Source organism: Henckelia pumila, chromosome 3 (assembly GCF_033568475.1).
Source record: "Henckelia pumila isolate YLH828 chromosome 3, ASM3356847v2, whole genome shotgun sequence".
NCBI lineage: Eukaryota > Viridiplantae > Streptophyta > Magnoliopsida > Lamiales > Gesneriaceae > Henckelia > Henckelia pumila.
This window is the reverse complement of record NC_133122.1, coordinates 183,950,673-184,022,761: the sequence shown is the minus strand read 5'-3', so window position 1 is coordinate 184,022,761 and position 72,089 is coordinate 183,950,673. Positions and strand designations below refer to the sequence as shown.

At 37.9% G+C, this 72,089-nt stretch overlaps 3 protein-coding genes across 3 annotated transcripts; all 3 read left to right on the top strand.

Moving 5' to 3' along the window:
- The first annotated feature begins 41,518 nt into the window (after positions 1-41,518).
- LOC140887068 (uncharacterized) lies at positions 41,519-44,698 on the top strand. Its single transcript, XM_073294092.1, has 2 exons — positions 41,519-42,852; positions 44,030-44,698. Exons 1-2 carry the CDS (start codon positions 41,749-41,751, stop codon positions 44,339-44,341), a joined length of 1,416 nt encoding a protein of 471 aa, XP_073150193.1. The 5' UTR covers positions 41,519-41,748; the 3' UTR covers positions 44,342-44,698.
- A 601-nt stretch (positions 44,699-45,299) lies between these two features.
- On the top strand, positions 45,300-45,944 carry LOC140886824 (uncharacterized). Its single transcript, XM_073293694.1, has one exon. The coding sequence runs from the start codon at positions 45,340-45,342 to the stop codon at positions 45,853-45,855; it is 516 nt and encodes a 171-aa protein (XP_073149795.1). The 5' UTR covers positions 45,300-45,339; the 3' UTR covers positions 45,856-45,944.
- Positions 45,945-46,021: 77 nt separating this feature from the next.
- LOC140886823 (proline-rich receptor-like protein kinase PERK15) lies at positions 46,022-49,936 on the top strand. The gene is made up of 9 exons (XM_073293693.1): positions 46,022-46,485; positions 46,746-47,520; positions 47,779-48,309; positions 48,404-48,490; positions 48,587-48,657; positions 48,746-48,822; positions 48,954-49,101; positions 49,196-49,357; positions 49,586-49,936. Exons 2-9 carry the CDS (start codon positions 46,824-46,826, stop codon positions 49,859-49,861), a joined length of 2,049 nt encoding a protein of 682 aa, XP_073149794.1. The 5' UTR covers positions 46,022-46,485; positions 46,746-46,823; the 3' UTR covers positions 49,862-49,936.
- Positions 49,937-72,089: the final 22,153 nt, after the last annotated feature.

Here is a 72,089-nt window from a genome sequence, read left to right as displayed (position 1 = left end):
ACATTTTCAGTAGTTTTCTGAAGTTGCTTCTTCATCTTTTCGCTCCTTGTTCTATAGAAGTAGGTACTGCGCGGCATATTTGAAAAAAATTCATATCTCACAATCTAAATGTCAAATTGGGCTGAAATTTGGACAGCAGGTTTAAAACATCTTAAAATTTATTATGCTTGGTGGATATTGGATTTGGATTTATCAAACATTCCCATTAATTTTTTTTTGCTGCTCCATCTTTTCGCTTCTTCTTGTTACTTTTCCTCATATCCATCGTCAGAATGTTCCGTATCATCTACAAAACATTGCGTCCATTATATGAGCAATACGAGAGTTCATAAATACATTTACAGCTTCAAAATAGCTTCTAAGAATTTAATTGTCAATAAGGATCTAATCTGCAAAGTCTCACTTTAAACAGTTAGCAACAATTAACCAAGTTTTGTAATAATCCAAACATAATAATTTTTTTTTTTTTTTAAAGGAAAGGTGGCATAGCCACTTATTTTATAAACACAAACTAGCAGAACACCAGAGTGAGAGGGGGACTAGACCAAGACCTCTCCCAAGGCAGCAAAAGTACATCAAAACATAAAACAAAAAGACTACATGAGTCCATAATACATATCACAACATAAAACAAACGGACTACAGGAGCCCTGAAAAGCAAATCAAAACATCGGTGAGCAAGGAGAAGCCTGCAGAAAAAGCCCACCTACGAAACCTCCCAACAGTCAGCAACTCAAGGAGGCCGTCCAGAAGAAGCACTCCGTCTGCGCTGCTGAGTCAGCGAACCATAGCGCTTCTGAGAGCGCGTACGAACTGATAAGAAAGGAGAGTGAGTCACAGGGACATGAGAAGCTGTCGAAGTCATCACCTTCAATCCCTTATCAGTAGCAACATCAATCAAAGGAGATCTGACAGGGGCAGAAGGACCCTGGTCATCAACATGTATAACTGCCGGTGGAGTAACAGAAACCACCCTATCAAGCTGTCCAGACTCATCCTCTATAATCGGCTGCGACTCCGAAATAGAAGTGGAGCCAATCGCAGAAGAGCTCGGATCCAAAGCCTCATTCAAGTCCCGGAGGGCCTCAAATGAGTTCTTCAAAGACTGGGGTAAAACACGACCCTGAACCTGAGGACGTCGCTGTCTACCCTGCTTCAGAGTCCACCCATCCGCATCAATCAAAGGACCAACACCGGAAGGAGGGACCAAGTCCTGCTGACTACCCTGAGACTGCCCCCCCAGAAGGCGGAGCAGCAGACTGCGGAACCTGCGGAGACTTACCCTTACCTCTGGGCCGTCTTCTATGCCGAGAGGGGCCATTCCGAGAACAAAACTCAAGGGAATGACCCAACAACTTACAGTGCGAGCAGAAGTGTGGAACATTCTCATAAACCACATCAACTGTCTGACAGAAATCTCCCCATCCAACCCAAATCTGTGTCGGGCGATCCAGTAGGACATCCATCTCAACACAAACCCTAGCAAATGAACCCCGGGAACCCTCAGAAGTGATATCATCAATATTAATTGGTGTACCTAGGATCTTTGCTATCGGATAAAGACTGAGACTTGTTAATGCATTAAAAACATTAATCTCATAACACGATATTTGTATGCGTTTAAGGCGTAACAATCTCCCCCTTTTTTATGATCACAAAATTTGGTTAAATAGGAGAAATAAATGTAAAATATTAAATAAATAATTTAAATTTGCACAATAAAATTGCATAAAGTAAACTATGCATAAATAAAAATCCCCCTAAATTAAACAATTAGTTAAGAACAATTTTAACAATACCAATTTGATTCTCCCCTTTATATCCCCCTTAAAGCATTTAATGCATTTAACCAAATTAATTCTTCCCATTTTTGTGATAATCAAAAATACTGGAAAACTAAATGTAAAACAAGAAATTTAAAATATGACTACATCAATTAAAACTAAAATACAACAGCGATAAAAACTAAGAATCGTTATCTGCTCGACTCTTAAGTTTATTGTTATTGCAATTAAGTCTTAAAAATACATAAATTAACATAATTAACAAAATATGAGCGTATAATATTGAATAAATACAATTAATTTGTATTATCCAACATTAAATTGCTCTAAAATTTGTTATGCTCCCCATTAATATGACATTAAATTTAAAATATGTCCACAAGAGATTACAACTCAATCATGCCAAGTTCACCACGCAAACAAATAAAAGTGTTTTCATCTAGTGGTTTTGTAAAAAAGTCTGCAATTTGATTTTTCATGTCAACATATTGAAGTTCAACATCATTTCGTTCGATATGGTCACGAATAAAATGATGACAAATATCAATATGTTTAGTGCGAGAGTGTTGAATCGGATTATTTGTTAGACATATGGCGCTGGTATCGTCACAAAAAATAGGGATTTTTGAAAAAAAAAATTCATAGTCAAGAAATTGATGCTTCATCCAAATAATTTGCGCACAACAACTACCTGCAGCTATATACTCATCTTCGGTCGTTGACAACGCAACACAATTTTGTTTCTTTGAAAACCAAGAACCTAAACAGTTTCCTAAAAAGAAACAAGTTCCACTAGTGTTTTTCCTGTCCATCTTGTATCCACCAAAGTCGGCATCGCAGTAAGCTTTTAAATCAAATAAAGAAGTTTTGGAATACCACAAGCCGAGATTTGGAGTATTTGAAAGAGATTTAAAAATGTGTTTTAAGGCGAACATATGTGATTCCTTTGGACACGATTGAAATTATGTACACAAACAAACACTGAACATAATGTCTGGCCTACTGGCAATGACATACAGTAAGGAGTCAATCATACTACGAAAGGAAGATTGATCTACAGATTTACCATTTTCATCCTTGGCGAGTCTGATTGATGTGCTCATCGGTGTGGATGATGGTTTTGAGTTCTCCATCCCAAACTTCTTCAGAATCTCCTTGTTGTACTTGCTTTGGTTCACAAAGAACCCATCCTTGCACTGTTTGATTTTCAATCCGAGGAAATAGTTAAGTTTTCCCTATCATGCTCATCTCGAAGTGATCCTGCTTTAGCTTAGAGAATTCTTGACATAAAGTTTCATTAGAAGAACCAAAAATTATATCATCAACACAAATTTGCACAATCAAAAGATCATCATTAACATTTTTGGTAAATAAGGTGATGTCAATATTTCCTCTTGAAAAACCATTTGAAAGCAGGAAGGTAGACAATTTTCATACCAAGCTCTAGGATCTTGTTTCAAACCATATAAAGCTTTGTTTAATCTATGAACATGATCAGGCAATAACGGATCAATAAATCCATCAGGTTGTTCAATATAAACTTCCTCTTTTAAATCACCATTTAAAAAGACACTTTTAACATCCATTTGAAATAATTTAAAGTTCCTAAAGCAGGCAAAAGTAAGCAACATGCGAATTGATTCAAGTCGAGCAACAGGAGCATAAGTTTCATCATAATCTATGTCTTCCTCTTGACTATATCCTTTTGCTACAACTCTAGCTTTATTTCTAGTGATAGTACCATGCTCATCAAGTTTATTCCTAAAAACCCATTTAGTACCAATGATATATCTATCATGCGGCCTAGGAACAAGAAACCATACATTGTTACGTTTAAGTTCATTTAATTCATTTTGTATAGCAATAATCTATGCATCATCTATTAAAGTATCATCAATACACTTAGGTTCAATATGAGAAACAAAAGCAAGATGATTGCAAACATTGTTAAGAGAAGATCGAGTTGTTACTGCCCTTGAAGGATTTCCAATAATAAGATCCATAGGATGATCTTTGTGAAGCGTCCATTCCTTCGGTAGTGGAGTTTCCTCAACTATGTCTTCCTTGTCATCTAAACTTGAGGAATTCATCTCTTTTTCGAGTAAATCTATGTCATCATTGTTAGTGAGAAACTATAGACATAGATTCATAAAATATAACATGCATTGATTCTTCAACATGTAAGGTACGTTTATTGAATACTCTATAAGCCTTAATTGTAGTAGAATATCCGAGAAAGATGCCCTTGTCAGACTTGACATCAAACTTACCGAGATTGTCCTTACCATTATTATGAAAGTTGCATTTAGATCCGAAAGTTTGAAAGTATGAAATGTTAGGCTTTTTCCCTCTTCATAATTCATATGGAGTTTTCTTGAAAATGAGTCTTATTGATACACGATTGATGATGTAACAGGCGGTGTTCATTGCTTCAGCCCAAAAATATTTTGGTAGAGAGTGCTCACATATCATGGTCCTTGCAATCTCTAAAAGTGTCTTATTTTTCCTCTCAATGACATTGTTTTGTTGAGGAGTCCTAGGACTATAAAAATTGTGACCGATGTCTTTCTCTTCAAAAAAATTTGTAAAATTTTCATTTTGAAATTCATTTCTGTGGTCACTACGGATCTGTTTTATTGAAAGATTTTTCTCATTTTCAACGCGTTTGACAAAAGTTAAAATAATCAAAGACATCATTTTTGTGGGCTAAAAACAATGTCCACGTGAAACGTGAGAAATCCTCCATAATGACAAATGCATTAAACTTTCCTCTTAGGCTAGTGTTCCTCGAGGGACCGCATAGATCTAGGTGTAAAATTTCAAGGGACATAGAAGTTGATACAAAATTTTTGCTTTTAAATGATTCTTTTGTGTGTTTGCCAAGCTGACACGCATCACAAATAAAATCTTATTTTAAATTGAGTTTTGGCATACCGACAACTAAATCAAGTTTAAAAAGTTTTTTAATTGTACTAGGACCAACATGACCTAGTCGTCTTTGTCAAAGAATGTTGTCATAAACATTCAAGGATACAAGGCTTTTAATATTTGACAAAGATAAATTATTTAAAGAAACCTTGTATACATTTCACTTCTATATCCTTTGAAATTTATGGATTTGTCAGATGTAAGTGATATTTTGCAGTGTTGGGGAACGAATTTGACTTCATAACATTTATCGCACAATTGACTTATGCTTAGTAGATTATGCTTAAGTTCTTTCACTAGGAGTACATCATCAATCAAACATGATTTAGATATACCTATTGAGCTGATTCCTTCAATTACTCCTTTGTTGTTGTCTCCAAAGGTGACGGTTTCCTTCTCCTTTGGTTTGACTGATTGGAGTAGCTCCTTGTTCCCCGTCATATGTCTAGAACATCCACTATCTAGATAACATATACTAGGGAGAACAATTTTCCTATTTCCCTGCAAAGATTGTTTTTGGTACCCTTTAGTTCTTTTGGGTCCACAATTGTTAGAAAAGAGAAATATAAAATAGATTTATAAGAGTTCAGTCTCTCATAGCAACATCATCAACATTTTCTAAGAGTTCTCTCAGTAGTAGTTAGGGCTAAGGCCCATTAAATACCTATTTCCTTAGACAGAGTAGCGTTCATCATGGTGACCAGTTGCAAGTCAAGGCAGTTTAAACCGGTCTATGAAGAACTCCCTTAGATCATGTTCCCATAATGCCAACTCATGAGTTGTTAAGTACTCTTAGGCCTCCAGTTTATATAGCTCTTTTTGTCATATTGATATTTTAATGATCTAAATTTATGTCTAGCATGACCAATTTTACAGCAGTAAGAACATATAGTGGTGATCTCATTTTATCTTTGGCAATAAGGCTAGTAAAATCTATAGATTTCTTACCGTACCCTATTCCACCCTTATCGAAGCTACATTTTTGCATACTTAGTAAATTATTTAATTTGTTAATACTAACATTGAATTTGTCAAATGATTTTTTTAAGTGAGCTATGTTATCTTTTAACCTTAGATTTTCATGCTCCTTAGTTTCTAATTCTTTTTTAAGTTTTCTATTTTTATTTTTAAGGGATTCAGTCATATCAAACATGGGTTTATATGCATGCAATACTTCATCATAAGAAGGCACTCGTCTTAGGAGACGATGTCATCATCCCTAGCCATGAGGCAAATGTTGGATTCCTCCTCATCGTCATCACTATCGCTCCACGTGGCTATGATGGCTTTCTTCTTGCCTTTGTCATTTTTCCTCTTGAAAGGGCATTCGTTTGCATAATGCCCTTGATGTTGACAATTATAGCATGTCACTTCCTTCTCCGGCCTTTTATCCTTCTCGCATGAATCTTTTAAATTTTCTTGCGAAGAGCGCCATATCATCATCGTCTTCTTCTTCGACTTGACTGGATAAGGCAATCCCCTTTGCCTTGATTTTCTCATCTTCTTTCTTTGCTTTGTTTCTTGTGGATACTTCTAACTCATGGGTTTTTAGGGCCCCATGAAGTTGGTCAAGATCATAGGATGCGGCGTCGCCTTTGTTGGATTCGATGATGATCGTTCTTTTAGAGTCCCACTCCTTGGGTAGGGCTCGAAGTGCTCTCCTCCAAATTTGTTTTTTTGGATATTTTTCTTCAAGTTGGGCAAACTCGTTGATAATTTGGGCCTCCGGATAGTATCTACATCTTCATTGACTTCCATCTTGAATGTCTCATATTTGAGCTGTAGGAGGTCAATATTTTTCTCCTTGACCTGGTTGGTTCCCTCGTGGCATATCTCCAATTTATCTCATATCTCCTCATCTTGGTTAAGGTTGATAAACCAAGGATCCACTAGCACTTCAACGTCTTGGCATTGATGGCTCCAAGGATAGCTGTACAATAACAACACGATCACTGTGTCGATACAACTCGATACACTTGGACTTAAGGGCTCCAAGGATAGCCTCAACAATAGCACAACAAACTCGAATTCATACTCGAGTGTTTATAATGATAGAACAACCAACTCACAAACTATTTTTACAAACAACTCTCGATTTTGAACAAATATATTGAATTGATCTTTTATGGAGCACTTGAATGAGAGAAGAAGCTTTCAAGAGGTGAGGAGTGAATTGGATTTATGAAAATGGCCTTGGAATGCATCTATTTATATTTGCTGATTCGGGCACGTTCGGACCGTCCGAACTCGCCTTCGGATCGTCCAAAACTTTCTGATTCAAATTCAAATGGTGCGGCAGTTGTACTGTTCGGATGGTCCGAACCTGACTTTGGATCGTCCGATCGGCGCCAAGCTCCACTGTCTTGAAAATTTCTCCGACAATAAGGAATCATGTTCAATAAGTATATTACAGTTTGAATAGCATATCCCCAAAAGGATGTACTGAGATTAGAGAAACCTAACATAGATCTAACCATGTCCAACAAAGTCTTATTTCTCCTTTCTGAGACACCATTCTGTTGAGGAGTGTATGGTACGCTCAATTAGGATAAAATCTCATTATCTGATAAGTATGTTCTAAAGTCACTGGATAGATACTCACCACCTCGATCTGATCAAAGTGTTTTTATGCTCTTAACTAATTGTTTTTCCACTTCATTTCTGAATTCCTTGAACCTTTCAAGAGCTTCAGATTTGTGATACATTAGGTAAACATAACTGTATCTTGAGTAATCATCGGTGAAGGTGATGAAGTACTCAAATCCGCCTCTAGCTTGAACACTAATTGGTCGACATACATCAGTGTGCACTAATTCCAAAACTTCATTGACTCTATGTCCTTTAGATTTAAAGGATCTCTTAGTCATTTTACCCTCCAAACAAGATTTGTATACATGCAAGGATTCCACCTTTAAATCAATTAAAGAACCATCTTTTACCAACTTTTGAATCATATTAAGGTTGATATGACCAAGCCTCAAGTGCCACAAATAAATTTCATTAGTGGGAGATAATTTTATTCATTTGTTAGATTGAGTGTGATACAATGAGCTGCAATAGGTTTTAAGACATACAAATCATTTTTCAAATGTCCTTTGCATATAGGAGATTTATTCAAGGAATATCAACCATCATTTGTGAAAAATAGACAAAATATCCTTGTCTAAACAATAAAACAACAGAAATCAAATTTCTAGTAATGTTAGGAACATAATAACAATTTCTCAAAACCAAATGTTTCGTATTCAAAAAATAAATATAAACAACTCCAACAGCTCTTGCAGACACCACAACTCCTGTGCCAACTCGAAGAGTGTGTTCCCCTTAATTGAGCTCTCTAGTTACTTCGAACCCATGCAATGTATTGCATATATGATTAGTGGCTCCAGAATATACAATCCAAGTATCCGTAGAATCAACCACTAAACAAGTCTCAATAAATGATAACTCACCGCCACCTTGATTTTTTGGAAGCTATGTACTCTGTGCAGCTCTTCTTCCAGTGACCCTTCTCTCCACAATGAAAACATTTTCCTTTGAGCTTTCCATTTATTTTGACTTTATTTGCCTTTTGTTGTTAACCCTTCTTGTTTGGCTTCTTTATCTTATTTTCAGTTTTACCTTTTGGTTTGGAATAAGATGGCCCAATATAAGCAACAACAAGTGCATCACCACTTTGAGTTTTAAGAACACTTTCAGCATTTTGGAGTTCCTTCATCAACTTAGTCAGGGATATGTTTAGCCTGTTCATATTATAGCTAACCTTGAACTGTGAGAACATATCAGGGAGAGACTCAAGTGTCATGTGAACATGAGTCTCTAATTTGATTTCAGCTCATAAAACCTCAGTCGCATTGAATTTACCGATCAATGCAAGCATATCTTCCCTCACGGGCATCCCAGGTTTCATGTGCATGTTCATAATGGTCCTAATGGCTGCTTGTCGTGTCTAGCGTCCTTGATTCTCAAACATTTCATGAAGGCTTTCCATGATCTTTACCGCGGTTTCCATATTCTAATTTTTTTTGTTGCAACATGTTTGAGATGAATCCCAAAATGTAGCAACGAGAAATCTCATCAGAACGAATTCACTTATCATAAGCCTGCTTTTGTTCTGCCGTGGACTCCGCCGCAGGCACCATGGTACATTGATCAGTAAGCACATATTTATGTTTCTCTGCTGTTAAGATGATCATCAAATTGTGTTTCCAATCAATGTACCTTTTCCCAACTAGTTGGTTGTTAATTAAAAGCATGGACAGTGACAATGAATTTGTAGACATTTTTTTGAAATTAAAAATAAATTAAATGAGCAACACATAATATAATGACATGTGTTATATATGAAAAATTAATGAGTAACTCAAAAACTACTATAACACAACAATGACATAAAACCCCAATAGCTAGGCTGGGACCCTCCCACTAAATTTAATATATCTAGCATCTCATGAAATATTAATTTTGTATTGCTTGATTTTGACCATAAAAAATACATTTTTAGAATATTATATAGGAATTTCTCGCAATATCATTGATTTAAGTGTATGCCCTTATATTGATTATTTTTCAAGTACTTAATTAATTATGTCATCTATAAGATAAACATAATTAATTTTACTTTAAAATTATCATTGTGTTGGGTCCAATCAAGTAACCAAAACAATGAAGCCCTCCTAAAGGGATACCAATGAAATTGGCACGAGACATACATAAATTCTTACTGATGGACTAATAAGAGAGACCATGAGCCAAAATAGAATGCAGCTGCTGATGCTTTGAGCCGAAAGCTTTGTTCTCTATCTCTTTCTACTATCGGTGTTTCACAGTTGATCGATGATTGTTGCACTTCTGGTCTAGAGTTTGAAACAGATAGGAGGTTTATCAAAGTATTTTCTATTAAAGCCGAACCAGAGTTATTGCTGAAGATCAAAGAAGCACAAAAATCTGATCCAAGCATTCAGAATTCGATAGAGAGAGTCAGATCAGGACACCAGTCCGAGTTTCAAGTCAATGATGCATTGTTTGTGAATAATCATCTTGTTGTGCCCGATATTTCTGAGTTGATACAACGCATCTTGCGAAAGGCACATTGCTGTTGATTCAGTGTTCATCCTGGTGGCCAAAAGATGTATAAAGATTTGAAGAATCAGTTTTAGTGGAAGAAGATGAAGATGAAGAGCGATGTCACGAGATTTGTATCCCGATGTTTGAACTGTCAGTAGGTGAAAGCAGAAATAAAGCGATCCGGTGGTCTGTTGCACAGTTTATCCATACCAGAGTGGAAATGAGATCACATTTCGATGGATTTTGTCACGAAGTTACCGTGATCAGTTTGAGGTTGCGATGTTATCTGGGTAGTGATTGACCGATTGACGAAGTCTACCTGTTTTATTCCGTACAGAATGACGTATCGACACGATTAGATGTTTGAGTTAAATGTCAAGGAGATTGTTAGATTGAATGGTGTGCCGAGATCGATAGTTTCAGACCGGGATCCTCGGTTTACTTCTCACTTTTGGCACAGTCTTCAAGAGGCACTTGATACTCGTTTGCACCTGAGTACAACATATCATCCTCAGACCGACGGCCAGTCAGAGCGGATGATTCAGACTCTTGAGGATATGCTACGAGCAGTAGTGCTTGATTTTGGCACTAGTTGACAAAATTCCTTACCTCTTGTGGAATGTTCGTACAACAAAAGCTATCAGACGAGTATTGGTATGGAACCTTTTGAAGCATTGTATGGAAAGAAGTGCAGATCTCCTTTGTACTGGGATGAGATTTTTGAGTCACCTGTGTTGGGACCAGATATGATTCGAGACATGGATGAACAGGTGAAGATTATCCGATTGAGAATGAAGACAGCTCAGGATAGACAGGCTAAGTACGTGAATATCCGACGTAGACCTTTGAGTTTTGAACATGGAGACCGAGTATTTATGAATATTTCTCCTTTCAGAGGCACAGTTAGATTTGTAAAGAGAGGGAAGTTGTCTCCGAGATTTATCGGTCCGTATAGAGAAGATATGCGATCTTGCCTATCAACTTGCACTTCCTCCATATCTTTCTGGTATTCACGACGTCTTTCACGTCTCTATGTTGCGGAAATATCATCCAGATCCTTCTCATATTCTTCAGCCAGACAAGGCCGAACTTGATGAGACATTGAGCTACTTCGAGCAACCAATTTAGATTTTAAACCGAAAAGAGAAACAACTTAGAAACAAGTTGATTCCGTTAGTGAAAGTTCAGTGGAGCCGACACGGGGTTTAAGAAGCAACTTGGGAGACAAATTCTGACTTATTTCTGTGATGTGCGTTCTTATTCAGTCTTTGGATTCTATTTTTCTTCCTTATGTGAACGATTCGTATTCGATTTCGAGGACAAAATTGATTCTTAGAGGGGAAGAATTGTAATGCCCCAAAAATTATCTAATTGAGATTATTATTGATATTCTGAGATTATGAAATTCAAGGGCTAAATTGATATTTGATCAGGGATTGTTTTGTAATTTTTAGAAATCTCAGGGACTAAAGTGCAAAATTTGAGATTTGACTTAGTCTTTATATTATATTGCATGACTAGGCTTTCCACTCACCCTTGTCCTTCTCCTCCAAACCGATTCCCTCCATTAAAGCAAGAAACGAGATCTTCAAGCTTTTGTTTCTTCGGTTTTGCTCGATCCTTCCGGTAAAAATTCAATCCGAAGGTAGATTTGCTATCACGGCGTTGAGGGATTTGTTCTATCATAATTATTTTTTCGATCGGTTATACTTCATTTTTGGATGTTGTTGGAATCGAATTATTTTCGGATATGTCGGGCTTGAGCTAGCTTATATCGTTTATTTGAAGCCGGATCTAAAAAAACGTCGTTCGGAATTGTTATGATTTTTGAAGCATAAATTCGAAATTGGGGTTTTGATATTTGTTGATTTTGAGTTGTTTCTGTTTAGATTGAGGTTTTTATGGGTTGTATTGATTGTTTTGCTGGGTTTTTGGATTTTTGGTTGATCGAAATATAGTCCTTATGCCGCCGGTTTGAGTTTTGGTTATCGTTGGATTGGTTGTTTGAGACGTATATTCGATTGAGTTGTATTTTGATTTCGAGCCTATATTACTTCTTTTAAGATTGGTTTGAAGGTCGTTGAACTCGGAGTCGCATAATTCGAATCGAATTAGAGTTGAAGCCGGTATAGTATTGATTTCTATTTAGACGATTGATTTGAATTCGAATAAGCTTTTATGAGAGAGTATCATTTGTTTATAAGGATTTGGAGCGCCTTCGAATCGAGATAAGGTATAAGACGACATCGACTTGAATGAGATGATTACTCGAATCTGAGTTGATTTTCGAGTTTCCCAAAGATATCACATACTTGCATGTTATTTGAATTATTTGAATTACTTGAATTTAATTGAATGAGTGATTATTTTCACATGCATTCATATTGAGCAAAATGATTCGTTTTCATTTTGAATTAGACGTTTTGGAGATTATAGTCGAGTGGCATTGGCCGTCGAATTTACTCCAATGGCCCGATCAACTCTCTATAGTTGCTCCAGAGTCTAGAGAATTGAAATATGCATCGTCCACCTCGAATGGGAGAGTCGGTGTGATAGTTGAATTATTTTGTCCTCAGGATCCCAACCGATGAATCGAAGAACCGAATTACCTTTTGATTATCCGATTTAGATAATCTCGAATTTTGAAGACATGCATCTCATTTTAGTTTCTTTTTGGAATTATATGGTTGTTATATATATCATGATTTGATATATTATTTGGAATTATATGTTATGTATCTTTTACTGGGAATATTATTCTCACCGGATTATCCGGCTGTTGTCTTGTTTTTGTATGTGTACTTGGAAACAGGTGGGGCAGGATCGAGTCAGAGGCAGCATGGATAGATCGGGTTGTGATTGATAGAAGTGGGGACTCGATTAGTAGTCGAATAGCATGTCGAACTCGTTTATATTCCAAATCATGTTTAGAACTTGTATTTGCTATGTAATGTGTTGAATTGAGATATTTCGAGAATGTGGTTCTTATGTTAATGTTTCATGTATTTGAACCTTGAATGTTGCTTAGATTTGACCTTATGTTATTTGGATCGTTTGAGACTTGTTTAGTCCTTTTTTTATTTGGGGACTGCCCAAGAGGGCGCCCGGGCGGCCAGATTATGCAGCCCGAGCGCACCCAATGTTGGAAATCTGCCCTTGGCAGTGAGTAGGGGCGCCCGGGCGGTCAAATTTAATGGCCCGAGCGAACCCCCTTTGAAAAAAAAAATTCTTGGCTTTTAGCCTTATCCTTTATTGGATGCTTAATTGATTAGATGATTAGAATCGAGATCCTCACAGTACTTGTAATTTCTTGGACATATTTCTCGTGATGACCCCAATACTTCCAGTAGCAGAAATCTTCATGCTCGAGATATTTTCATTAGTAAACATGGTTGTCTTAAAACTTTTGGTGAAGAGAAAAGATGAAGGTAGAGATGGTCCCACTGAGTGTGCCAGAAATTTGTAGCGCAAATTTCTTTATTTCTTTAAATCAAGAAATAGAAAATGGATACAAAGTGAATTTGAGAAATTAAATAAAGATTTGTGGATGCGATCTCTAAATAATCCCTTGATTTTCCTCTTCAATGATAATTTCTTGATGGATTTGAATTTCTTGAGTATTTGATCTTCTTGAAAGACGATTTGATGTCTTGAAATTTGATTTGATGTCTTGATAAAGTTAATTCGATGGTTAACACCTTGATATCGAATTAAACTTCAAAATTTGGGAAGAACGCGATGAACTCTTTGAATTGTGCCTTGAAATTTGTTATCTTGAATTTGATAAAGAACACGATCTTCTTGAATTTGATTTATTTGATGAAGAACACGAACTTCTTGAATTTGATGAAAAACACGTTTTTCTTGAATTTGATATATTTGATGAAGAACACGATCTTTTTGAATTTGATTTATTTGATGAAGAACACGAACTTATTGAATTTGATATATTTGATGAAGAACGCGAACTTCTTGAATTTGATGAAGAAGACGATCTTCTTGAATTTGATTTATTTGATGAAGAACACGAACTTCTTGAATTTGATATATTTGATGAAGAACGCGAATTTTTGAATTTGATGAAGAAGACGATCTTCTTGAATTTGATTTATTTGATGAAGAACACAAACTTATTGAATTTGATGAAAAACATGATCTTATTGGATTTGATTTATTTGATAAAGAACGCGAACTTCTTGAATTTGATGAAGAACACAATCTTCTTGAATTTGAATGAATTTAAATATATTTGAAGAAGAACGCAATTAATCCTTTGAATCACGCCTTGATCTTCTCTGATTTGATGGACTTGAATAAAAACGCCTTGAACTTCTCTTAATTTCTTTGAATTTCTTGAATTTGACTTGAGAGAAATATCTTGAATTCTTCTATTCCTCTGCTTTTTTTTTTTCGTATGTGTTGTTTCTTTTGTTGGTCATCTGCCCCCTATTTATAGTTAAAGGATGCAGATTCCTACCATTTCGATTTGATGAGGTTTCGTAATTTGATTGGCTCCTCATTATTCATTTGGTGATTATCTTTCATTAATAACAAGATTTGATTTTAAATACTAAAAATATTAGTATTTTCTTCCATTTGATTCAATATTTGATCTCAAATACTAAAAATATTAGTATTCTCTTCCAATTTGTACAAGATGCAATCTTGATTTTAAAATCTTGATTTGATCACAAAATATATTAAAATATCAATTAATTAACTATATTTTTTTGTAGAAATTTAATTTTCCAATAAATAGTTAATTATTTTTATTGATATTTAATATCATTTTGGACTTTTCATAATTTTAGGGTCAATAAATTTAAGTGTTTACACCCGCATCGTTGAAGTTTAGCACATGTAAAAGGGTCGCCGGACACCGTCGAAGATTTTCAATACTTTGGAACAGCTTGGCTTGATTCTGCGATTCAGATCTTTAGTGTAGTATTCTGGTCCCATTTTACAAGATTAAGTTACTAATCATGTTTAGATTTAATAAAACATTATTAAGGGATTTTAATAATATCTAACAGACCAAGGAATTGGGTCCAGAATGCCCGAAAAATGCTTATTGGACTTATTTGGCTCAAGCAGTTCGGAGGATCCGAACTAGGGTTCGGAGGGTCCGAACCCAAGGGACTTCGGAGGCTCTGAAGTGGTTTGGGAGGTTGTGAGATCGGACGATCCGTTCTTGGGATCGGACGGTTCGAACTCCCCCGGGACAGATGTCAAAAGGATTTCTACAGGTGTATCGGATGACGAAGATCGGACGATCCGAAGAAGGATCGGACCGTCCGAACTTGGCCTGTATGCAACGTGGACATCATGCAAGGATCGGACCATCCGAAGAGGGATTCGGACGAACCGAACTCGGCCTATAAATAGGGGTTCAAGAGATCACTTTTGAATTGACAATTTCCTCTCCTCTCCCGGTAATCGCTCTATTTTTAGGGCTTTGGGACCCTTTCTTTAAGAGTTGGAGTAGTAGATAGTATTTTTTTATAGCGGACAGTGTCCGTAGTAGCAGCTAGGCGGCAGAGCTCTGGCGAGGCATCCAGGGGTCGTAGCTAGGCTATGCCCAGGCTCTGGGGCATGCGACATCAGCGAGCTGACGACAGACGAAGGTATGTCTTTGGTTCCCTATAGGAAATAGGGAGTAGGCTATAGTTTAATTAAAGCTTTTAGAGACTAGTAGGTTATGTTTGGCATGCTAGGTAATGCACGGTTATTTATGTTGTAGTGCTGCATGGTAGGCTTGGACCTAGAGGGGAAGCTTTTAGGATCTGCCTTAGTAAGGTACGAAAGTATTTATTAGAGATACCCAGATTATTATGCATGTATTATGTGTTTGCATGGATTATATGATTGCATGTTTTTATATGCCTTTATATACAACATGTCATGACTGTATGTTTCATAAATGAGCATATTGAGCCTTTACCTTAGAGGTATCCTGTAGTAGTAGGGCGCTCACCCTACGAGTTTGTGGATAATTGGATACGATAGTCTTGTGTCAGGTCACCATTATGGTTGGACACTTATACTAGTATCAGGTCACCATTATCCATTGGGTATATGAGCCACCTCCTGAGGTGACGGCGCATCGTGCTATATACCATGGGCCCGGTCTATGAGCTTTTTTCTTGACCTGAGTGTCTTGGTACCCAGTTCATTTGCATTCATGCGCATATAATAGTGTATACTCATACTCTCGTACTGAGCATGTTAAGATCACTTCCGGTTATTTTCTGTTGGCTGGATGCCCTATTCCATGGGGCAGTTGCAGGTAGTTCTCCTAGGGATAGGGAGGTTAGGTGGTGACCAAGGCTAGATAGTAGGGTTGACCACTAGGTTTTGATTACCTGGTATTTGACTTAATTTAATTCCGTATTTATTCTGATTAAGATTATTTTATTGATTAATTTCATGCTTAATTTCTGATTAGTAGGTGATCACGGCGAGGGTCACTACATTTAATTTATAGTATCAGAGCATGCAATGAGATTCTTTGGGACATAGTATTGATTTTGGGTTATCCTTGTAGGATTACAAGTTGGATTCGATGACGATAGCAGTATCAGGAATTGGAATAGTATGATGTCTAGGCTTTTCCAAGATCGTCAATGCTAAGGTTGGCATCAGAAGTTCATATTATGTAGATCCCAGCAGGATGTAGCTGGAAGAGAGGATCCAGTTTTCAACGCCAGGCACTTCTCAAGGTTGAACGGAATGTGTGTCATGTAGTCATCCATTCTGCGTCGACCAAGGAAGACACCCCGGAAGACTCTCCACTAGTAGTTGGAGAGATTGACGGGAAAATCTTGCCTCATCTACCAGATAAGGAACCAAAAAATATTGGAATGATTTGGTAGATTAGCGAGATTTTATCTTTTAGAGCTTGTTATGAAGAAGGTCTGCTGACCTGAGTGGCAGACGGGAAACTTCATGTTCAATCTCGATAGACGGAATGAAATATTTTCGCATATTTTAAATAAGACGGAATGAAATATTTCCGCATATTTTAAATATTGTATTAAGTTTTGTTGTAAACAGTATTTCAGTTGTAATCATTTGAATCAGATGTATTAAAGATTTCAGTAATTGATATACTAAGATTTTGTTGTATTGTACATCTTTCAGTGTAATCTTTTGATTAAGTTATGTATTACATGGGATTGTAATAAAGATTGTATTAGAACCTGGATTGGTGGTTCAAGTATTGTAATCTTTGAGATGATCTTGGTTTTATTGAATAAAGATTGATCATTTTTTAAATGTGTACTTGATCGATTTTTGGCATGTTTCAGATGAATAGTTCTAGATGTTTTACCTAGAATATTCAAGTAAACCAAGTATTTGCTAGGGATGATGTGATTCATCGTGGGGCATGAGTGTTTGTTCTAGGCGGATTTCCTTAGAAGTTAGAACAGTTGAATTGTTTTGACCTTATTATATGGTTGCCTAGTGATCATGGATTTTCATCAGGATGATAGGATAAGTAATACCAAGAGTTGTGGACTGTGACCAGGACTAGACGTGAGGAGGCGCAACCCTTAGTCGGTATTACTCTAGAAGTTTCCATACTTCAGAGGTTGTTTGGAGGCCTTTGTGCTCCAGGGACTATATAGGGAAGGTTACTCAGTCTGGAAATTTTGCAACTGTCACATCAAGGTATAGCTTTGGATTGAATAGATACCATGTGTGGTATCAAGGTTTATGTAAGACTCGGTATTATTTGATTTAATTCGAGATTATTTAATTTTAATCCGAGGAAATTTAATTTGAGAATTTTAGAGTTCATATTTAAATTATAATATTCTTAAATTATTTAGGATTGAAATTGAATTGAAATAAGGGTCGAGGACCAAATTGCAAATTATGAAGAAAGGAGGGGCCAAAGTGAAATTTTGTCAATTTGAGTGGAGGGCACATGGCATATATATGGATATTAACGTGTAGATCATCATTTCTTCAGAATTTCATCAGCTAAGAACGAAACTTCAGCTTCCAAACAAATTTCTTAATCTTCAATCTTTGATATATTTTGATCCGGCCATCCGAATTTAATTCCAAACATGGCGTTGCGATCCTCTCTTCAAGAGCTTTGATTTGGTGTAATTATTTTGTTGTTTACAACATATTTTGAAAATGGTATGTTGAAGAAATCAGGAATTTATTAGATATGGTTGTTCTTGAGATTATACGTATTACGATATCGAAACTGGATCGAAGATTGGATGTCGTATGAAATTGATATGATTTTCAGAATCAATGTTCGAACCTTATGCCTTTGATTCTGCTGGTTTATTATGTATTCTTGCTGATATTTTTTGGTTATGAGTTGTATAAGATGGTTGGATTGAATTCGATATAGTTTCCGATTATCGATTTTCAGCCGTTACACCGTCAGCGTATGGTTTGAAGTTGTCTTGATGTTTTGTGCTTGAGCTGAAGCTTATATGAATGAATAGATGATATGCCTTGAATATAAACACTTTATTTCAGATTTTTATTGAGTTTAGTCGAGCTCGAGAATTCAGAAATCAAACTAAAGAATATTGGAGCAAGGTTTGAAGTATTCCTTTGAAGACTGAATAAGGATGTTAAGCAGATTTTGATATGTCTTTTTGATGATATATTTTCAGATTTGAAGACTTCAAGAATCAAGAAATAAGAAGGTATAAGACGACATCGATTGAAAGGGATATGTACTCGAGATCGACGATTTCTTGAGTATTCCCGAAGAAAATCACATACTTGTTGTTTAAACGTTCTTGTTTTATAACTAGAATTGTTGATCCATCACAGGTAGTGGATCTTTGATTTATATTGATTATCTTTGACGTCGTATCGGAGATGAACTATCGATAATGGATCCATCCAAGGTTCAAAGATGAATCTTGAGGCCTTGAGCAGCTTTAAATCTCTATCCAAGATCAGGTACAAGACTGGAGTCCTGGAGAGGCTTTAAATCTCAAAACCCAAGGTTGTATACGAATATTGAGGTCTGGAACGCCTTTAAATATCAATGAATGAAGTTAGTTTACGAATTGTGCAAGTTATTGTTTTATATCTTGAATTTGATATATGTTAATCTTGCTTATATGTGTCTTTTATACTGAGAATCATATTCTCACCGGATGTTTTGGCTATTGTCTTTTTTGTATGTGTGCATGATAATAGGAGGGGCTGGAATGGGTCAATTACAACCTTGAAAGAAGATGATCGAGATAAAAGTGTGGACTAGGGTTTGTAGCCGAAACGAGGAGATCTAGATCCTTAGCAAACATGTTAGAAATTCTATGTTTGGTTGTAGTTGTAGAACTCTTGTTCTTTTGATGGATTGTAAGCTACTAGATGAATGTAAGAAATGCTTGTAAGCATGTTTAGAACTTGATGTATATATGAATGCATGTTTTGGATTTGATATAACATGTTTGGAAGGATTTTTATAGATAAAAAAATGGAGCTACAGAACAGAGCATGAATCTGCCCAGAGCAACGCCCGAGCTGCAGAAAACAACAGCTCGAGCACAACCCCATTTTGTCCAACCCGAAGGTTGGAATATTTTGCTGCGCTCGAGCGGCAAAAAAGTTCCGCTCGAGCGCACCCCACCTTTAAAAAAAATCTTGTTTTGATTAACCTTGTTCCTTGGTTCATTAATCATGTTTATTTATTAATTGCCCTAAGTTTGAGATTAGTAACCCGAGGCCCCACAGTTTAGTTATCGTCTATTAGAGATACATATGTCCTATTGTCAGAACAGTCTTGGAATGGATCTTTCCTTGACAAGTAATCGTTCTGAGCAGATAAGTTTTGGTCTTGATTTGGGAATTAATTCAAGAGTTTAGTTGAATTGATTCAACAGGATTTAATTATCAGATGTTTGCAGACTCGAGATTTGAGTTGTGCTTCTGTAGAGAATTTTCCTTGACCAATAATTTTGGTCCAGATAAGAATGTTGCATAATAACAGAGACTCGGGGATGAGTTATGTCAGGATGCTCTTGATTGTAGGGTTTCGAGATAGTATAGTAAGTGCAACCTTAAGCCGGTGTACTCTGGAAGGATTCTTTTGTTTCAGTTTGGCATTATAGGAAGACTTACCTCAATATCGTTGTATGTACAGTCATAGCAATGGGTATAACTATCAGGAGAATATTCAGGATTTATTTGAGTCTTCTAGAATTATACTTGGTACTGGATTAGTTCCAAGGGATATGAGTTATCATCTGACTTCATAAAAAATCAAGTGAATATTCTGGACGAATAATTTTCGCACGTGATACTGGGGTAGAACCAAGAGGTTTGACCAGTATTGTCTGACTGTATCAGAGGTATAAATAGTGATCAGGGTCTTGATTACTAGATGAACAGGAAATTATAAGTAAAGAATTTACTTAGTAAGTTTCCCTGTAAGAATTGGAATTTAAAAGATGAGTTTTATCAGGACACTGGGATGACTTATACTGGGAGACGTGAACTGTGATCAAGGCTAGGCATGTTGAAGTATATTTCTAATGATATTCTAGAATCCTTTTGTACTTCAGAAGGGAATGGAAAATTTAGTCAGCCTAGAGATCATTGCAACAGTTACGTTAGAGTATAACTTAGTGTCAGTTTGATAACCTTGAAAAGATATTTGATCTTTTGGAAGATAGAACTGTGATGGGATAAGTGTTTCCTGTCTAGGAACATCTTGCATCCAAATAGTTTGAGATATACCAGATGATTGATCAAGTTAGTGATTGACGGATGTCATGAATCTGCTAAGTTACAAAATGGTTTTGACAGTAAGAGAATTCACTTGGATGGTGGAAGCTAAGCATTTAGGTGTTCATGTGTGCTTTGAAATGGTAAGTTAAATTGGTGCAAGTTTAGTGCCCAATGAATTATTGTGACTCTTTGTCTGCGGCAGTCAAAAATGGACTTAGTTGTTTCCAAGAAATATGCTAGTTCAGCTTTTGGGTTTCCTTCTGCTTAATAAGATTTGATAAGAAGTTTTACTTTTAGATTATCTGTGTTAGATACAGATGTTGTAACCCCGTGATGGGGGAGGAAAATGTTCTTGTATAAGGGACGATTGAAATTGTTCATCACTTGATGATAAAGAACTGATAGGATGGGTACAGTACTCATATATCCAGTTCTCATAAACGCTTTTGCAATATTTTTGGAATTATCAGCAATTGATCTAGCAAGTATTGGAATCTCAATGGGTAATAACATGATAGCATCGAGTGTTTAGACATTGAAAAAGGACAGTAGCTGAGACCTAAGGTTACCAGGTCTAGCAGGATTGTTGTCACTGATTTTTTGGGATGTCTATTGGATGCATTAGGCCATTGATATGTCTGATTCGATGAGATCGAGTTGGGGGTTAGCTAGATTGTTTTAATCTAAGGACTTGACAAAGAGAGATGAAACGGTTTTGTTCATCTGAGTAGCGCAAGTCAGAATTCAACAAGAAATTATTGTTATCCGTGGAAGGATAATCAGTATTCTCATTTTCAGGTGTTATCTCAAGTTGTGAGATAAATGTCAATATATATTGGTACTAGAGATTGTACTAATCGATTTGTGAATCAACATAATATTTGTATTGATATTTCCAAGAAGAGAACCTGAGGGGTTCACGAAATCGAGAATTGTGGAAAACAACGTTGTCACATGTGTTATGACAAGTGTTAGTCATTAAGTATGAGAATCCTTTCGGTATACAAGGATCTGCGTACAAGGTTCTAGTGGAAAAGAATGAAAAAAAATGTATATCAGTATGTTTCTAGATGTTTGGTGTGTCAGTAGGTCAAGGAAGAACATTGATGACCTGGAGGGTTGCTTCACAGTTTGTCCATTCTTGAGTGGAAATGGGAGTTGATCACAATGGACTTCGTGACCCATTTACCGATAAGCTCGAGGAATTGTGATGCTATTTGAGTTGTGGTGGACCGACTCACCAAGTCAGCATATTTCATTCCTTATAACCGGGACTGCAACTTTAATAGGATGGCAAGGTTGTACATCCAAGAGATTGTTCGATTTCACGGAGTGCCTGTGAGCATAGTTAGCGATCGAGACCGCAGGTTTACATCCAGGTTCTGGGGGAGTTTTCAGCGCGCTAAGAATACTGGGACTGACGGGCAATCAACAAACACGATTAGTACTCTTGAAGACATGATGTGAGCATGGTCTTTGAACTTTGGTCCAGCATGGCAAGGTTAGTTGCCACTGCTTGATTTCGCGTACGAAAGTAATGGTGTGACACCATTCGAGGCATTGTACGGACAGTGATATCATACTCCACTGTTCTGGAAAGAAGTGGGGAAAACGACAGATTGAGAGACCATAATTTATTCAACCGATAATTAATACATATTTGACTTATATGAATAAATCTGTGATTATCGCATGATATTATGATAAGGTAGTACACAACAATATTATTTCTCTTGTTTGGTTCAGTGGCAGTGGCAAGGCCCTGAAGAAGTCACTTGGGATCATGAGACCTGTACGCGTACAGACTATCCAGAGTTGTTTTGAAAAAGTGTTTTATTTCAGTAGTATCTTGTAAAATTTTCAGGGTGAATAAAAGATGTTTATTCAGTGATAATTGCATTCAATATTTAAGATTGTTCGAGGATGAAATATCTTAAGTAGGGGGAGAATGTAGTAGCCCGATCCCATTTTACAAGATTAAGTTACTTATCATGTTTAAATTTAATAAAACATGATTAAGGGATTTTAATAAGATCTAACATACCAAGGAATTGGGTCCAGAATGCCCGAAAAATTCTTATTTGACTTATTTGGCTTGGGCAATTCGGAGGATCCGAACCCAAGGGACTTTGGAGGCTCTGAAGTGGTTCGGGAGGTGGTGAGATCAAACGATCCGATCTTGGGATCAGACGGTCCGAACTCCCCCATGACAGATGTCAAAAGGATTTTTACAAGTGTATTGGACGACGAATATCGGACGGTCCGAAGAAGGATCGGACCGTCCGAACTTGGAATGTATGCAACGTGGACATCATGCAAGGATCGGACCATCCGAAGAGGGGTTCGGACGATCCGAATTCGGACTATAAATTGGGGTTCGAGAGCTCACTTTTGAATTTCCAATTTCCTCTCCTCTCCCGGTAATCACTCTATTTTTAGAGCTTCGGGACTCTTTCTTTAAGACTTGGAGTAGGAAATAGTATTTTTATAGCGGACAATTTCCGTAGTAGCAGCCAATTTTTAGAGCTTCGGGACTCTTTCTTTAATACATGCATACTCATCTGGCGAGGCATCCAGGGGTCGTAGCTAGGCTATGCCTAGGCTCTGGGGCATGCGATATCAGCGGGCTGACGATGGACGAAGGTATGGCTTTGGTTCCCTATAGGAAATAGGGAGTAGACTATAGTTTAATTAATGCTTTTAGAGCCTAGTAGGTGATTTTTGGCATGCTAGGTAATGCATGGTTATTTATGTTGTAGTGCTGCATGGTAGGCTTGGACTTAGAGGGGGAGCTTCTAAAATCTTCCTTAGTAAGGTACAGAAGTATTTATTCGAGATACCCAGATGAGTATGCATGTATTATGTATTTGCATGGATTATGTGATTGCATGTTTTTATATGTCTTTATATACAGCATGTCATGACTGTATATTTCATACATGAGCATATTGAACCTTTACCTTAGAGGTATCCTGTAGTAGTAGGGCACTCACCCTACGAGTTTGTGGATGGTTGGATACGATAGTCTTGTGTCAGGTCACCATTATGGTTGGACACTTATACTAGTATCAGGTCACGATTATCCACTGGCTATATGAGCCACCTCCTGAGGCGACGGCGCAGCATGCTATATGCCCTGGTCCCGGTCTATGAGCTTGTTTCTTGACCTGAGTGTCTTGGTAATCAGTTCATTTGCATTCATGCGCATATAATAGTGTATACTCATACTCTCGTACTGAGCATGTTAGGCTCACTTTCGGTTATTTTCTATTGGCTGAATGTCCTATTCCATGGGGCAGTTGCAGGTAGTTCTCCCAGGGACAGGGAGGTTAGGTGGTGACCAAGGCTGGATAGCAGGGTTGACCACTAGGTTTTGCTTACCTGGTATTTGACTTGCTTTAATTCCGCAGTTACTCTGATTAAGATTATTTTATTGATTAATTGAATGCTTGAGTTGTAGTGACTCTGCATGGAATCACCTACTAATTGGCAACTAATAGCATGCATTAAACTTAATACAGCAAAAATGCTTAACAGAGTAAAACGTGCGGAAACATAATCCATAATTTACATATCAGCTTAGTAAAACAAGTCCAGGCTTAATACTGTAGTGATACAACCATATCCAAGAACTTAATATAAACTGTCTAAAACATTTATACAGCTAAACAAATCATGTTGTATAAAATCCCCAGAAAAGCTTCGGCTCCCTAGTCCTTCCTCGAACTACCGGCTCCGTCCATCCTGCAACCTTCCCCGTGGAATAGGGTATCCAAGATAACAACTAGGACGTGATCGCTAACGCCCAATACATAAACATGAGTAAACATATGTATATTTTGCATGTAATATGATGACTGGTAAAGGGTCATCTGAAAATTCATGCTCAGTACCGGCGCCACATGAGTGCTGCCACCGCACGGATCAACTTCTGGGTGCAACCACACTCGTCTAGTACACCAGAGTAGTCATACATACATGTCCCCGCCATCGTGGTACTCTTAGTGACAAACTATCGAGTATAGAGCTGAGCGGCTCTATAATTAGGTATAACAAGGTATAGACTCAACGTGTATGTGCACATGATATATGAATATAGAAAATGGTAAAACATACATCATGCCACATAATAATTCCAAATAAATGCAACATATAAACATGTATACTCGCTGGCAATCTCATTCAATATGTACGTACCTCTAGGCTAGTTCAAGTGTAGTAGGATCCTAGGTTCCAAGCCTATATTCAAAAGTTCATCATATCACTACACAAGTTCTATAAGCCTTAACTAAGCTAGTAAGTACTCCCAAAACTTAAATAGATTCCCGGACCATAACTTCCTCTTTCGTAAGCCCTTTGGAGTCGCTAGTCCCGGATGACTATAACCACACCTTGGTTATTCCAGAACCTCTATTATAATCGATAGGGCCCTCAAGTGTATACCTCACACTATATATAACTGAAGAAGGAAACTCAAAAATCGATATAAAATTCTGAATCAGAAATCCTCTATTTATAGGCAAATTTTCCGGATACGAACGTTGCGTCCGTTCCTGGTTCGTTGTGTCTGTTCCTTCATGTTCGACACTTGTCAAAATTCGTAGCTTAGTCATCAAGCCACCTCATGCTTGCCTATCTCTAAAGGATCGTTGCGTCCGTTCTCCAACCCAACGTTGCGTCCGATCGCCAACTGAAGCTCCGTTCGTCAAATCAACTTTAATTTTTTATTAATCATGTAATTACTTAAATCGAGATGCGGGTTACTATATTCTCCCCACCTTTAGATATTTCGTCCGCGAAATAAAATCTAAAGCAGTAATCATAATGAAACATCAAACTTATGTTTTATTACAACAACTGTAATTACATCTTTACATGATTATCAAAAGTAAAAAGCAAACAACTCAGGATATTCTGCTCGCATACGGCTCTCGATTTCCCAAGTTGCTTCTTCAACGCCTCGGTGCTGCCACTGTACCATCACAAGTGGTATAGTCTTGTTCCGAAGAACTTTCTCCTTCCTTTCTAGGATACGGAGTGGTCGTTTGACATACGACAGATCTGGCTCTAGCTGAACATCCATAGGCTAGATAATGTGAGATTCATCAGCTATGTACTGTCAAAGTAACGACACATGAAAAACATCATGTATACTGGAAAGATATGGCGGTAACGCCAAACGATATGCAACATCTCCGATATTCTCCAGTATCTGGAAAGGCCCAATGAAACGAGGTGACAACTTGCCTTTCACACCGAATCTCACCACCTTCCTGAAAGGTGATACTCGCAAAAACACATATTCACCAAGCTCGAACTGAAGTGGTCTGCGATGAATATTAGCATAATTGGCTTGCCGATCTTGAGCAGCTTTGATCTTTCTCTTAATCAAATCTACCTTATCTACAATCTGCTGCACCAACTCAGGACCCTCGATGTAGTGGCCCATATCCAGAATTAACGATAATGAGTAATTATCGTGTGATCATGTAAGATTTAGTAAAACGTGATTAAGGAGACTTCTAAATGGATTAACGGAGCCCGGAAATAGACCCAAAATGATCAGAAATGGTCCGGAGGGTCAGACAGATCGGAAGCTCCGAAGTTAGGATCGGATGCTCCGAAGGTGATCGGAAGCTCCGATCGAATTACGTCATCCATGACGTGTGGTTGATCGGAAGCTTCGATCACCCCTATCCGAAGTCAACAAGTGAGATTTTGACACGTGGCAGATAAGGATGTTCGGAAGCTCCGATGGCAGGATCGGACGTTCCGATCAAGGATCGGAAGTTCCGATCGATGCCTATAAATATAAGGTCCGAGGCATTCATTTCTTACCAATTCTGAATTCTCTCCTTCGCCCTCGTGGTCCTATTTTAGGGCTTTGGGTACTCTTATTTTAGAGTTGGAGTAGGATATTTGTTTTAGTATAGTTAGACAGTGTCTGACATAGTAGCGGAGCAGTGCTCGTGTTGTAGAGCCGTGTTCGAGGCTGTGGATTCGCAGCAGGGGAGTGCCCTAGTTGCGGGATAATCGCCATCAGTGGGCTGATGACGGACGCAGGTATAACTATGGTCTCCTTAAATTATTTAGGAGTATGCAATAGCTTAGTTAAGGCTTTTAGAGTTTATTGAATGATGCATGGGTATTTGCATTGTAGACTTGATGATAGACTTGGAACCTAGAGTGGGACTACTAGGACTGCCTTAGAAAGGTACGTAAGTACTGACTGAGATTTCCAGCGGATATGCATGCTTATATGTTGCATTTATGTGTTTGCATGTTATTATTGTTATGCGGCATGTGCATATCATCTTGTGCCTGAACATCTGTATATCTTTCGAGATGAGCCAGTTAGGGTTGCTCAGCCCTGTTAGGACGTTTGATATCGAGTACCCTTAGGTACTGATACCTCGAGGACTCCGTGGTCCGCGTCCGTGATTCGGGAATGAGTGGTCGCACACAGTGGTTAGCTACCCCGATGTGACGAGCTTATATCCCAGGCGCCAGTCTGAGCAGTTCGTATACAGTTATCCCAGATATGGATACCCTGTCATTTGCATGCATCATATTTGTATGTTTATCCGTGCTTTCGTATTGAGCTTAGAGCTCACGTCCAGCATTTTCTGTGTATATGGATACCCTATTCGACGGGGCAGGTGTAGGTGCAGGATTGAGCACCAGGAGCCTAGAGGAGCCAATGACCTTGAAGACAGCAGTATTTAGCTCTAGGTTTTTATCTAAAGTAAATTCGATTGGGTTGTATAAACCGAGTTTGTTAGCCGGTTGTATTCTGTCGGTCTGCTTGTATTTAAGTCTTCCGCAGCGATTTTATTTAATGCATGATTAATTATGCTCTTAACTCTGATTAGGTAGTGGATCCGGGTCGGGTCGCTGCATTTATGGTATCAGAGCTGCATGCAAGGGACTTAGGAAATTGATAATAAGACTTCTTGATTATCCTTGTAGGATTTATTGAGGCCTAGAGAAAGAAGATTTGGTTCTTCATTGCCAAGGTTTGCGGCATAAGTTTTTACTATAAGGAATGCAACAGTGATGAGAATACCAGTAGTAGCATATCGATAGATAGACTGACTGATGTGGATGGTTCATCATTCGATGCATTGTGATGTTGATCGAAGAACATATGGATTCCAGCCAGGGAAGACTGGAAGAGAAGATCGGGTATATCGCGTCAGATATCTCTGAGAGCTTTTTGGAACGAATGGTGTTTAGTAATACATGTGGTTCCAGTCCTTGAAGATTCTCCACTCGTAGCTGGAGAGATTGTCAGATAGACCTTTACCAGGGAACGCCTTCAGTGCCTAAGGCATGACAGGTTTCGAGCGTAAGGTCTGTAAACTCGTGCAGAACATGGTTTTGTCAGTATGCTTGTATCGATGCTTTTGGTAGGCATACGGGAAACTTCATGTTCAAAAGCATGATTTGGATACAAGAAGAACGCTGATGGTAGATCGTGAGCAGAAGAAGTCGATTGACATGCACTGACGCAGAGCATAGCTGGTTAGCTATCACGTGCCATTTCTCCGGAGTTCTTCGGTGGAGGACATGTAGAGAGACTTGGACGGGAGTATGCTTGTAACAATGCGTGTGTCGATTGAAAGCTTCATTCTCAAGGAGCGAAGACAAGTGCGATGATTTTAAATACTGTATTGTTGTAATTGTAAATAGGATTTCAGTTGTAATGAATCATCAGAATTTGGTTGTAACATTTCAAGTTATTGGATGTACATGTTGTTGTATTTTTGGGATACTGTAATGATATTACATGGGATTGTAATAAAGAAATTATACAAACTTGAAGTAATGATACATGTGTTACTTATTCAGCAATTCGTGATTGATTGCAAGTAATTTTATAAAGTTTGGCTTGGAATTAGTTGACTAATCAACTAGGATAGCTCATGGATTTTGATTAAGCCAGCGGTAACGGATTGACATGGGGTTAGTCTAGGTGTTTTCCTAGGATTGACCTAATTAGTCGTTCGACTGGGTTAGTGCCAGTGATGAGGTGATTCATCTGGGGGCATGGGAATTTTGATCTTGTTTGAAATTTTGAGTTTCGTTCTAGGTTGTTTCCATAGAACAGTAGCCTGATTGACCTTCATAGGTTGGAAATTTGTAATGATGGGATTTCATCAGGAACCAGTTGAGTACATATCGAGAGTTGTGGAATATGATCATGACTAGACATGAGGAGCGCGACCCTATGCCAGTATTACTCTGGGAGTCTTTTGTACTTCGAAGAATACCTGGAAGCCTTCGTGCTTTAGGATTGGTGGTGGGAAGGCTACCTAGTCTAGAGTTTTGGTAACAGTCACGATGGGGTATGACATTGGATTAGATGTCTGGTTAGGTATCAGCGGTTTAGATATCGACTGATTGTCGTCAGAGATATTAGTTTATAGTTTTGTCATAAGGACCAGTCTTGGAGGGATTTCCTTGACAAGTGCGTACTCTGAGCAGATAGTTCTAGCCTATTGGATACTGCTAGACTAGTGGATATAGTCGGTGTTTGGATACTCTTGTGATAAGGGTTATCCAGGAGATGGGTTTGTGAACTTCCTGGAACATTGACTCGGGGATGAGTATTTTTCAGCAATGATGGTTTCCTTCAGTGATAGATTATATCCGATGCTAAGGATTGTACATGACTATTTGAGGCCTGAGGATAGCGTGATTTATGCCAGTGTACACTTGGTGGTGATTTCAGGTGGGACACCATGACAAGTTACCTCAGTCTCAATTTTTTGCAGTCTTAGCAAGAAATATAGTTATCAGGAGCATGTTCAACGATAGTTGGAATCTTTCGGACTTGTATTGCGGCTTGGGTTGAACAAGTCCTTATGATCATCTTTAATGAATATAGACAGTGGATAGTATGTCTAGACTTTTGCAGGTTTAGCACTAGTGATTACTTGTAACTGTTGTCTGACTCTGTCAAAGATGAGTGATTGAATCAACTGTGATTCTTTTGATTCCAAGTATTTGGGATCTGCGGACGTGTGGCAGTGAGATCATCAATATTGATCGGCCATGAGAGTTTCATTGATCTGTGATTGTCTGATTAGGGTTGATATCGTCAGGCAGAGCGAGAGCTACAGTAGATCAACTTGATCGATCAGATTATTCCAATCGGTACTGATTGGGATGTAGTGAATCAAGAAGTACTGGGAATAGTACTATAAGTATGGTATGCTTGGATATAACGATTCAAGTGCATTTAGGGAATTCTTTAGTTGCTAAAGAATCTCCAGGGATGCGAGAATCGAGGTTTTTGGATTCTGCAGATCATGAGAATAATCATAGGTTGGCTCTTGTGATCATTTTCTAGTTAATAGCATTACTGAGATTACCATTGACGGATTTTGATCTGAACATTGCTTGGTTTTAGCAATGATTTATCCAGTTTGCGTAAATAAGATTCAGTAATTGTCCCAGGATTGTCAGTGGACAAATTTTGGGGACCGTTAGTCAGAATGTTTAGCTTGAGGGCTTCCAGTAGATTTATCAAGATTTGTTGTTGAGAGGCGATTCGACAAATGCTCATGGATTTCAATGAACAATAGCAGGTTAGCATTAGTCGTTTCATGGGATGAGACAGTAGCTGAGACTTGTGTTTCTGAGTCTGGCAGAATTGTTGTCACTGATATCCCAGTGCGTTTTGATATGATGTGTCATTGAAAGGATTAGATAACGTAATTGCCACTAGTATTGATAGATTCTGTGCGGGATCAAGGTGAATCAGTTTGGTTATCCCCGCTAGTGAGCCAAGGGTTTGGTTATCTGGAACAGGATAACCGGAATCGTTTTCGTCGATACTATCTCTAGTTCCGAGATAGAAGTAAGCATTCGATATAGGCTACTAATGCTGAGGGTGGTGTTGGTCCATCTGAGGGTTTCAGCAGGATGGTAGTGAATTTCGAGGTGATGACCTCGAAGGATGCATTTAGACAAGAAATTGTGTATAAAGATTTTGTCATCTGTTTACTTAGTTGGTGTTCTTTGGGAAACATTCATCGGGCAGAGTGAGTACTGAAAGTACGTACTATGATGCCAGAAATTGTCAGGATTTTGTTGTTATCCATGGAAGGATGACTAATGCGATCGAGTAGATGTTATCTATGATAGCGGGATTCGGATCAAGGTTGATCGCAATCAGTCTGAGGATTTCAGATGGTTAGAGTGGTGACAATGATGCGATTGCTTTGCGAACTGATGGCCGGTAGTTGCCATTTCTATTCGCATAAGGTACTGTTTTGGGAAGAAATATTTTATCCTTAGTGATAAAGAGTAACTCACATGAGTTCTTGGAAGAAGGATATCTAGGATTTGACCGAAAGTCAAATCTAGATCAATTTGTTTAGAACTTTGCGATAACGTCAAGGGATGCGATGTTACCGTTAGACCAGTGAAATACAATGTGTTGTATCTGGTTTTATCGTGGGCAGCGATGGAGTTCGTGCATGTCTAGAGAATAGCTGATGACTAGTTACGATCTTAGCAGGAGTGTCATCGCTAAGATTTGTAGGCAGTGTGGTTGATACAGTCGGCAATTTGGACCGAAGGTTCCGTGTTGTTGCGGTTATCGATGGATAACTGACGATAGTCAGTAATGTTACTCGATTCTCGCAGGATTGCTGATAAGAAGGCAGTGATTTCCAGAGTGATCGTTAAAAGCGTGCGAGTTTGAAATCAGTGCGAATTATAAATCGAGTTTATGTTCTGATGTGGTTCAGTGAATGAACAGACCCTGTAAGTTTAGCGAGGTTTGGTATTGTCGAAGGTTATTTGACCAGATGTTTTGAACCGGAACTACTAATGAATTGGACGAATGTTTTATACTATAGTCCCGAGGTTTACCTTAGATTTCGAGGACGAAATCCTTTTAAGGTGGTAGGAATGTAGTGGCCCATATCCAGAATTAATGATAATGAGTAATTATCGTGTGATCATGTTAGATTTAGTAAAACGTGATTAAGGAGACTTCTAAATGGATTAACGGAGCCCGGAAATAGACCCAAAATGATTAGAAATGGTCCGAAGGGTCAGACAGATCGGAAGCTCCGAAGTTAGGATCGGATGCTCCGAAGGTGATCGGAAGCTCCGATGAATGATCGGAAGCTCCGATCAAATTATGTCATCCATGACGTGTGGTTGATCGGAAGCTCCGAACAGGATCGGAAGCTCCGATCACCCCTATCCGAAGTCAACCAGTGAGATTTTGACACGTGGAAGATGAGGATGTTCGGAAGCTCCGATGGCAGAATCGGACGTTCCGATCAAGGATCGGAAGTTCCAATCGAGGATCGGAGGTTCCGATCGATGCCTATAAATATAAGGTCCGAGGCATTCATTTCTTACCAATTCCGAATTCTCTCCTTCGCCCTCGTGGTTTTATTTTAGGGATTTGGGTACTCTTATTTTAGAGTTGGAGTAGGATATTTGTTTTAGTATAGTTAGACAATGTCTGACATAGTAGCGGAGTAGTGCTCGTGTTGTAGAGCCATGTTCGAGGCTGTGGATTCGCAGCAGAGGAGTGCCCTAGTTGCGGGATAATCGCCATCAGTGGGCTGACGACGGACGCAGGTATAGCTATGGTCTCCTTAAATTATTTAGGAGTATGTAATAGCTTAGTTAAGACTTTTAGAGTTTATTGAAAAATGCATGGGTATTTGCATTGTAGACTTGATGATAGGCTTGGAACCTAGAGTGGGACTACTAGGACTGCCTTAGAAAGGTACGTAAGTACTGACTGAGATTGCCAGCGGATATGCATGCTTATATGTTGCATTTATGTGTTTGCATGTTATTATTGTTATGCGGCATGTGCATATCATCTTGTGCCTGAACATCTGTATATCTTTCGAGATGAGCCAGTTAGGGTTGCTCAGCCCTGTTAGGACGTTTGATATCGAGTACCCTTAGGTACTGATACCTCGAGGACTCCGTGGTCCGCGTTCGTGATTCGGGAATGAGTGGTCGCACACAGTGGTTAGCTACCCCGATGTGACGAGCTTATATCCCAGGCGCCAGTCTGAGCAGTTCGTATACAATTATCCCAGATATGGATACCCTGTCATTTGCATGCATCATATTTGTATGTTTATCCGTGCTTTCCTATTGATCTTAGAGCTCACATCCAGCATTTTCTGTGTATATGGATACCCTATTCGATGGGGCAGGTGTAGGTGCAGGATTGAGCACCAGGAGCCTGGAGGAGCCAGTGACCTTGAAGACAGCAGTATTTAGCTGTAGGTTTTTATCTAAAGTAAATTCGATTGGGTTGTATAAACCGAGTTTGTTAGCCGGTTGTATTCTGCTGGTCTGCTTGTATTTTAGTCTTCCGCAACGATTTTATTTAATTCATGTTTAATTATGCTCTTAACTCTGATTAGATAGTGGATCCGGGTCGGGTTGCTACACTCGACTTGTCGTTCTCCTATCTCATTCCAAAATAACAGAGTACAACATCGTCGACCATACAATGCCTCGAAAGGTGTCATATCAATACTACGATGATAACTGTTATTGTAGGCAAATTCGATCAGAGGTAACTGATCGTGCCAAGATAAACCAAAGTCCATAACAGAAGAACGTAGCATATCCTCCAACGTAGGAATCGTCCGTTCTGACTGCCCATCAGTCTTCGGATGATATGAAGTGCTTAAACTCATAGTGGTACCCAACGCCTGCTGAAAACTACTCCAAAAACGTGAGGTAAATCGCGGGTCTCTATCACTGACTATGCTCACTGGAATCCCATGCAATCGCACTATCTCCTGGATATATAAACGTGTCATGCGATCATAAGAATACTCCCGATTGTAAGGAATGAAATGTGCTGATTTCGTCAAACGGTCAACGAAAACCCAGATAGCATCACAATGACGTGAAGTCATAGGCAAGTGGGTGACAAAATCCATAGTCACGTGCTCCAACTTCCATTCGGGAATCTCAAGATTATGCAGTAATCCACCTGGTCGTCGGTGTTCAGCCTTGACCTGTTGACAAACCAAACATCTTGAAACAAACTGATATACACTTCGCTTCATCCCTTTCCACCAGAATCTGGTTCGCAAATCCTTATACATTTTCATGCTTCCAGGATGAACTGACAATCGACTCCTGTGAACTTGAGAAAGAATATCATTCCTGAGCTCCGCAACATCAGGTACAATCACTCGATTCGATAAGCACAATAAACCATCTGTATGATAATGGAATCCAAATGTATTTACCCCATTTGCTAGACGTGCCAAACGCTGAGTATTAACATCTGATATCTGAGTGTCTCTGATTCGAGAGTACAATGCTGGCTCAGACAAAATAGTATACAACCGAATCCCATTTATTCCTTTATTCTGCTTGAGCATAAAACTCAGTGAACAACACTCCTAAACCATATGAGATAACTCACTAGTCTGAAGTGCAGAAAGTCTCACCTGCCGACTCAAGGAATCAGCAGTAAGATTAGCAGAACCTGGATGATATTTGATTTCACAATCATAATCCTTCAGGAGATCCATCTAGCGTCTCTGTCTCATATTGAACTCCGCCTGAGTGAATAAATATTTTAGACTCTTGTGATCCGTGAATATCTCAAATTTCTCGCCATAAAGATAATGCCTCTAGATCTTGAGCGCAAATACAATGGCGGCTAACTCAAGATCATGCACTGGATAATTCACCTCATGCGTCTTCAACTGTCGAGAAGCATAGGCAATAACATGTTCATGCTGTGTCAGAACACATCATAACCCCTGACTAGAGGCATCAGTATAGACAACATAACCTCCCGATCCAGAAGGTAGAGCTAGCACAGGTGCAGTAGTAAGACATCTACGCAGCACGTGAAATGACTCCTCACAATCCAAAGACCATATGAAGGCAACATCTTTCCGTGTAAGCTGTGTCAAAGGCCTAGCCAACTGTGCAAAATTATCGATGAACCGACGGTAATAACCCGCTAGACCCAAGAAACTCCAAATCTGAGCAACCGTCGTCGGACGAGACCAGTTTAGCACTGCCTCTATCTTACTTGGATCAACAGATATTCCTTCACTAGAAATCTCATGACTGAGAAACACTACCCGATCAAGCCAAAATTCACACTTACTCAATTTCACATATAACTGCTTATCTCGTAGCGTCTGCAAAACAATCCTCAAATGTTGTGCATGTTCATTCTTGTTATGTGAATAGACAAGAATATCATCAATGGAGATGATGACAAATCTATCCAGATATTCTTGAAATACCTGATTCATAAGATTCATAAAGACTGCCGGTGCATTCGTTAAACCGAATGGCATTACCAAAAATCCATAATGCACGTATCTGGTCCTAAAAGTAGTCGTAGAAATATCTGAGTCTCGTACCCGCATCTGATGGTATCCAGATCTCAGATCTATCTTGGAGTAAACAGAAGTACCCTGTAATTGATCGAACAGATTATCAATCCGCGGCAAAAGGATACTTATTCTTGATGGTGACACGATTCAGCTGCCTGTAATCAATACATAATCGCATCGATACATCCTTCTTCTTGACAAACAAAACAAATGCTTCCCACGGAGAAACACTCGGACGAATATATCCCTTATCAAGCAGATCCTGCAGCTGCTGTTTCAATTCCATCATCTCTGACGGTGCCAGACGATAAGGTGCTCGGGATATAGGCGTCGTTCTACTAGATCAATACCAAATTCAACCTCTTGAACCGGAGGAAAATCAGGAATCTCATCAGGGAATACATCAAGAAACTCGCTAACAACCGATAACTGATCAATACCCGGACTACTCATGGACATATCAACTGCATAGATGAGGTAGCCCTCCCCACCTGACTCTAAGACATGACATGTCTTCAGAGCCGAAACAAGTGGCATCGGAGGTCGCGCACCCTCACCATAAAAGTACCAGCTTTCACCCTCATCGGGATGAAACTGTACCAGACGCTGATAAAAATCCACAGCAGCGTGATACAAAGTCAGCATATTTATTTCCAAGATACAGTTAAAATCTGTCATCGCTAAAATCATCAGATTAGTCGATAACACATGATTCTCAAACTCTAGAAGGCAACTCATCACTAGACGCTTAGTTACTACCTCCTGCTCCAGCGGAGTAGATACAACTAAATCCATATCTAATGATACATAAGGTAATATATGTCTCTTAACGAAGCGACTAGAAATAAAGGAATGCGATGCTCCAGTATCAATTAAAACAAGTGCAGAAATACCACATAACAAAAAGGTACCTGCCAACATGCAATCGCTTCTCTCAGTAGGCTGCTCCTGAGACATAGTAGTAGTAGTAGTAGTAGTAGTAGTAGTAGTAGTAGTAGTAGTAGTAGTAGTAGTAGTAGTAGTAGTAGTGTAGTGGTGGTGGTAGTGGTGGTGGTAGTAGTGGTCGTAGTCGTCGTCGTGGTAGTAGTAGTAGTCGTGGTAATAGTAGTAGTAGTAGTAGTAGTAGTAGTAGTAGTAGTAGTAGTAGTAGTAGTAGTAGTAGTTGTCGTTGTAGAAGTAGTCGTAATAGTCGTAGTAGTAGTAGTCGTCGTCGTGGTAGTAGTAGTAGTAGTAGTAGTAGTAGTCGTAGTAGTAGTTAGTAGTCGTGGTAGTAGTAGTAGTAGTAGTAGTAGTAGTAGTAGTTAGTAGTCGTGGTAGTAGTAGTAGTGGTGGTAGTAGTAGTAGTAGTAGTAGTAGTTAGTAGTCGTAGTAGTAGTAGTAGTAGTAGTAGTAGTAGAAGAAAAAGAAGACGTAGGTCCAGATTGCACAACAGATTGAGCCCTAGGCCCAAGAAATCCACTAGGCTGCCCTGGAATCATCAACAGTGCCCGCCTATTGTTGTTCTCCACTTGACGGCAATGGTTCACCAAAGTCTCATAAGATTTCAGATCATCAGAAACGACAACTTGTGAATAGATATCTTGATTCAAGCCTTGCAGAAATATATCATACTTGGATGCATCGCTGTCATTGATATGAGGACTGAAAGGTAGCAGATCAAGAAATCGTTGCTGATATTGATCAATAGTCATTGATACTTGCCTCAAAGTCAGCAACTCCATAGATCGTGCCTGTCGAACTGCTGGAGAAAAATATAATTTCTGAAACTGCTGACAGAAATCCCCCCAAGACACCTGTCCTCTCTCCGTACATGCCTGAGTAGCCTTGGCATCCCACCATAAGCATGCTCGATCTTCTAGAACAAATTCTAGAACTTCCAGTTTTTGCTCTTCAGTGCAATCGAAAGCTCGAAAAAACTCTCAAGTTTGGACATCCATCCTCTCGCTTGTTCAGGATTTTTGCCACCCAATAAAGGCTTCGGTTCTACTTGCATAAACTTATTGATAGTGTAGCGACGTCTACCCTCATGAGAACGATGTCGATCCTCATGATGATGGCGATGGTGACGATGATGATCACCTCCCTGGCCAACACTACCGTGACTCTCATCACCTCTCTCGGCCATATCCTGAAAAGAATTGCACATTAAAATCCCAAATGCGCAAAATTCAAGACTAGACTAAATCCCAAGTACTAATCCCAAAATCTAAGCATGCTCTGATACCAAAAATGTAGTGACCCTGCATGAAATCACCTACTAACTGGCAACTAATAACATGCATTAAACTTAAGACAACAAAAATGCTTAACAGAGTAAAATGTGCGGAAACATAATCCATAATTTACATACTAGCTTAGTAAAACAAGTCCAGGCTTAATACTGTAATGATACAACCATATCAAAGAACTTAATATAAAATGTCTAAAACATTTATACAGCTAAACAAAATCCTGCTGTATAAAATCCTCATAAAAGCTCCGGCTCCCTAGTCCTGCCTTGAACTACCGGCTCGGTCCATTCTGCGACCTGCCCCATGGAATAGGGTGTCCAAGAAAACAATTAGGACGTGAGCGCTAACGCCCAGTACATAAACACGAGTAAACATATGTATATAATACATGCAATATGATGACTGGTAAAGGGTCATCTGAAAAGTCATGCTCAGTACCGGCGCCACATGAGTGTTGCCACCACACGGATCAACCTCTGGGTGCAACCATACTCGTCTAGTACACCAGAGTAGTCAGACATACATGTCCCCGCCGTCGCGGTACTCTCAGTGACAGACTATCGAGTATAGAGCTTAGCGGCTCTATAATCAAGTATAACAAGGTATAGGCTCAACGTGTATGTGCACATGATATATGAATATAGAAAACGGTAAAACATACATCATGCCACATAATAATGCCAAATAAATGCAACATATAAACATGTATACTCGCTGACAATCTCAGTCAATGTGTACGTACCTCTAGGCTAGTTCAAGTGTAGTAGGATCCTAGGTTCCAAGCCTATATTCAAAAGTTCATCATATCACTACACAAGTTCTATAAGCCTTAACTTAGCTAGTAAGTACTCCCAAAACTTAAATAGATTCCCGGAGCATACCTTCCTCCGTCGTAAGCCCTCTAGAGTCGCTAGTCCCGGATGACTATAATCACACCTTGGTTATTCCAGAACCTCTATTATAACCGATAAGGCCCTCAAGTGTATACCTCACACTATATATAACTGAAGAAGGAAACTCGGAAATCGGTATGAAAATTCTGAATCAGAAATCCTCTATTTATAGGCAAATTTTCCGGATACGAACGTTGCGTCTGTTCCTGGTTCATTGCGTCCGTTCCTGTATGTTCGACACTTGTCAAAACTCGTAGCTTAGTCATCAAGCCACCTCATGTCTGCCTGTCTCTAAAGGATCGTTGCGTCTGTTCTCCAACCCAACGTTGCGTCCGATCTCCAACGGAAGCTCCGTTCGTCAAATCATCTTTAATTTTTGATTAATCATGTAATTACTTAAATCGAGATGCGGGTTACTACATAAGTTCTGATTAGTAGGTGATCACGACGTGGGTTACTACATGATGGTGGATTTAGAAAATTGCAGAACAGGTCCCTGGCTTTATGAAGAAGATGCAGTATAGTCCTTGGAGTCTTCGGATGAAATTGAAGATTGGCCCTCCGAAAGTTTTAGAAAGTGGCACACAACTCCAGTTCGAAAATTACAATACAAATTGAAATAAACAAGGGGAAACATGGAGTCGTAATTCACCCCCTTGGTTGCAAACTCGATAATTAAGTAATACAATTTCACCAAAAACTAAGACCATAAACTGTTCAAAAATAAATTCATTTATTCAAACCATAATCACATAAATCTAACACCTCTTTAAACTAAAACATGCATAAAATAATTAATTAATTCGAAATATGCAAAATAATATCAAAATCTGTGTCTCTGATACCATATGATACTGAGAAAATAGAATCACACGAATTAATTTTTTGTGATTTCAATAATATCATAAAACATGATAATGATTGTTTTACGTATTTAATACGAATTAATTAATTAAACACACAAAGAAATAAGGATTATCCTTGAAGCGTGCTTTAACAATCTCTTGTCTGAAACGGATCCACGCCTCAAAGCTTCAACTCTCAAGCCATCTCCGGTGTTCTATCAAACTCGAACATGAGATTATTTGTGTGTGGTGACAACTTATCATATCAGTAAAGTTTTAATTCAAAATTTTCATAGACAATGATACTATAATCATATTAATTTATTCCTACGAATTCCATAAATTATATAACTCAAATAATTTATTCGAGTTTATATTCGAGCCACCAAAGGGTTCTGATCGAACTCAATTAATTTAAGGTCCAATAAACTAATTTGATCTAATCAACTCATGATTAATCAAGATGATTTATTAATCTTATTCTACTCCACACTACGACACTGTTTGGTTTGAGTATAAGTAATGCATAGATAAGTAATATAATGTAATAAAAATAAATAAAAAATGATAGTTAAAATAGTATTGGATTTGATTGATAGGTTCTAGTTTATTTGATTTGATTGATTAAATTTTATATAAAAATGTTAAATGACTATTTTGTCATTTTAACAATAAATAAAATAAAAATTATATTTATAAGGGATAATATAGTAATTTAAATTCAATGTTTTGATTGATGTATTATAAATAATTAATGATTTGATTGATTTAAATAAATAGTTAATATATGGATAACTAATATGAAGAAGAACGTGAGGTGAGATGTGATAAGTTATACATATATTAGTAATATGGTAAACAAAACAATGCCTAAAAGAATAAGATTATTAGAATGTAATTGTATTAGTTTGAAGGTCTACCTAATGTGCACAGAAAAATAACAGTTGTGGGTTTTTACGTCATAAAAAATAAAAGAAAATAAATAATCAATTAGTGTTTTATCATCCATATCAAACAATACTTTATTATAATTTTAGTTCAATATATGAAACTAGAGATTGTTAAAAACAAAAACGGATGAATCCTAAGTCGGTTTATTAGCGATCTATTTTGAATAATTAATTTATTAATTTTTATATTAAATTTATTAATAGTCTCTTCTTATGTTCCTCAATTTTTTTGGTTTAAACACACAGTTGAATCAATAGAACTATATATCTATACTTATTTTATTATTATATTATTATAGTAGTGACCCACTAATTAACTAATTTTTAATTGATTGGTGAATTTTGTGATAAAATTACGATTATATCCTAATTTAATTTACAATAAAACCAAAATTATTATACAAATTAGTCATTTTATATAATATGCTTTTTTTTAACCACTTGAAACAATATTATTTACCAAAATGATATTCTTATCTTTGTTTGTATTTTTGAATTTTTAGATTAGATACTTTTTTTTGAAAGATTTAGATTAGAGGAATTATCACTTTTAAAATTTTGAATATATAATTCATCATGTGAGTTCTAAAATAGTATGAAAATTAATTAACATAAAAAAAATTTATGTATATGCACGGATCATAAAAAAATTTATGTATATGTACGGATCGCGTGCAACAGTATATATATATATATATTTACTATATATAAAGCCTCCACCCCTAGTATTATAATAATTCAACCTCTTAGACTAATCGATTTTGATATGTCAAATTACACCAAATTTTTTTTCTATTTTACCTGTAAATTTAACACATATATCTTTTATGTTAGATCTTAAATTACTAAATTATCATCGTTTTTCTCTAACATTTTTTTTATCTCTTTTTATCTTTATTTTTTTCAAATTTAATCATTTATCAATTCTTATTAAATTATTTACAATTTTTTTTTTACAACTTCTTTCTAATTTATATACCAAATTATCAACCACGTAAAAATCATGTATTACGATCGCTAATCTTACTATATTATTAAAGTAGATACCTTCTAATTAACAAACTTTCAATTAATTGGTGAAACTTGATTTGAAATTACCTTTATTTTCTAACATAATTTTCAATAAAACCAAAACTATTGGGCAAAATAGTCATTTTATACGGTTTCCTATTTTCTAGCCATTAAAAAGTCACTTTGTGCTATTTGATATTATTTTATTTACAAAAATGACACTCACTTTATAAGATATATATATTTTTTGTGAATATTTGTTTAAAAAAACATTATATTTTTATTATTTTTAATTTTACAATTTATTATTTATTTTTTTCGTTAAAAAAACGAAATATACGAATACGCAACGCGTGCCACGAAATATTAGTTATATTGCACACGCTTTCTAGCAAACAATTATAACTCCGCAATATCTTGATTCTTGACTATATAAATTAATCTTTTAGACTTAAATTACGAGTTTTTGTGCTCATCTGTCTTTTTGGTGAAGATCTCTGGTAGCTAAATTTGGATCATATTTCCAGATTCTTTAAAGCCTTCCAAAGAAACACAATATGAGCCCATCTCTATCGTTGATATACATTCCACGTCATCGATCCTGGTAACGAAAATCGAACGGCCAGAAACGATTGACACGTCAAATGCACATGCGTTCAAGTTTACCCAACCACGGTCAAACTTAACTCAACCCTAATCATACCACAAGTCATTCAACTCGGGCGCGACTCGCCTCCATTATCTATGAGCGAGCCAGATAACCTCACTGGATATGGCGTTTTAGAGAGAGAGACGAAATACATACGAAAATTGGGATCCCAAATCCAGGGTTGATTGTAAGCTTCAGCCTCAAAGTTTAAACGAAAAATTTAATCATATTACGTTTTATTAATTGGTGGGTAAAGCTTTGTGAATTTGATCAGTAAAGAGGAAGAGTTTGATTAATTAATGGATGAGATCTGGGAGAGAGCGGTGGAGGCGGCGTTAGACGGTCAAACGGACGTCGCTTCCGTGCGATCGTTAACCCTCGACGGCGCCGTCAAGTGCCTGCACGGCCGTTTACCTCAGCCGTCACTTTTCGAGAAGTTTCACAACCTGCAGCACTTGTCCATAGCCAATATAGGCGTCTCGTCGTTAGAGCAGTTCCCCCTCCTCCGGAATTTGCAAAGGCTAATCCTGTCAGACAACAGAATTGCCGGAGGCTTAGAGTTCCTTGTTGAAGCGGGCCTTGAATCGCTTCGGGACCTTGACTTGTCCAACAATAGAATTTCTGATATTAACGACTTGAGGCCGTTGGCGGAGCTGAGGTTGGTCTCTTTGGATCTCTATGAGTGCCCCGTGACACGGATTAAGGACTACCGGGCTCAGGTTTTTGGTTTAATTAGGTCTTTGAAGTTTTTGGATAAGATGGATGTAGATGAGAATGAGAGGCCAGAATCAGAGGACGAAGAAGAGGATGAAGAAGAAGAAGAGGAGGATGATCCTGGGAGTGGAGAGGTTGATGGAGAGGATCATCCGTTCAGGTTGAACAACGGTGATCAAGCTGGGATTGAGGGAGTTGTGGATGTAGACGAGGACGAGGAGAGTGATGCTGATGAGGAGGAAACAGAAACTCCTAGAGTGGTTGACGGGTCGAGCAGAGGTAGCAGGGATTCTCATCCCCATTCGAATGGTGGTTTTGGGGTGGTTGCTGTGGATGGGGAAGAGGATGAAGACGAAGGAGAAGAGGATGATGATTTGGTGGAGGTGTATGAAGATGACGAGGGAGAGTATGAGGATGTGGTCGAAGTACACGAGATTGATGACAGTGAGGACGAAGATGGTGTGGAGTATGATGAGGATGAGGATGGCGAGGAAGAAGAGGAAGATCTGGTGAATAATGATGAGAGGGATTTCGGGGAGGCGGGTGGTACTGGGAGGTTGACAAGTGTGGAGGGTGAGATTGATGGACATGAGCAAGGTGAGGATGATGCAGATGAGGACGATAATGGGGAGACTGGGGAGGAAGAGCAGGCTGTTGAGGAGGATGGAGACTTTGACGATGAGGATGAGGTGATGGATCCCTCTGTAATTGAGAAATGGCCTTTCTTTCTTATATATTCTTGATGGTTGATTTCAAAGTACAGTTATTTTAGAATTTACGATGAATTGTCTTCCTGCATGCTAATGTTTTTGTGTTCTACGAATCTGATAGATAGTTTGATGCCTAAAGCTTGTCTTGTGAACTGTAATTGTTGGTGCTTTCTTTACACAGATTAGGGTTCTTGAATGGGAGCAGTTGCCATTTTTTTCAGCACTTTGACCTTTTTTGTACCTAGGATATTGTGCCACTAATGTAGCTAATTATGCTTGGTGTGCCAGAGAAAATTTTCTTCTGAGTTTCTGTCACAATTGTCAAGTCCTCTGAAAGTGTTTCATTTTTGGTAGAGCACGTCATGGGTTTGTATTGTTGGTTGTTTGCTGATATTCTTAATTTTTTTCGTGTATTATAATACTTATCAAAATAGAAGTTTATGTTGCGGACAGATCTCGCCATAGTAGTTTCTGGAAGCACTTTTGTGCTCTAGAACTCATTTTCTGTAAAAACTTGAAGGCTCCTAGTTACTAGGAAGCTTTCTAATGATGTAGGACTCAAATTGAGTCTTTTGTGGCATTTAAATACAAATTACGACAAGTGAAATGGGTTCGATGCTGTTAGTTACTCAAGAGGGATATTTGTTCCATCGTTCCTGCCAAATCCTTCCATTTTTTGTCAAACCGGTGACTTGCAGTTGTCTTGTTCTGCCATCCATTTCCTGATTATGTGTTGCATTGATTGTAGTTTTGTATGCCATTTTTGTTGTTACTTTAGCTGGGACTGAATTATTACTTTATCTTTTCTGTTCTTTCCTGAAATGTGTAATTTCTTCGGGGTTATGTTGTATCTGCGGGATACGAGTGTTTATCTTGTCTCTTTTAAGATTGGTTTGCTCTTTATATGATGATGATTTAGTGGCTGAGTGTTGTTTCCTAACCATCTTGGATCTTGGTATCTTTGGTCCTGGTTTCTCTTAGTGGCAAGTTATTCTTACATACTCTTCTCTTTGGATATGCTTTTATGTCATATATATCATAATTTACACTTGTGTTGCTGCAACATCCAAAAACTTTTTATGAAAAAACCAGGTCTACTGATTGGATGGAAATTTCAAGTATTTTGTTTAAACTCAAATAATTCAGTTTACCACAGGAGGAAGATTATGACAATGGGTACCTGGTTCAACCTGTTGGGCGTGCTGAACCACAAACAGGAGGTAGTGACATGATCCCTGGAGATGAGGATGAGGACCCTGAAATTGAGGAAGATCTGGAGGAAGATGAAGAAGAAGACCTAGATGAGGAAATCCAAGAATTGCCGTCATCTTCATCCCACAAAAGGAAACGAAATGAAGATTCTCATGGTGATGATGATTGTGAAGAAGAAGAAGACGATGAAGAAGATGAAGATGATGATGACGATGATGATATGTTGCCGTACAGCAAATCCTCGAAACACCATTAGCAGTAGCAACCATGGTAAAGTGAGGTTTGTTCAATGAAAATGGCTGGCACTCGAAGTCATCTTGGTTTGCAGGTTGCCCTTTGTTCATATTTTGGAGGGAATTTTGTGGTGCATGAGTGTTATAAGATTCAAAAAGTGGTTACATGTTGGGTTTCAATGCAGTAGCCGTTGCTGCTTGGGTTTAAATGGTAGTTATTTGGGGTGTTCAGTCGGAGGGAAAATGGAAAGAAATTTGGATTTTGGAGGAACTCGTTCTTTGAATTTGTTTTATTTCGAAATTGGCTTGTAAAAAGACAATGAAAACACCGGGATCGACGTCGTTTTGGTGGAATGATGATGTGAATGAATTGCTCTGCCTCCCACGTGCTGCTTGCATGATGTTGTGTCAGCCAACTTTTACCATAATATATTAGTTTTCATGGTATCCTTTCCTTACCCTGCCATTTTTTACGACTTCGCTGGCGATGGTTTGTTGATTTGGGCCAAACGGGTCACCGGGTAACATGTTTCGCCATACCATTGGGCCTTTCTTTACTTTGTATAATACCAGACCTAATGTCGTGTAATTCAATTATATAAAATTGTTGTAATGGACGGCGCTGATCTTCTCTCGCTGAGATCACTGAAACCTGTAACAAAAAACAACGAAAAACAATCTTTTTATGTATATTATATTATATTATATTATTCATTTGGCCCTTCTAAATTCTAATAATAGCCATTTGCCCTTTGGTTTATTATGCTACAAAAATTTAATTCAATTAGTTTTGGTAGTCGGCTATTTTGTAATTTTATTTTAATTTAATTCCGTACAAATAAAATTGAACGGGTCGATCGTCACAAGCATTAAATGATGTCCAATATCTTGATTAATGTTATCTAAAGTATAATTTACATGATGTCCTCCAATTTAGTATCGACACAGAAAGAATATATTTTGATTAAAATTATGGACGATGTTATTTTTATAAATTTGACTATAACAGTGGATAAGGTGCATGAACATTGTGAACCAATTAATCCTCCCTTGTGAGATGTCGCTCCTCCGGTTGTCTCCTGCAGTGGCGTCGCCCATAAACCACCGTCGCCCCAATGCCAGCAGAAGCAAATCTATGCTGAAACCCCGAGCCATGGCCAAGCAAAGCAGCGAAGGAAGCGACTCATCCCCTTTACAAGTAGCGGCCATCGGCGGGGGATTCATTGCCACGCCTGTCATCGGTTGGTCTCTATACACGCTCAAGACCACCGGCTGCGGGCTTCCCCCAGGCCCGGGGGGATCGTTTGGTGCTCTGGAGGGAGTGAGCTACCTCGTGGTGGTGGGGATCGTGGCCTGGTCTTTGTACACCAAGTCCAAAACGGGTTCGGGCCTGCCAAACGGGCCATTCGGCTTGCTTGGAGCGGTGGAGGGCTTGTCTTACTTGTCGTTGTTGGGCATTATCGTCGTTTTTGGGTTGCAATTTCTTCAACAGGGATCCATACCCGGCCCGCTGCCTACCGATCAATGCTTCGGTTGATTTTCATTTTGCATATATTGAATGTCAGCTGTGCTTTCTTTTATTCAATGGCTTGTATGTTATATAATTAAGTATAAATATGTATTTTATATTCGTTTACCATATAAGTACAAGTTTAACGATAGCTCTAGTTTGGTAAGTTCAATAAGTAATTTTAAACAAGAGAATCGAGTTTAAAAGTGAAAGATTACAAAAGGTTGAAAGGTATTCAATTCAATTGGATAATTCCTCCGCAAAATTTTGTCCCAAAGAATTGCCTTGGGCAAGATTGATGGAAATAATTAATTATGACGCATGAATATATAGTGTAACTCCCAAATCCTAATAAATCCTCTGGTACATTTAAAATTGCCAAGATTCAGTAAAACACGCAATAACGATAAGGAAAACAAGCAACCTAAAATTAAGAGGCAATTCCCAAAATAAAACATGGGTGAAATAGGAACTTTGTAAGAGGAAGATGATGAACCAACCCCTAGCCTAAATTAGAGGTGTTTTAAAATCACCAGATTCGAGATTTAAGAGAGAAAACAGATGAGCCCTTCCTTTGCACGAACAAAAAATATGACAAAAAACGCAATGCAAGAGCTTCTGTCTCTCTCTCTCCTCTGAGAGCCCTTCAATCTTCAGGTACATTTCTCCCTCTAAACTTCTTGCACAACATTGATTTGAGGTTGTCTCATGGAACCCACGAGTACGTGTTAAAAATTGGATTCGATTGCTGAAAAGCACATCACATCATTTGTTCTCTTTGATTTATTTGAACATTGTTAATTTTGCATGCATGATATTGGTTACAACAAAGGACTATTCTGGTGAATACAGGATTGGAAATCTTGTGATCAATCATATATATATATATTTTGAACTGTTTTCATTCTGTATGTTAGATTGTTATAAAGGCTATTTGCTGGCGATGCCATATATAGTCCATCGGCACGAATCCTTTCTGGAAGTTCATTCCATAAATGGCTTCATCTCCTGATCTTGCTCCAACTGAATTTGCTAACTCTATTGAAGAAGCAGCTAATCAGCTTGCAAATTCTTCCAAAGCACAGCTAACTTCTCCTCCTCCGGCTTCCTCTCCCCCGCAAGACCCACCCGAATCTCCTCCTCCAGCAGCATCAGAGTCTTCTCCCCCGGCCCCTCCAACGTCGCCACCACCAACTTCATCGCCACCGCCCGCCGCCGTTCCTCCGCCACCAGAAGAACCTCCCTCAGCTCCACCACCTTCAACACCACCCCATGTCACTGCCTCACCACCGCCTCCCCCCGTCAACTCTAGTCCGCCTCCATCCACCACCACTCCCTCGCCAACGCCCCCAGCTCCAACAAATGCCCCTGCCACGCCAGGTTCTCCTCCCGCACCTGTCTTTTCTCCGCCTCCAGCGCCACGGGCGGCTGCTTCTCCAGCACCTCCATTGCCTTATAACTTGTCTCCCCCTCGCACTCCAAATTCAGCTCCACCTAACAAATCATCAGGTTCTTTATCAGGACCTGGTGCTCCCCCGTCGCCACCATCTGATTCAAATGCAAGTACAGCAATCATTGCTGGAATAGTCGTCGGAGGAGTCGTGTTTCTTGCCCTTATCGCCGCATGCCTGATACTTTCGAGGAGGAGGAAGAGGCCGTCATATTATATGGATCCATCACGCCCGCCTCCAGGTTCGCAATCCTATTTATTTAAGTCCTCTGTTTTCAGAAAGCAGTAGTGCTTAACTTCTATTCATATATATGGATATTATGTTTTAAGCACCCTGCTTAAATATCATTACTCTTAGATTGGAAAATGTGCAGTAGAAGTAGAACTTTAGTCTGGCTAAAAAGATCAAATTTCATCGTCAGAGAATAATGTAAACCCCCATTTACTGAATTAAAATAAACCTTTTGCTAAGAATGTATTTCATTTTTTTAATCTTGCAGGAGGTGACCAATACTACAATGCTTCAGCACAGTGGAATAGTCCATTAATGGACCAAACTACTAACATTAATGGACTCATGGGAACACCGGTAACGGGATGGGGTGCACCACCGCCCCCACCTCCCGCAAACACGAGCAGTGATTTCAGCTCAGGTTACTCAGGGCAACATCCTACGCCTATGCAACAACCTCCATCATCGCCATTTATGGGTGGTATTGGTTCGAAGAGTCAATTCACCTACGAGGAGCTAGCAGCCGCGACCGGTGGATTTTCTCAGGCGAATTTGTTAGGCCAGGGTGGATTCGGGTTCGTACATAAAGGTGTTTTACCCGATGGGACGGAGGTTGCGGTCAAGAGCCTCAAGTCCGGAAGTGGTCAAGGGGAGAGGGAATTCCAGGCTGAGGTTGAAATCATCAGTCGTGTGCATCATCGTCATCTTGTTTCTCTAGTTGGATATTGCATTGCTGAAGGACAGAGAATGCTGGTTTACGAATTTGTTGCCAACAAGACCTTGGAATTCCACCTTTATGGTATGTCTAGATTTTGAAAGGGACTAGTTAATATATATATAATAGTTTGTGATTCATAATCTTGCATATGTGAAACAAAAAAATTTGGTTACAGGGAAAGGCCAACCGGTGATGGATTGGGCGACGAGGCTTCGTATTGCAGTGGGATCAGCTAAAGGGCTTGCATACCTACACGAAGACTGTAAGAAAAACGTCAACTTATATCCCTCCATTTGAATCTTAGGGTGTTTGCGTGTCTATGACAAGGAAAAAATGATTGTTTTTATATGCATTTCAGGCCACCCTAGGATCATTCACCGTGATATCAAAGCAGCAAACATTCTTCTGGACTTAAACTTCGAAGCCATGGTAAAGAAAAATGTCCTCAGATTTCACGGACGCTGTAGTTATGAAGTATTTTAACTCCGCGTGTGGTATATATCTTGTACTGTCTTAGGTTGCTGATTTCGGGTTGGCCAAGCTCACTTCAGACAATTTCACTCATGTTTCTACCCGTGTCATGGGAACTTTCGGGTTAGTATATCGTTCGTTAGTTCATACCCCATCGAGGAGGTTCTGAGGTTTGTTTAGTAGAAGTGTCTTCATTTTCATCAAGATCAGTCAATTAATTTAAAAGAAGATCGCCTTTCTGGATATGCGTTCAGGTACTTGGCTCCCGAGTATGCATCAAGCGGCAAGCTCACAGAAAAATCCGACGTTTTCTCATTTGGAGTCATGCTTTTGGAGCTAATAACTGGCCGCAGACCTGTAGACTTAACCAATAGAACCATGGAAGATAGCTTAGTAGACTGGGTTTGCCTTGCCCTCAAATTAATCCTAAGCAATTTCCAATGTATTTTTTCATCCTTCTATATATTTATTATTACAAGAACTTGCGTGAATTCAGGCTAGGCCTCTTCTATCCAAATCCTTGGAAGATGGAAACTACAAAGATCTAGTTGATCCTCGCCTCGAAGACAACTACATTCCAAATGAAATGTCACGCATGATATCCTGTGCAGCAGCCAGTATTCGCCACTCTGCAAGACGACGTCCCAAGATGAGCCAGGTAGTAACTAAAACCATTCATATCACAAATGAGGGCAGAGTACCCATGGTTTTGTTTGGTGGGGTGAGACTAATTAGTTTCTCTCTAATAAAACAAACTCACATTTTCAACTTTCCTTTTCGCTTGAAGGAAGAAAGAATTCTTCGATCCATGCATTCACAACTATGTATGTCTTTACTTTTACTCAAACACCATATATCGGTGGTATGTATACATTAATTATATCAGATCGTCCGTGCGTTGGAGGGAGATTCGTCGCTTGAAGACTTGAATGAAGGCGTGAAACCAGGCCAAAGCGCGGCATACGACCCCAGCGGGAAGACTTCAGCGTATGACACTGGTGCATACAATGCTGATATGATGAAATTCAGGAAAATGGTGATGTCGAGTCAGGAATTCAACAGCAGCGAGTACGGGGAGACGAGTGAGTATGGATTGAATCCATCAGGTTCATCCAGCAGTGATCACTCCAAAGAGATTGCAAAATCAAGCCATGCCAAGTAAATGCTACGAGGGAAAATATATGAATGCATGCAGGATCAAGATTTTCTACATTTACTCTGTCATGTAATGACTTTGATTTCGCATCCTTTTTCACTTGCCATTCAAGTTTATAACAATATCATTTATAATAATTATTAATTTTTTATTTTGTTCTGTGTTTGGAAAATCAAGTGCACTATGAGTCTATGACACCCGTGCGGCAACATAAATATTTTTTGATCTATAAGAAAATAATTAGAATATTTGGTTCTCCTAAATTTGAAGTAATAAAAAGGTTTAGGTTGTGGTTGGATTGAAAATTTTAAAAGTTACGGATTTCAAATATGTTTGATTGCATGGATGTATTTAGATACTGTTGCGGACGGTAAAAATTATGGATTTTTCTTAAAAAAGTTACAAACAAAAAAAAATTTATATTCACTTATTTAATTAGAGATTGCCAACTCTATCTTATATATTGGATAGATTTTAAATTCATCGCACGGATAGTTAGTAGTATAGTAGTTAGTAGTTATTATGATAGATTTGAAATCCACTTAAGATAGATCATATTTCAAATTCATTATTCAAATCAAATCCTTCCATCCAAACGTAACCTTACAAAATAGAAAAAATACGGAATACTTTTGAGCATGTAAACCAAATGTTGCCAATAAGAAAATTGTGGATTCGTGAGTGAAATTAATTAGTAAATATGGTGTTATGTTGTTATTCCTTCTGTTTTGCTTATATAATCCAATTTTCAAGATTTTCTTTTAAGTTGTAAAGAAAACATTTTGGGTGAGCTTGGATTGAGGGAATTGAGGGGCCCTGGATTTCAATTTTTTTTTATTGCTTCGATAAATTTATTTTTCGTGAATTTCAAATCTACCACTTTATTAATTTATAGAGATGTAATGTAATTATAATTACTTTGAAATATATGGATGGAGTTTCGCTTTTTGTGGTGAATAAATAATAATTAATAATGAATTTTATCACTTCAAAAGTTTAGGATGCCCTTGTGTTAGAATCATGAAGTTTCTGATTGTGCGGTGAATATCGTGAAGTACATATGTTTGTAAACTAGTGAATTATACAGATAGTGATGAAGTTTGTTGAGTTGTTTGAATCTTGAGCTGCATTGGGTGATTGGGGAACTCAAATGCATGTGGAAAAAAAAACTCATATAAGACTGTTTCATAAGTCAATTTTGTGGACAAATATCTAATTTAGATTTTGGGTCATTCATGGAAAAATATTTCTTTTTATTTCAAAAGTATTACTTCTTATTGTAAATATGAGTATGATTGACCCGTCATATAAGAGACCTACTCAATGCATACATGTTCAAAAGTTCCTTACACTATGGTAACATAAATATGATCTAGGCATATTTTTGTTATACTTGAAACGTTCTCATCCTACCAAGAAAACATGTAATCCTTTGTAACCATCGTTGAACCTAACTAGTGGAAAATCGAGTGGTTTAACACCATTCGAAAATATTATCATTTAAAAATTGAAAATTATATTCACACCATCTTCCACTTGAATATATATATATATATATATATATATATATATATATATATATTTCAATCTTCTATCGAAAATAAATAAAACAATATTCTTTCATGCAAAGATTTAATATATGTGATTTAAAAAAAATTCCACCAACTTTGAATTTTAAGTAATTTAACGTCATTTGTCTAAAAAATTAATAATATAAAATATGAATTCAAGTCTTTTCGATTTTCTTTCGGGTGTATTTGTTAGTTATAACATTTAGCAGTGGTGATGAATTTTTTTAGAAAACCAGTAGACTACTGCTTTTAAAAAAATCAGTAGACTCTCGATAAATAACATCTAATGTTTTTGTAGTAGTCCGATCTCATTTTACAAGATTAAGTTGTTAAGCATGTTTAGATTTAATAAAACATGATTAAGAGATTTTTTATATATATTATCCAACGGACTAAGGAATTTGGTCCAGAATGCCCGATAAATGCTTAATTGGGCTCGGGACATTCGGAAGGTCCTAACTGGGATTGGAACCTCCGATCCGATCAGAACCAGCGAAGCCAGTTAGAAAGCATTGGGAGCGATCGAAATATCCGATCAGGAGATCGGAGCTTCCGATTTGCATCACTCGGGATGTGGCATTAGAGATTGTACACGTAGTTGCATACAGGAGATCGGAACCTCCGAAGTGCAGATCGGAGCTTTCGATCGTAGCCGTTGGACACATTGCATGCATGCATCGATCGGAACTTTCGATCAAGCGATCGGGCTTTCGATCGTCGTCTATAAATAGGGGTCCGAATTCCTCATTTTAAAATGCCAAAAATCCTCTCTTCTCCTGTAATGACTCTATTTTAAGGGCTTCGGGACTCTTTCTTTAAGAGTTGGAGTAGGAAGTAGTATATTTTTATAGTACGAACAATGTTTGTAGTAGCGGCCAGGCGAGGTGTCCAGGAGTCGTAGCAAGGCTGTGCCCAGGCTTTGGGGCATGCGACATCAGCGGACTGACGACGGACGAAGGTATGACTTTGGTTCCCTATAGTAAATAGGGAGTAAGCTATAGTGTTAGAAACTAATTGGGGGGGGGGGGGGGGGGAGAATTTAGGTTCTATTGGCAACTTTAACAATTTAAAGCGATTATGCAAGTACGAAATCGGAAGACTTAAAGCAATCAAATATAAGTGCGGCAAATAAATGCGTTAAGTAAATAAAGCAGTAAAAGGGATAAGAGATGTTTATGGAAGTTTGACGATAAATCATCTACGTCTTCCCTTCTTGGTTAAGATCAATTAACCAAGGATCCACTAGCACTTCGAACGTCTTGACCTTGAAGGCTCCAAGGATAGCCGTACAACTTAACACGATCACCGCGCCGATACAACTCAACGCACTTGGCCTTAAGGACTCCAAGGATAGCCTCAACAACAATTACACACTCGGGCTTCACACTCGAGAGTACAACGAAAGCTCAACAACTCACAAAAAATTTCTACATCAACTCTCTAATTGAAATAAATATGTATGAAACTCTTGAATGAACACTTGAGAAGTAGAGAAGAAGATTGCTTGAGTTGTGTCTGAAATGGCCTTGGAGTGCATCCATTTATAGCTGAAAATTCGGGCAGGTTCGTTGCGTCCGTTCTGGCCTTTGTTGCGTTCGTTCGGTACACATTTAATTCTTCCGGAGTTGGTGACGAACGTTGCGTCCGTTCCTATGTTTGTTGCGTCCGTTCGGCGCAATGCAACTTTGGTCAGGCAAATTTCTTTCTTAAAAATTGGATCATGTTTTTGGCAAGAACATTGCTTCCGTTTCGGTTCGTTGCAGGCTGCGCGACAAACTTCAAAAATTCATATCTCACAATCTACCTGTCAGAGAAACTTGAAATTTGTACAGTATCTTTAAAACATCTTGTATTTCATTGTGAATACTGGAGATCGGATTTAGATGCCTCAAAAGATTCCAGTATTTTTCTGAATTTACTTCATCGTATTTTTGCTTCTTGTTATGCGCGACACTTTTGAAAAATTTATTTCTCATGATCTAGCCGTTGGATTGAGCTAAGATTTGAACCGTAGCTTTTGAGCATCCTAAAATTTAATATGACGGGTGGAGATTAGAATTATATGACTCGAAAATGCTCAGTAAGTTTTTCAAGTTTCTGCTCCATGATTTAGCTTGTTCAACTCCATCATTAGAATATACCGCACAATAATTTAATTGTTTGATAAGAGTCTAATCTGCAAGGTCTCATTTTAAACGATTAAAAATAATAAACTAGTTTTGTAATTATCAAAACAATATAAGTTATTGCATTAAAAACATTAATCTCGTTTAAGAGATTTGTATGCGTTAAGGCATAACAATCTCCTCTTTTTTATAATCACAAAACTTGTTTAAACAGGAGATATAATGTGCAATTGAAATACATATAAAAAGCTTCCTCTTAATGTAACAATATTTTAAATAAATTTTTTTTATCACATAATCAATTTTTATTTATCCCATTTGAATATTTAACCAAATTAATTCTCTCCCTTTTCGTGATAATTAAAAAGGCAACAAATATGATAAATGAATAACACAATATTTATAAAAAAACATATTTTATTGATAGAGAAATTTACAAAATACAGAAAAATATAAAACTAAGAGTCATCATCCGAATCTTCTTTAAGAAGGTTTTCTTCCATCAAATTGAGTCGCTCATGGACAGATTGAAAATATCATCGCATCTCCATGGTCAAGTCCGTGATCGATGTCTGGATAGACTGAATGGCGGAGTAGTTGCGATCCTTATTGATCTCAAGCCGCTGAAGATACTCAAAGAGTCGATCGGAAGGTGGTGCCGGAGTAGGTGGAGGCTGAGGCATCATAGGAGGGAAAAAAGGTAGCTCGCCATAATCAAACATGGGTGTGGAAGATGGAGGAACCGTAGAAGAGGAAGGAATATCGGTGTCAGTGAAACCACCAGGAAATCTTTTCTCTTGAATGGAAGGAGGAATAAGTGAAAAATGAATGTGAAAATTGGTTTCAGGATGATAGCGAGTGAAAATATGAGTTGGATCATGCACCCATCGAGACAATACAGGATTTCATGACAACTCCATTTTAGTGATGGAGGCATGGTCAAGAGTATAAGTCTCAGTGATAGGTATCTTCTCCAAATCATCGAATACTATGTCAAAGTGAGTCAGAATTCGGTTAATAAACCGAGCAAAAGGGAGAATGACTTTTTTTTGAATTTTTGGCAGTGTGATGCATGATCTGAATGATAAACCTAGGTAGGTTAAAAGGTCGCTGAGCAACAATGTGAAAAAGGACATAAAGGTCCAGATATTTGCACTTGGAATGGTCTCCAGCGCGAGGAATGGTCAAAGAAGTGATAATCTTTTGGATAATTTGGAAATCAGAACAGAGCATCTTAAGAGATGGTCGATCATCACCAGCGTGAGTTGGTTGATCAAGAATTGCAGAAAGAGCCTCGACACGGTTAAACGCGGGACTATCCTCAGGCCATTTAAATGCAAAGAACTCACTGAGTCCATTTCTAGGAAGAGAGAACCAAGCAGCGAGATCACCTGAAGATAAATGAATGTACCGATTTTGAACAATTGTAACAGTATATATGTCATCGCTACACAATTCAAGTTCAAAATTGGCATAAAACTCATGGATAAGGGAGGTATAGATGAAATCTGGATGATAAGGCTGGAAAAATGCTTCCCATTGTTGGAAATCAATAAGATCCAACATACGAAGATGAGAATTTGCCAAATAGGGGCGATCAAAAATACGACCCGGAAGAATCTTCCTATCACTATAGTCGGCAGGAATAGGTCGTGAGATAGCGGGTTGGTTAAGGTTATGGACAAAAGGTTGGGTACGAGCACGAGTGCGTCGCCTCGGATTAGCGGGATCAACTTGGCGTCTAGAAGCCATTTTTGGAAAAGTATTTCGAGCAAAAGGAAGAAAGAAGATGGATTTTGGTGTGCAAAATTCTGAAAGTTTCGGCCTCTATATATAGGCCTAGGACGGAACGGACGCAACGTTCGTCCTGGCGGGTAAAATGTGCGAGAAATTTAAACTGATATTTTAAAAAGAAGGCTGTAAAAAGCACTAACGGAAGCAACGTTACGCCATCGGATGCAACGTTGATGCTTTTGGCGGAAAAAATTCGCGGTTAAAATTTTAAACAAAGGCGGGAAAAATTAAAGACGGATGCAACGTTAGACAAACATACGCAACGTTCGGTCATTCAACGGACACAACGTTGCACGGGACGGAAGCAACGTTCGGACAATTGAAGAAATTTTTGGATTTTTCCTCTTAGAATTATATTTTTGAAAATTTTATACCAAATAATACACATAAAACGTGAGCTTATAATTATGAATAGATACAATTAATTTGTATTATTCAACATTAAATTGCTTGAATTTAATTTTAAGCTCCCCCTTAATATGACATTAAATTTTAATTTATGTCCACATGTGATTACAACTCATTCATGCCAAGTTCACCACGCAAACTAATAAAAGTATTTTCATCTAGTGATTTTGTAAAAATATCGGCAATTTGATTTGTCGTGTCAACATATTGAAGTTCAACTTCATTTTGTTCGATGTGGTCACGAATAAAATGATGACGAATGTCAATATGTTTGGTGCGCGAATGTTGAATCAGATTCTTTGTAAGACATATGACGCTGGTGTTATCACAAAAAATAGGGATTTTTGAAAAAGAGACGCCATAGTCGAGCAATTGAAGCTTCATCCAAAGAATTTGCGCTCAACAACTACCAGCAGTCATATATTCGGCTTCGGTCGTTGATAGAGCAACACAATTTTGCTTTTTGGAAAACCAAGAGACTAAACAGTTTCCTAAAAAGAAACAAGTTCCACTAGTTCTTTTCCTGTCCACCTTATATCCACCAAAGTCGGCATCGCAGTAAGCTTTTAAATCAAAGAAATAATTTTTCGAATACCACAAGTCGAGATTTGAAGTATTTGAAAGATATTTGAAAATGCGTTTTAAGGCGAACAAATGTGATTTCTTTGGACATGATTGAAATCGTGCACACAAGCAAACACTAAACATAATGTCCGGCCTACTAGCAGTAGCATAAAGTAAGGAGCCAATTATACTACGAAAGGAAGATTGATCTACAGATTTACCATTTTCATGCTTGTTGAGTCTGATTGCTGTGCTCATCGGTGTGGATGATGATTTTGTGTTCTCCATCCCAAACTTCTTTAGAATCTCCTTGATGTACTTGCTTTGGTTCACAAAGAACCCATCCTTGCACTGTTTGATTTGCAATCCGAGAAAATAGTTAAGTTCCCCCATCATGCTCATCTCGAAGTAATCCTGCATAAGTTTAGAGAATTCTTGACAGAGAGATCGTTAGTAGAACCAAAAATTATGTCATCAACATAAATTTGCACAATCAATAAATCATCTTTGACATTTTTTGTAAATAAAGTAATGTCAATCTTTCCTCTCGAAAAATCATTTGAAAGAAGGAAAGTAGACAATTTTTCATACCAAGCTCGAGGAGCTTGTTTCAAACCATACAAATCTTTGTTTAGTCTATACACATGATCAGGAAATAATGAATCAACAAAGCCATCAGGTTGTTCAATATAAACTTCCTCTTTTAGTTCACCATTCAGAAATGCACTCTTAACATCCATTTGAAATAACTTTAAATTTCTAGAACAAGCAAAAACAAGTAGCATGCGAATAGATTCAAGTCAGGAAACAGGAGCATAAGTCTCATCATAATCAATGTCTTCTTCTTGACTATAACCTTTCGCTACGAGCCTAACTTTATTTCTAGTGATAGTACCATGTTCATCAAGTTTATTCCTAAAGACCCATTTAGTACCAATAATAGATCTATCATGAGGCCTAGGAACAAGACACCAAACATCATTACGTTTGAATTCATTTAATTCATCTTGCATAGCAATTATCCAAGAATCATCTAATAAAGCATCATCAATACATTTAGGTTCAACATACGAAACAAAAGCAAGATGATTGAAAATATTATTAAGAGAAGAGCGAGCGGTTACTCCATTTGAAGGACTACCAATGATAAGATCCATAGGATGATCTTTGTGAAGCGTCCAATCCTTCGAAAGTGGTGTTTCCTCAACAGAAACATCTATATCATTTAGGCTTGAGGAAGTCATCTCTTCTTCGAGTAATTCTACATCATCATTGTTAGCGCGAGAAACTATAGACATAGATTCATCAAATACAACATGCATAGATTCTTCAACAAGTAAAGTACGTTTATTAAATACTCTATAAGCCTTACTTGTTGTGGAATATCCGAGAAAGATGCCTTTGTCGGACTTGGCATCAAACTTACCGAGGTTGTCCTTAAAATTATTATGGATATAGCATTTTGAACCGAAAGCTCGAAAGTATGAAATGTTAGGCTTTCTCCCTCTCCATAATTCATATGGAGTTTTCTTGAGAATAGACCTTATTGATACATGATTAATGATGTAACAGGCAGTGTTCATTGCTTCAGCCCAAAAATATTTTGGTAAAGAATACTCACATATCATGATCTTTGCAATCTCTACAAGTGTCCTATTTTTCCTCTCAACGACCCCGTTTTGTTGAGGAGTCCTAGGACAGGAAAAATTGTGACCGATGTATTTCTCTTCACAAAAATTTTTAAAACTCTCATTTTGAAATTCAGTTCCGTGGTCACTTCGGATCTGCTTTATTGAAAGATTTTTCTCATTCTCAACACGTTTGACAAAAGTTTTAAAATAATCAAAGACATCATTTTTGTGAGCTAAAAACAATGTCCACGTGAAACGTGAGAAATCATCCACAATGACAAATGAATAAAGCTTCCCTCCTAGGCTAGCGTTCCTCGAGGGACCACATAGGTCTAGGTGGAGAAGTTCAAGGGGCATAGAAGTTGATACAAAATTTTTGCTTTTAAAAGATTCCTTTGTATGTTTGCCAAGTTGACATGCATGACAAACAGAATCCAATTTTAAATTGAGTTTTGGCATACCAACTACTAGATCAAGTTTAAAAAAATTTTCAATGGTACTAGGACCAACATGACCTAGTCGTCTATGCCAAAGAATGTTTTCATCAACATTCAAAGATACAAGGCTTTTGATATTTGATAAAGATAAATTATTTAAAGAAACCTTGTATACATTTTCACTTCTATATCCTTTGAAATTTATGGATTTGTCAGTCGTGAGTGATATAGTGTAGTGCTGGGAAGTGAATTTGACTTCATAACCTCTATCGCACAATTGACTTATGCTTAGTAGATTATGCTTAAGTCATTTCACTAAGAGTACATCATCAATCAAGCAGGATTTATATATACCTATTGAGCCTATTCCTTCGATTACTCCTTTGCTGTTGTCTCCAAAGGTGACAGTTCCCTTCTCCTTTGGTTTGAGCGATTGGAGTAGCTCTTTGTCCTCCTTCATATGTCTAGAACATCCACTGTCTAAATACCATATTCTAGGGTGAACATTTTTCTTATTTCCCTGCAAGAATTGATTTTGGTACCATTTAGTTCTTTTGGGTCCACAGTGTTAGAAAAGAGAGATACAAAATAGATTTGTAAGAGTTCAGTCTCTTATAGCGACATCATCGACACTTTCCAAGAGTGCTCCCAGTAGTAGGTCGGGCTATGGCCTCTTTAAAAACCTATTTCCTTGGACAAAGCAGCGTTCATCAGGAAGACCGGTCGCAAGTCAAGGCAGTTTAAACCGGTCTATGATGAACTCTCTTAGATCATGTTCTCATAATACCGACTGATGAGTTGTTAAGTACTCTTAGGCCTCCATTTTATAGCTCTTTTGATCATATTGATATTTCAAAGATCTACATTTATGTCTAACATGACCTACTTTACAGCAGTAAGAGCATGTAAGGGGTGATCTTATTTTAGCTTTAGCAATAAGACTAGCAAAGTCTATAGATTTCTTATCATACCCTATTCCACCCTTATCAAAGCTACATTTCTGCATGCTTAGTAAATTATTCAATTTATTACTACTAACATTGAATTTATCAAATGATTTTTCTAAGTGAGTTATGTCATCCTTTAATCTTAGGTTTTCATGCTCCTTAGTTTCTAATTCATTTTTGAGGTTTCTATTTTTCTTTCTAAGTGATTTAGCCATATCAAACATATGTTTATATGCATGTAGTAATTCATCATAGGAAGGTACCTCATCATCGTCGTCAGAGACGATGTCATCACTCTTTGCCATGAGGCAGATGTTAGATACCTCCTCGTCATCGTCGTTGTCGCTCCAAGTGGCTATGAGTGCTTTCTTCTTGCCCTTGTCATTTTTCTTCTTGAGAGGGCATTCATTTGCATAATGCCCTTGTTGTTGACAGTTGTAGCATCTTACTTCCTTGTCCGTCTTCTTCTTGAAGTTGTTTCCTCGCATAAATCTTTTGAACTTTCTTGCGAAGAGTGTCATATCATCATCATCATCTTCTTCTTTGACTTGGGTGGATAAGGCAATCCCCTTTGCCTTGATCTTCTCATCCTCTTTCTTAGATTCTTTCCTTGTGGATACTTTCAGCTCATGGGTTTTTAGGGTCCCATGAAGTTGATCAAGATCATAGGATGCGGTGTCACCTTTGTTGGACTCAATGATGGTCATTCTCTTGGCATCCCACTCCTTGGGTAAGGCGCGTAGAGCTCTCCTCCATACTTGCTTGGTTGGATATTGTTCTCCAAGTTGGGCTAGCTCATTAATGATTTGAGAGAGCCTTCGGAACATTGTGTCTATATCTTCATTTGATTCCATCTCAAATGTCTCGTATTTGAGTTGTAGAAGATCTATATTTGTCTCTTTGAATTGGTTGGTTCCCTTGTGGCATATCTCCAATTTGTCCCAAATCTCTTTTGCGGAGGAGCACATCGAGATCTGGTTGTACTCGTTCATATCTAGGAAACAATGCAAAATATTCATAGCTTTAGCATTTTGAGATATTAATTTCATATCCTCCTTTGAAAAGTCGTCCATTTCCTTAGGAATTTTGACTCCCTCAACCTCTTTCATAGGTATGTAGGGACCTTTCATAGTTACTTTCCAAATGTCATAATCTACGGATTGGATATATAGGGGCATTCGATTTTTCCAATATCCGTAGTTTATGCCGTTGAAAAGAGGAGGACGATTGGTTGATTGCCCTTGAGTATAATCGCTCGCTAGATTTTCCATAGAGCCTTTTTTGAAAATATTTTGTAAAAAGGTGGCTCTGATACCACTTGTTAGAACCTAATTGGGGGGGGGGGGATTTAGGTTATATTGGCAACTTTAGCAATTTAAAGCGATTATGCAAGTACGCAAGCAGAAGACTTAAAACAATCAAATATAAGTGCGTTAAATAAATGTGTTAAGTAAATAAAGTAGTAAAAAGGATAAGAGATGTTTATGAAAGTTCGACGATAAATCATCTACGTCTCCCCTTCTTGGTTAAGATCGATTAACCAAGGATCCACTAGCACTTTGAACGTCTTGGCTTTGAAGGCTCCAAGGATAGTCGTACAACTTAACACGATCATCGCGCCGATGCAACTCAACACACTTGGCCGCGCCGATGCAACTCAACACACTTGGCCTTAAGGACTCCAAGGATAGCCTCAACAACAATTACACACTCGGGCTTCACACTCGAGAGTACAACGAAAGCTCAACAACTCACAAACAATTTCTACAATCAACTCTCTAATTGAAAGAAATATGTATGAAACTCTTGAATGAACACTTGAGAATTAGAGAAGAAGATTGCTTGAGTTGTGTTTGAAATGGCCTTGGAATGCATCTATTTATAGCTGAAAATTCGGGCAGGTTCGTTGCGTCCGTTCTGGCCTTCATTGTGTTCGTTCGGCGAACATTTAATTCTTCCAGCGTTGGTGATGAACGTTGTGTCCGTTCCTAGGTTTGTTGCGTCCGTTCGGCGCAATGCAGCTTTGGTCGGGCGAATTTATTCCTTAAAAATTGGATCACGATTTTGGCAAGAACGTTGCTTCCGTTTCGGTTCGTTGCAGGCTGCGCGACAAACTTCAAAAATTCATATCTCACAATCTACCGGTCGGATTGACTTTAAATTTGGACAGTAGCTTTAAAACATCCTGAATTTTATTGTGAATGGTGGCAATTGGATTTGTATGCTTCAAAAGATTTCAGTATTTTTCTGAAGTTACTTCGTCGTATTTTTGCTTCTTGTTCTACGTGACACTTTTGAAAAATTCATTTTTCATGATCTAGCCGTTGGATTTAGCTGAGATTTGAACCGTAGCTTTTGAGCATCCTAAACTATAATATGATTGGTGGAGATCAGAATTGGATGACTCAAAAATGCTCAGTAAGTTTTGCAAGTTTCTGCTCCATGATTTATCTTGTTCAACTCCATCATTAGAATATACCGCACAAGAATTTAATTGTTTGATAAGAGTCTAATCTGCAAGGTCTCACTTTAAACGATTAGAAATAATAACCTAGTTTTGTAATTATCAAAACAAGATAAATTATCGCATTAAAAACATTAATCTCATTTAAGAGATTTGTATGCGTTTAAGGCGTAACATATAGTTTATTTAAGGCTTTTAGAGCATGATAGGTGATGTTTGACATGCTAGATAATGTATGGTATTTATATATTATAGTGTTGCATGGTAGGCTTGGACCTAGATGGGAGCTTCTAGGATCTGACATAGTAAGGTACAAAAGTATTATTCGAGATATTCAGATTGAGTATGCATGTATTATGTGTTTGTATGAATTATGTTATTGCATGATTTATACGATACAACATATCATGACTGTATGTTGCATACATGAGCATATTGATCTAGTATCTTTGAGATATCCTATAGTAGTACGGCGTACACCCTATGAGTTGTGAATGGTTGGATACGTAAGTCTTGTGTTAGGTCACCATTATGGTTGGACACTTGTACTAGTATCAGGTCAACATTATCCACTGGGTATATGAGCCACCTCCTGAGGCGACGTCGCATCGTGCTATATACCCTGGTCCTGGTCTATTGAGCTAGTTTCTTGATCTGAATGTCTTGGTACCCAGTTCATTTGCACACATGCACGTATAATATCATATACTCATACTCTCATACTGAGCATTTTAGGCTCACTTCCGGTTATTTTTTATTGTCTGGATACCCCATTCAATGGGGCAGATGCAGGTAGTTCTCCTGTTGACAGAGATGTTAGGTGGTGACCAAGGCTGAATGACAGGGTTGACCACTAGGTTTTGCTTTTCTGGTATTGATTTATTTAAGTTCCGCAATTTACTCTGATTAAGATTATTTATTGATTAAATTCATACTTAAGATTTTTATTATTAGGTGCTCACGGTGCATGTCACTAAATTTATGGTATCAGAGCATGCAATAAGATTCTTTGGAACATAGTATTAATTTTGGGTTATCCTTTGTAGGATTTCGATTTTGATTCAATGACGATAGCAATATCAGAAATTGGAATAGCAGGATAACTAGGCTTTTCCAAGATCGTCATTGCCAAGGTTGGCATCAGAGTTTCGTATTATGTGGATCCCAGCAGGATCGAGCTGGAAGAGAAGATCCAGTTTTCAACGTCAGGCGCTTCTCAGGGTTGAATGGAATGTGTGACATGTAGTCATCCATTCAGCTTCGACCAAGGAAGCCACCCCGTAAGATCCTACCAAGAGAGTGTCTCAGGAATCCTTGGACATCTATAGTAGGATATAAAATTCTTTAGATCTTGCGAATAAGGAGGACTGCTGACATGCATTGATGCAGAGCATAGCAGGAGATCAAGTTCAAGATCAGTAAATGGAATGAAAGAATTCCGCAAGAATTTAAATACTGTATTAAGTTTTGTTGTAAACAGTATTTCAGTTGTAATGTAATGCCCCAAATTAGCCTATTCGAGATTATAGGAGATTAAGATTGATAATCAGAGATTAGAGAATTTGAGGATTTAATTGATATTTGAGAAGGGACCGATTTGTAATTTTTGAAGAATTCAGGGACCAAAGTGCAAAATTGGGATTTAATATATATTCTTGGCCCTTAAAGGATTGTTTGACTAGTCTTCTTTCTTCTCCCTCCTTCTCCTCCACTCCTCCAAGACGATTCCACCATTAAAGCTTCCTTCAAGCTTTCAGATTTCAATTCTTGCTCGATCCGTCCGATAGAAATTCAATCTGAAGGCATATTTGCGATCACAGCTGCGAGAGCTCCGTTGTACTATAAGTTTTTCTTCGATCAACCTTACTTCGATTTTTGGATGCCGTTAGAATTGAATGATTTTTGGATATGTCGTTCTTGAGCTAGCATAGATCGTATATTCGAAGTCGGATCGGAAAAAAGATTGTCGTTTGGATTTGTTAGGAATTTTGGAAGCATAATTCAAAAGTTTGGGTTTTTAGATTTGTTGGTATTGTGTTGATTTGGTTGAATTGTTGTTGTTATGATGTTGTTTGGATCGATATACTGATGTCTGTGGTTTTCGGTTGATCAGATTATAGCCGTTATGCCGTCGGTTTGAGATTTTCAGATTTTAGGGAGTTTGATTGAGTTTTGGGATTTGTTTGAATTGGATTGATTGATATTGGATTGTATTTATGTCTGTATATATTTGACTGAAGATTGTGGAGTTCATAATTTACAAAATTTAAATCGTTGAAGATTTGATCGAGAACGGTAACGAGTTTACTTTAGTCGTTGAACTACGATTGATCGATTTTTGATTAGAAATCTTGTTCTTGTAGCTTGTCCAGATTTTAGCTACGACGAACCAAAGAAAGAGGTATAAGCAGACATCGGTTATAAGGTATAGAACACTCAAGATAGATTGATTCTTGAGTTTCCCTAAATCACATACTTGCATGACTACTTGTTCTAGAGTGGGAACTTGTATTGTGTTTGAATTTTTGATCTTAATTGATTCATGATTTAATGCTTTGAGATTTCTATATGCATTCATCTTGAGCCTAAATCTTTGATTTCAGCGGGCAGCACGATCTTTTTATTTTAGACATTTTGGGGGCTATATTTGAGTGGCCTGAGTTGTAGAAGTTCACCTAGTGTCAGCATACTCCTTATAGTCGCACCAAAGTCTAGAGGATAGAGATACGTGACACCACCTCGATCGGGAGAGTCGGTGGGTTGTTTACGTGATCTCATCCTCGGGATCCCAAAAGAATACCATAAATTCATTCATTTATCAGAGTTGATATCCCAGGTTTAAAGACATGCATTTACTCGTCTTAACATTTGAAATATTGATATTGTGTCATATTTATGAGATATTAGTTGGTATTGCATGTTATGTTGTTTTTTACTGGGAATATTATTCTCACCGGATTTATCCGGTTGTTGTCTTGTCTTTGTATGTATGCGTGGCAACAGGTGGGGCATGACCGAGTCAAGGATCGCATGACTAGATCGAGTTGGGAATGATAGAAGTGAGGACTTGGTGTTTTATAAGTCGAGTTGTGTATTCGAACTTATTATGTATTTTGGATTGTAAACTGGAACCGATGCATGTTCTACGCTTTTGTATATTTGTACAACTTAGAAGTTATCTTGTATGGCTTTAGGCATGTTGTATGAATTATGTTTGTTGAAATGAAGATTTTGAGTGTTGAAATGGAGTTGAGATAAATTCTGGATTTTTGGTTCAGGGTTGATCTCGCTCGAGCGAAGGATTCTTACCGCTCGAGCGAGGCATGTATTTTTTTTGAGGCAGAGTTTGCCTCGCTCGAGCGGACGTTTTATGCCGCTCAAGCGAGAGCATTTGTTGGCTGTCGGGCAGAGTTTTGCTCGCTCGAGCGGAAGATTTTTACCGCTCGAGCGAGGTCCCTTTTAAAAAAAAATTTGTTTAATCTCTTGGATCTTTGTGGTTGGTAGTTTGATTTATTCTTGATTAGATAATTAGAACCGAGGTCCTTACATGTAATTAGTTGAATTAGATGTATTAAAAGATTTTAGTTATTTGATGTACTTAGTTATTGTTGTATTGTACATCTTTCAGTGTAATCTTTTGATTAAGTTATGTATTACATGGGATTGTAATAAAGATTGTACTAGAACCTAGATTAGTGGTTTAAGTATTGTAATCTTTGAGATTATCTTGGTTATATTGAATAAAGTATTGATCGTTTGTTTAAATGTGTACTTGAGATTTAATTATGTTACAGATGAATAGTTCTATATGTTTTTCCTAGAATATTCTAGTAAGTCAAGTGTTTTCCAGGGATGATGTGTATTATCAGGGGCATAATAAGAAATTATACTAAGCACTGTGGCCTATGTGAATAGATGATTAGAATAATTAGAAGGAAGCGCGACCTTAGGCTTGTATTAATTTGGAAGTCTCTCACGTTTCAGATGGTTATTCAGGGGGAGGCTACCTTAGTCTAGAATTTATGTTGTCAGAACAGGTAATCCTTCTGAGCAGATAAGTTTCGGTCTTTGATTTGGGATTTTGGGATTTAATCCAAGAGTTTAGTTGAATTGGTATTCAACAAGATTGAATTTTCAGATGCTTGCAGACTCGGGATTTGAGTTGTGCTTCTGTAAAAGTATGTAAGTTTTCCTTGACCAATGATTTTGGTCCAGATAGGAATATTGCTTAGTAATGATAGAATTCATCAGAGACTAAAGAATGAGTTATGTCATGATGCTGATGACTGTCAGGTTTTGAGATGGTATAGTAAGTGCGACCTTATGCCGGTTTACTCTGGGAAGATTGTTCTGTTCCAGTTTGGCATTTTAGGAAGACTTACCTCAGTCTCGATGTATGCACAATCATAGAAATGGGTATACCTATCAGGAGAATATTCAGATTTTATTTGAGTCTTCTTTAGATTATTCTTGGTGTTTGGTTAGTGCCAAAGGATGTGATGAATTATCATTTGACTTCGTCAGAGATATAGATTTTAGTTTTCGTTGATAGATAGTCTTGGAAAGATTTCTTGACAAGTATTTATTCTGGACAGATAGTTCTCGTACGTGATACTGGGGGAAAACCAAGAGGTTTGACCAGTATTATCTGATTTTATCAAAGATATAACTAATGATCAGGGTCTTGATTACTTGATGAATGTGAATTCTAAGTGATGGATTTACTTAGGACACCGAGATGACTTATACTGGGAGAGTTCAGGGCTGGATGTGGTGGAATACATTTCCAATGTTACTCTGGAAGTCTTTTGTACTTCATAGGATTACGGAAAATTTACCCAGCTTAGAGTTCATTGCAAAAAGTATAACTTAGTTAGCTGATAACATTGAATAGATACTTGATCTTATTGGTGGATGGAACTGTGATGGGATAAGTGTTTCCTGACAAGGAACATTTGCATCAGAAGAGTTTGAGATATACCAGATGATTGATCTAGTTAGTGTTTGACGGATGTCATGAGCCTGCTAAGTTACAGCATGGATTCGAAAGTAAGAGAATTCACTTGGATAGTGAAAGTTGAGCACTTAGGTGTTCATGTTTGCTTTGAAATAGTTAGTTAGACTGGTGCAAGATTAGTGTTCAGTGACTATTTGTGACTATCATTTGAGGCAGTCGGAGATAGACGTAGTTGTTTCCAAGAAATATGCTAGTTCAGCTTTTGGGTTTCCTTCTGCTTAAGAAGAGTCGATAAGAAGTTTTACTTCTAATTTTTCTGTGGCAGATACAGATGTTGTAACCCCGTGATGGGGGAGGTAAATGTTCTTTTATTGAAAGAATGATTGAAATTGTTCATTACTTGTAATTAGGAACTGAACTGTGAGATTTTTAATCATTGGAAGAAACTGATAGGATTAATACAGTACCTTGGTAAGCAGTTCTCAAGAATGTTTTTGCAGTACTTCTGGGATTTCATTGTCAGGAATTGATCTAGCAAGTGTTTGAATTTCAATGGATACTAACAGGATAGCATCAAGTGTTTGGACATGGGAAAAAAGGACAGCAGCTGAGATCTAAAGTTACCAGGTCTAGCGGGATTGTTGTCAGTGATTTTTTGGGATGTCTATTGGATGCGTTAGACCATTGATATGTCTGATTCGATAAGATCGAGTCAGGGATTAGCTAGATTGTATTGATTTAAGGACTTTTCCAAAGAGGGATTTTGTTCATCTAGTAGAGCAAGTCAGAATTCAGCAAGAAATTATTATTATCCGTGGCAGGATAATCAGTATTATCATTTTCAGGTGTTATCTCAAGTTATGAGATAGATGTCATTATATTAGTATTAGGGATTGTACTAATCGAATTTTGAGTCAGCATAATAAATATTGATTTTTTCAAGAAGAGAACCTAAAGGGTTAAGGAAATAAAAAATTGTGGTCAACAACGTTGTCACATGCGATACGACAAGTGTTAGTCATTAATACGAGAATCCTTTCGGTGTACAAGGACTTGTGTACTTAGTTCAGGTGGAAAGGTATAAATTGCTTTGTTTATCAGTATATTTCCTAAGTATTGGATGTATCAACAGATCTAGATTGAACATTGACAACTTGGAAGTTTGTATCACAAGCTATCGATTCCTGAGCAGAAATTAGAGTTCTCACAATGGACTTTGTGACCCATTTACTAGTATTCTCGAGGAATTATGATACTATCAGGTTTTTGATGTATCGACTCATAGAGATAGCACGTTTTGTTTTGTGTAATCGAAATTTCACTTTTGACAGTAGTGATTGATTATACATTCAGGAAATTGCGAGTTTCCATGGCATACAAGTGGCATTGTCAGGGAATGGGACTCCAGATGTATTTTCAGATTCTGGGGGAGTTTGTAATGTGATAAGGGTAATATTCATGGCTCGAGTGTTTCTTATAATCCAAAGACTGATGATTATTCGGAATTCATGATTTGTACTCTTGGAGATATGTTACAAGTGTGAACTTTGGTCCAGCTTGACAAGATCAGTTTCCACTGATTGATTTTGCGTACAACAACAGTTATAATAACAATAATGTTGTGACACCATTTGAGGCGTTGTACGGATGGTGATGTCATACTCCACTATTCTGGAAAGAAACGGTAGGTTGAAGGACCAGAATTAGTTCAACCAAGGATTGATACAGTTGATTTACCAGAAAGGTATCTCTATAGTTTATTTGTCCAATTGGGATGTTGGAAAGTAAATGAACTATAGTACATATCCAGATGTTTGAATTGCCAACAGGTGAAAGCTGAACGAAAGAATCCAGATGGTCTATTGCAGAGTTTATCAGTTCCAGAATGGAAATGGGATCACATTTCCATGGATTTTGTCACACAGCTACCACGTTCATCCAGAGGGTGCGATGCCATTTGGGTGATTATTGATCGTTTGACGAAATCAGCATGTTTCATTCCATACAAGATGACGTACAGACATGATCAGATGGCAGAGATCTACGTCAGAGAAGTGGTAAGATTACATGGTGTGCCTAAATCTATCGTTTCAGATCGAGACCCTAGATTTACATCACATTTTTGGCATAGCTTGCAACAAGCTCTTGGTACTCAATTGCATCTGAGTACTGCATATCATCCTCAAACAGATGGACAGTCAGAATGGACTATCCAGACACTTGAGGATATGCTGAGAGCTGTAGTACTAGACTTTGGTACTAGTTGGCAAGATTCATTACCACTTGCTGAATTTTCTTATAATAACAGCTATCAGAATAGCATTGAGATAACTCCTTTTGAAGCACTATACGGAAAGAAATGTAGATCACCGTTATATTGGGATGATATCTCAGATGTACCAGATGTTGGGCCGGATATGATCCAAGAAATGACTGAAAAAGTGAAGCTTATACAGAAAAGAATGAAAACAGCTCAGGACAGACAAGCAAAGTATGCGAATATCAGACGAATACCTCTATCTTTTGATCAGGGAGACAGAGTTTTCTTGAGGATTTCTCCATTTCGAGGTAAAATCATATTTGGCAAGAGAGGAAAATTATCTCCACGTTTTATCGGTCCATATGAGATTATCAAGAAGATAGGAGATCTTGCTTATCGACTTGCTCTTCCTCCATATTTGTCTGGTATTCATGATGTATTCCATGTCTCTATGCTACGGAAGTATCAGCCTGATCCTTCCCATATTATTCAGTCTGACGAAGTTGAACTTGACGAGACTCTCAGTTATTTTGAACAGCCTATTCAGATTCTTGATCGTAAAGACAAGCAGCTCAGAAACAAAACGATTCAGCTAGTCAAAGTTCAGTGGAGTCGACATGGCATAGAAGAAGCGACTTGGGAGACTGAGTCAGATATGAGACAGAGATTTCCAGATTTGTTTCATTGATGTGAGTTCTTATTCTGTTTTATGTTATTTCATTCTCTTATGTGTATACAGATTGCATATACAACTTGCTTATGATTTCGAGGACGAACTCATGCCTTAGTGGGAGAGAAATGTAAGGCCCGGGATTATTTAATTTTAATCCGAGAATATTTAATTTGGGAATATTTAGAGTTTAGAATTAAATTCTAATATTCTTAAATGAATAATGATTGAAATTGAATTAAATCACTTTTTTGGGGACTGAATTGCAAATAGCCAAAATTTCAGGGACTAAACTGAAAATAGCTTATATTTATCTTAATTCCCACTTTTTTATCTTCATTGTACACGTGAACATCAGCTGAAAGGAAGGGAACGAAGAACCGAGCAATTCTCCAACGTCATTTTTGTCCCGTGAAAGCTTCGATAACTCGTGATCCGGTCGTCAGAAATTCGAGATAAATATATATCTGCGATCACCGCTCCGAGAGCTTCGTTTTGGTACAAATTTTAATTTGTTTTGAAGTGTTCAAACTTGGGAATTCAACGTTCGAATCGGAATAGAAAAGCTTGAGGTTTGAAGTAGTTTGATTGATTGAATTGCAACGACTTCGAGCAGATTTTGATACATGTTCATCATGTTATGTTTTCAGATTTGAAGTATTTGCAGACTCGACATCGAAAAGTATAAATAACGGTTAATCCAGATGGGATAGAACACTCGAAATAGCTACTATTTTGAGTATTCCCTTGTTAATCACATACTTGTTTGATTATGTGCTTTATGTGATTAGATGATTTTTGTTGTTTTGATTGTTTATTTGATTAACTGTTCAAGGTATTTTATAGCATTTAATGCATACAGATTATGTTGCATTCATCTTGAACTCCAGCCTAAAATGCATAGAGGGCTGAAAGGCCTAGAGTGCATATGACATTTGGAGGGCTGTAGTTGAGTGACACGGAATGTAGAGTTACTTCCAGAGCCAGAAGACTCACTATAGTTATACCAAAGTCAGAGGAAATAAAATACTTAACTTCATCTCGAATGGGTAAGTTGGTGTTAGTTTGAGATTTTATTTCATCGGGATCCCAAGAACCGATATTTGATTGAAATCTGATTTGATAGCCTGCCATTGAAACATGCATTGCATTCATGTTCATTATAGTGCATGTTTTGCTATTTATACTGGGATTTATTCTCACCGGAGTTATCCGGCTATTGCTTTATTTTTTATGTGTGCATGGCAATAGGTGGGGCAGGAGCTGGTCAGAAGCGACATGAATAGCTCGAGAGAGAGTAATAGCATGTGGTGATTCGGGTTTTAGCATTTGATGTACTAGATCTTGTATCGAACATGTTAGAACACTAGATTTTGGTTTATATGTTTGATATTCGTCACTTTTGAGATTGGTACATATTGTGTATTCTAGAACATATTGTTAATGCATATTTATGTTTATGTCTAAATATATGATTCCTAGAATTTAGTTGTGGACTGCAACCGAGCAAGTTTGTTTATGTTAGAAAATGCATTTCTGCCTGAGCAATGTATGCACAAAAATTGCTGGTTCATTACTCTGCGCGCGGGCGAGAGCTCATCTCGCGCGAGCACAGGCAAACCAGTATTGTTGCTGGAACATTGCCTCGCGTGCGGGTGAGGTGCTATTGCGCGCGCGCGAGCCATTGGTTAGCCGCGGGAAGATTGACTCGCGCGCGGGCGAGATGATTCTCACGCGCGCGCGAGGTAACCTATTTAAAAAAAATGTTATGGTTTTAATTAATTGAATTAGATTGGTTTGTATAAAGTTTAAGTATAAATTGCCCCAAGATAATATTAGCAACCCGGGTCCCCACAAGTACTATTCGAGCGATTTCAGATGTATGATCCGCCAACGTTGAAAGGTACAGAAGATGCCATTGCTTGTGAAAGTTGGTTAGAAGAGCTTGATCACTTGTTCGAGTCTTTGGACTACTCTGATGAACGTAGAATCAGGCTGATCATATACCAACTTCAAGATTTAGCAAGGAGCTGGTGGGTTGTGACAAAACGATGTCTGGAGAACCGAGGTTCAGTAATTACTTGGCAGGTATTCAAGACTGAATTCTGTCAGCGTTTTCTTCCGATAGCCTTTATGTTGGAAAACGCGGCTCTCAGATCAATCACGATTGATACCCGGTGCAGCGGAAGTTTAAAATTTTATTATGGAACAATTCCATAGTGTGGGTATCAATCGTTTAACGATTAAATTATTAGTGTGTGTAAAATTAAATAACAATTATTAAATTTTACCTTCAATCTCGAAGCGAGATTATTGGACTCCAACAGATTTCTCTGCTCTTGTTGTCTCTCCCAGGAACTGATGAACTCCTTCAATCAGGTCCACGAATGAAGGTTTAATCCCTC

Coding starts and splice junctions, on each gene's coding strand:
- LOC140886823 (XM_073293693.1), top strand. CDS start 46,824: ATGGCTTCATCTCCTGATCTTGCTCCAACTGAATTTGCTAACTCTATT. Junction 48,658..48,745: donor ACTTAAACTTCGAAGCCATG/GTAAAGAAAAAT, acceptor GTACTGTCTTAG/GTTGCTGATTTCGGGTTGGC. Junction 48,823..48,953: donor CGTGTCATGGGAACTTTCGG/GTTAGTATATCG, acceptor ATATGCGTTCAG/GTACTTGGCTCCCGAGTATG.
- LOC140887068 (XM_073294092.1), top strand. CDS start 41,749: ATGGATGAGATCTGGGAGAGAGCGGTGGAGGCGGCGTTAGACGGTCAA. Junction 42,853..44,029: donor ACTTTGACGATGAGGATGAG/GTGATGGATCCC, acceptor AGTTTACCACAG/GAGGAAGATTATGACAATGG.
- LOC140886824 (XM_073293694.1), top strand. CDS start 45,340: ATGAACATTGTGAACCAATTAATCCTCCCTTGTGAGATGTCGCTCCTC.